This window comes from Rhamphochromis sp. 'chilingali', assembly GCF_963969265.1.
Source record: "Rhamphochromis sp. 'chilingali' genome assembly, chromosome: 11".
NCBI classification, from domain to species: domain Eukaryota; kingdom Metazoa; phylum Chordata; class Actinopteri; order Cichliformes; family Cichlidae; genus Rhamphochromis; species Rhamphochromis sp. 'chilingali'.
The window spans coordinates 11,125,438-11,197,526 of record NC_137938.1 but is presented as its reverse complement, the minus strand read 5'-3'; the positions used below and the strand labels follow the sequence as shown (position 1 = coordinate 11,197,526).

The 72,089-nt window shown below is 39.1% G+C and overlaps 1 protein-coding gene and 1 long non-coding RNA gene across 2 annotated transcripts; one reads left to right on the top strand and one right to left on the bottom strand.

Moving 5' to 3' along the window:
• Positions 1-28,907: 28,907 nt before the first annotated feature.
• On the top strand, positions 28,908-32,273 carry LOC308405622. The gene is made up of 2 exons (XR_013973368.1): positions 28,908-29,091; positions 31,330-32,273. It is a non-coding gene; the product is annotated as an uncharacterized lncRNA (long non-coding RNA).
• Positions 32,274-36,081: 3,808 nt separating this feature from the next.
• On the bottom strand, positions 36,082-38,995 carry LOC308405477 (uncharacterized protein). Its single transcript, XM_080896154.1, has 2 exons — positions 37,362-38,995; positions 36,082-37,136 (listed from the first exon to the last, which is right to left on the bottom strand). The coding sequence occupies exons 1-2, from the start codon at positions 38,757-38,759 to the stop codon at positions 36,786-36,788; spliced, it is 1,749 nt and encodes a 582-aa protein (XP_080752280.1). The 5' UTR covers positions 38,760-38,995; the 3' UTR covers positions 36,082-36,785.
• Between the last annotated feature and the right edge of the window lie 33,094 nt (positions 38,996-72,089).

The following is a 72,089-nucleotide window of genomic DNA, read 5'->3' as shown; positions in this document are numbered from 1 at the left end:
TATTTTTTTTTGTTGCCAGTCCTTTCATTTATAATAAAAGTCATTTAAATGAGTTTTATGTTGGAACACTTTTAATTAATATGTATGAGCGAATAATAACTGTTGTGTGCTGTGTTATTCATTTATTTAATTATTTTCTCAGATAACAAATTTTCCTAGCACGGCTGTTTTGGACATGCTTCACACAAACACGCGTGCAAACACATGTAGAAACACAGGGCAGGAAATATACACCAGTCGCACCACTACAGACGGACATACATGCACATGCACGCAGACACACACACACACACACACACACACACACACACACACACACACACACACATACACACATGCATGCACGCACACACCCGTACCCCTGCCCAATAACCTAACACCCCCATAAGCGCCTTTTCTGCATGCCTCTGCCATAACTAACTGGATTAGTCAGCCACAATCGATTTGGCACATGCTATCAAAACCAAACAGCCAATCTCCTCTCCCTCGTCCATCTCAGCCCTTGCTCTTTCTTCCCATCTCTCCCCACCTCTCATTTGCTACATGCCTGCTTTCCTTTCCCTTTCCTCACTCCATCTGTCCTCCCTTCTACTCCTCCATCTCTCATTTCTTCTTTCACTTGCACATTTGCCCCACTCCCCCTTCCCCTCCTCATTCCTCATTTCCCTTCATGCCTTGCTTGGCCCTTCCTTTTGTCCCATTACAAACTATACTATCAATCTATGCAGCCTTACTCTTTTTTATTTCCGCTCTTTTGTTTTGTTTTTTTCTGCTTTAGCCACTCCTCAGCTTAGTGTTTCTTTTGCTCCTTCCTGGACTATTCACCACATTACCAAATTTGAGCATTTATACATTCATGAATTGAATTCTATTTACTTCCCTGCTTTGCACATTGTCCTTTTCCACCTGTCCTCTTACCTTTCTCCTAGCTTTATAAAAAAAACCTTTTCCTCCCTCCATCATTTTCCTCTCCTGTCCTTCACCATGACTTCTTTTGCTGTTCTCATCCCTCCATGCGGGTGAGCCACTGCTGTTCTCCTCCTCACTGCACATTCATCCATCCTTTCTTTCACTTCACCAGCCAAATCACTCTCTAACAGATGCCGCACTCATTCAGTTGGTCCCCCAAGTGTATGGGTGTGTGTCTGAACGAGTGTCTGTTGTGTCGGCGTAATTAAGCATGTGTGTGTGAGGGAGCACGTGTGGGCATGTGTGCATGCGTATGTCTCAGTGGAACAGGCCTGGCCAAGGCTAATTGCTGCCTCCTACCTGGTGGTGACAGGCCTAATCAAGGATGATGAGCTCACTGTTGGTCTCTCTCTCTGTCTCTCTCTCTCCCTTACTCTCTTTCTCTTTCGCTTCTTTTGGCAGTAAAAAAAAATAGATAGACAGCCTCCAGTCCCCCATTATGGGTTGTTTTTGGAGAGGAGAGGAGGATGGGAGGATGATGGCAGGGGGGAAGGAGAGCAGGAGGGAGAAAGAAGGATGAGGCTTTTCATTTCAGCTCTTTCCTCTTAAGGGGACAGCATGGGAGCAAAAATTGGCCAGAGTGCTTGAGGCGTTGAGGTACACAGGTTGCAGCACAATGGGCCTATTCACCTCCTCTCAAATAGTGAAGGGGCCAAAATGATTGGATGAATGAATAAATGAATGAATAAATTTTGTTTTCGGGTGTTTTGGGGGTAAGGTGGGGAGATGGCATGATGGGGGGTTGAGTGGGGTGTCTAGCCATGTGTGCACATATGTGTATGTGTGAGGCAGATTGTGTGTCACTGGATTTGAAGGGTATGGCTATCCAACAACTGCCTCTTGTGGTCCAAAACTGCTTGAGTCTTGAATTAGAATAATGGTATTTGGCCTGAACAGGAACGTAGCAGATGTGTTTGTGCTTGTGTCTCTGTGTGTATGTCCATGTGTGCATAGTATTCATGAGTGGGAGTGTCTTTATAAAGCTCATTGAGAAATACCTAATGTCTAATATCACAAAATGCCCCACATAAATAAATTAATTTTCAGGCCTGCATGAAGTCATACTACCCCTTCTTCTTTCTCTCCGTTACCTCACACATTCACTTCTGCAGACACATAATACACTCATGTACAGTGTTGGGGAGTAACGGAATACATGTACCGCCGCTATGTATTTAAAATACAAATTATGAGTAACTGTATTCCATTACAGTTACCATTTAAAAGGGTGGTATTCAGAATACAGTTACTTTGTTGAAATAAATGGATTACACGGCGGTACTTTCCTGTTTCATATTTTGGCAATTCCAATTTCTGGTGGAAACCCAAACAAAACACACATTAAGAGGCTCTAATCCCTGGGTCTCAATCCCGCGGCCCATGTCACCCCTACTTGCATAATGATATGAAGAAATTTTTTTTTTTTTTTTCATTTTCAAAAAATTATTTAATATGAAGGCAATAGGCAGAGTGTTACAGGCATTGCCCTAAAGAATGTAGCCTCATGGGCAGTTTAGTCCGTGCTGCAGGGAGAATGGACTGCCATACCAGTTCTGTGTCTGTGAGCGCAAGGAGGGAGAAAAAGGAGAGCCTAAAAATACGAGTTTTCACCGACTAGAAACAGGAGATGGAAGCATGTAAATATAATAATAACCACTACAACCAAAAAGAGTGCCTGACGAGCCCAGTTGTAAGTAAGCTATTAAGACTCGACTGTACACTGTGTTCGTGTTTTCCTCCGAAACAATAAGTTCTGTTGGAGCAGCCTTTCAACGCCTCTCTCTGTCTCTTGCTAGCAAAGTTGACCCAGACAACAAAGTAAAGCTAGTTTTCGGCTACGAGCCCGACACGGAACCCGACATATTAGCCAGAGGTCCCTTTACGGTTTTATGCTTTTATGGTTCGGAGCCGCGGACCTGTTTTATATATGTGCAGAATAGTTATCTATACGAGATCGCTGCAAAAAGTGCAGCCTTACCTAATGTCCACCCTACTGTTACTCATCTTGTTACTCATATTAAGAATTTAAAATCTAGTTGGTATTGGTATGGCAAATAACCTTCAGTAATAGTAATAAATCACACAGCAATAGTACATCATAATATATTAAGTAATCCAAAGTATTCAGAATACAGGATATGTTTCAAAATAAATTTTGGGGCATGTATTCTGTAATCTGTAGTGGAGTACATTTGAAAAGTAACCTTCCCAACACTGCTCATGTATATTAAATCCCTTTAATATAGTTGTAATCGTTTATCTTTTTTCACTTACCCTTCCTTATTTATACGGATCAAGCATCAGGTTGTGAAGAAAATCTTGGAATGTCACCAGCTCATTGATACTCTTGAATCTGAGTTTGTTAGATAAGCCGTGTCAGATACAAAATCCCCAGGAAAAACCTGTGAAGAAATAAATAATTGTAAAGTGGAACACAAAGCCCAACCCATTTCTAAAAATCAACTTAACAGTTTACACACCATGCATTAGAAAATGTTCAATAAATTGCATTTTTCACACATGGCATTGAGAAATACTGCACACAGTAAAGTTAAGACAAAACATATTGGGAAGTCTAGCTGTTCTTGATTGTGTCATCGTTTAGTTGATTTTTTGTTTGCAACTAGGATGCTTGTTCCACATCTTTGATTAGCTTTACTGATGTTCTGCATCACAGTCTTAAAGGTAAAGTAAATAACAAAATAGTTTTTTTTAATGTTTGTAGCCTTTTTTTGTACTTTGGAAACAAACAAAAGTAATGCTTCACAATGTGTTTTTAATCAAGCGTGGTCCTTCAAAGATTTCAGCATTGCCTTTAACTCAGCTCATTCAGCAGTATACTTCATCCTTAGTCATCAAATCCTAGAAAAATCATATTTCCTTTATTATTCAGAGTTCAGATGTTTGACATGTTACATGGCATGCCTTAAAATCTATGAAAAAAAATCATTCACATATTTAAAATCATTCATACTGTTTGGGGTAACATGAGAGCTGTCCTTGGCAAAAAATCCCCAAAATCTTTCAAAGATTTATATATTGTATATCAGTTATATACTTCATGTCATCTATTTTGCTCCCTTTCTGCATCTTTTTTTTTTTTTTTTTTTGCTTCATCTCTTCACCACCATCATTTATTCTGCCACACACTGTCTCTCTTGGATCTTCCATTTTCTTACTTCTTACTTATTCCTTGCTGTCCGCGGTTTTTCAAGCAAAGTCAAATTTCACACAAATGACTTTCTTAAAATATCAACCACTCCTGCATATTTAAGACTTATCTGGCCTCTTTGAGTGAAAGCCAATGGGAGAGTGACTAAATTCCTCTTAAGTGACTTAATGGAAATCTTTTATCTCTACAGTGAGAAGTTTATAACGTATTCAGCACTTTCAGACTGTACAGAAAGAGTTAATATGGTACAGTACACTGGGAAACATATGCAGTGTCATTTACATGGACTGCCTTTGATTTGTCATACTACTGGTACTGCTATATCTCTAGATTCAGCTTACCTGCATATTCATCCTTTTGTATCACTGCTTATTTTTTATTGATAGATTCATTCAGTCATTTTGCTCAATTTCATGAAAATATTAAGGTTTATTTCCTGTCAAAAAAAAGTCAATTTGGACTTTCATTCTGTGTGACAGTACTGTTGGTGTTATGTGTGCTCTGACTAATACAGTACAATTACATGCAGAGATTTAGCTTTAGAATATCATTTAAAAAACAAAAGACACATAATCCGTCATATACCACATTATACGTCGTTAGCTTCTGTTTCTTTATTGTTGTTCTGCAATATTTATTACTGTTTTTAATGGTGTGATTAATGCTCCCCAATGGAAGTTAATCATTTCTGGACCTAGAAGCACATAGAAATAATGTTTATAACCTAATCAAATATATGTGGTTATAATAAAAGGAAACATAATTTCCCATTGCACGTTATTAGTGAGACATACACTCTGAATAATAATTCTTGGTTTGTTTATGATTTATATGACTATGACTTTCAGGCTGGCCTGAAAAACATCTAATAATTTACACGACACCAAGCAGGAATAGTGAAAAGCTTCATCTGATATGAAAATATGCAAATAACATGACACTATAAAGTCATTAGGTAAAACAACTTACGATGTCTTTTCTCATGCTAAATTAATATTGTGCACAATTATAATCTATCTCAAATTAGAAAGGACACTTTCTTTTTACCCATTCATGATATAGTGGTGAACTAGTTGAGGTCAATACATAAATACAGTAAAAATATAAAACCTCCAATGAAAGAGAACTCTTCATGTTGTTCTTACCCATTACAGCTTCCTATAGAAGAATGCACAGAAAAATCAGGAAAAATGACAATTATATGATCTCATTCACGTCACAAACAAACACAACTATTTCATAAACTCTAAATTTAAACAACTTAGATTGGCATTTTTTGCAGACTTGGACACAGAAACTCACAGTCAAAACAGATACTCATTTGTATAGTTTGTCTCTTCCAACAAAAAATATATAGAAGCATTTGATGTAAAGTTGTGAATATAGTTTCATGGTCAACAGAGTTTTCCATTACAGTAAACCAGCCTACAGAGAAAAAAAAATGTTAATATTCCACAGAAGCATTCCCGCAGGACACAAATATGTGACTCTGTGGTTGCAAATGCTTTTTCCACAGACAAAAACACAATCATAAGAGCATCAGAGGTGGAGAAGAGGAAAAGCTAAATTGGTCCAAATAGGATTTTAAAGTGCACACAATTCCCATACTTTCACTGAGCCATTTGTGATCTGTGTAAACTTAATGGTTGTGGACATTGACCATAATGAAAAAGGATTTCATAGGAGTTTTTCACAGGACCTTTAAGAAATACTAGAATTTGCACATGAAAGACCATAACGAAATCCATCAAACCTAACTGATTATACTGTCTTCATTTTGAAGGGAAAATGTGCTGGGCCTGTGTGAATGATGAGTTGATATATGAAGTGCAAAATACAGATATTTGGGTTTTGCAGGACAAAGCATCAACATTATTGAGATAAAAGAAAAAAATGGCAAGGTTTGTTCTTAAATAGATTATGGTTATGACATGTGCCTCAGGAGGCACAGTGTGTAGTTTTGTGCGTCAGTATCATTTATTAATGTCTAATCAGTGGCCTGAGGAAAAGTAACCATCTCTGACTGATATAACCCAGTGCCAGTGACTAAATACACTGTCTTACTGTGTCCAGCACAGTGTTGGTGTTTGCATTAAGGGTATAAAATAATGCTGCTAGATATCAGTAGATTTTGGTCAAGTGGATTCTGTTTCTTACCTCAAAAACAGATATGTAATTTAATATTTGTGGTATTTTATGTTTTTATCCCCGAGTTACCTCACAGACTCACAGACTCTGTCATTCATCTGTAGTATATCAGAGAGAAAGTGTGACTTTCTGTTGTTGTTGTTGTGTAGCCAGCTCTTTGTCAGCTGTCCAAAGACGGGAGGGTCGCATGTCTAATCTGACAGTAAGTAACTCTGACAATATCAGGAATAAATAAACATGTTTGTGCACGTTTTCTTGTGAAAGAGCCCTGACATCACTTCAGGAGATGAGGGTTGAGGTGAGGAGGAAGAGGATGATATTTTATTAAGATACTGGCCTTGTTGTCTCTTTCCTTTGCATGTTCACTTTTTTTTAGTAAAAGAGACCATTCAAGCCTGCTCTGAATTTGTAATTACAAGCTAATCAATGCTAATCATTCCTTTTTTCTTAAATAACCTCAACAGAATGACTGACTATGTCTATAATGTCAAAATTGTTTGTTTTACTCGTGGATATGCATGCATGCTTATAATTTGGGTTTTTTGCCTGGTCAAAGGTATTTTTCGACTATTTAAGTGTAGTTGAGTAAAAAATAGACTAATGCTTTGTTTTTTTTTGTGTGGGGGGGGGGGGGGGGGGGGGGGATTTAATTGTCTCAGTGCTTGAAAAACTGTATTGTGCACATGAAATTAAAAGCACCTTTAGTTTAAGTAAGATCACGGATGCCAACCAACAACTTCCAAGTTATATTACAGTAAGTATTGAAACCACAACCCTTCCACCTCATACCTCTGATACACGGCCTCTGGCTGCGCTTTGTATGACAGAGACCCATAAAGCCTAAAGTACAGACAGCTAGTCCTTTTCAACTCAGCATTATGCCATAGGAATCATGCACCTGCTTTTAAGACTTCTTCCCCTCTCCTCTCTACTGGTCTCAGCCTGTATGTGTAGTGTCCGGCTGGGGGATGTGATAACTCAGCCTAAGCCCAGTCAAACCAACTTAATTCTCTCTGTGTCAGAGTAAAGCTTCAGAATCAGCCATTTTATGGTTAAAAAAAGCAGAATGTTCATTTGGCTTCCAGCAGCGAGGTGGGACATCATCTAAAGCCAAAAAGTCTCTCATGCTTGCTTTCCTTTGCTTTCATTATAAATATGCCATTGCCATTGGTCTTTGGTTTGGTGTAGTTCTTTGGAGAAGTTCTTTCTCACTCTCTGGTTCTAAACTTTTTTATTTCTTCTTCTCTTTCATTCCTTTGTTCTTGTTTCTCTCTCTTTTTCCAATATCAAATAAAATACATGAAATAGTGGATAAAGCTTTAGCATGCCTTTGCCAGCAGCCACCAGTCTGAATCATGCCTGCCCATCAAATAATAGTAAAATGAATTTTTCAGCATTTGATTTAGTCATGTCAAAAGGCCAATGAAATGAACCCCTGTGACACTAAATCCCTCTGTGCTAGGAACTTGGAACTAAATGTATTTAATATTAACAGGAGCTTTTAGAACACATCCCCAGACCCCAAATCCCTTTTTTTGTTCTCTTTGCAGCACTCTGCTTTGTAGAGTCAGAGGATGAGTTTCTTTTTTGATAGGCCCCGAATCTTTATCCTTTTCAAACCCCGGTATGACCCATTCAGCTTTATTACGAGGCAAATGTGGCAGCTTTAGAGTTTGCCTCAACAATAATCAAGTTACTACATATCTGCATTAAATAAACTCGTTCTCACGGAACAGTGTTGAATAATGCATAGACATTATTGTTGAATGTTAAAAACTGAGTTTCTTAACACACCAAATACCAACAAAGTAAACAACTGAAATCTATAGTTTTTCATTAAGTTATCAAGTCATTCAACCTCAATCTAAAAGCAAAGTATATATTTCAAGAGCTTTTTAGAGTGTAGAGCACTACTTTGACTGTAACTTAACATATTAAAAAGTTGCCTATGTCTTGGTAGTTCGTATATGCATCGATCCTTCTTCTTCCAGCCTAAGAAAAGAAGCCCAGACCTTCCCTTGGCCCCTCCCCTAGCTTGTCCGAGGGAACAGTTCAGAAGACGTGTCAGTGGGATTAAGGAGGTCCTCGAAGTATTCCTTCCACCACCCCAAAATATCCTCAGTTGAAGTCTGAAGCGCTCCACCCGCAAATTACACAGTGCAGGTAGAACACCAAATTTCCCCTCTTGAGCGGCCTGGCGGTTTGCGAGAATGTCTTCAAGGCAGTCTGAAAGTCTTTTTCCATGGCCTCTCTGAAATGGTAAATGGACTGATTCTTAAATAGTGCTATTCTACTCTCCCAGGGCACTTAATGCTCTTTATACAACATGCCACATTCACCCATTCACACAAGCACTTTCTTCTATACTTTTAAGTGTTTTCCAACTAACATTCATACTCCGATGAATGCATCAGAGGCAACTTGGGGTTAGTATCTTGCCCAGGGATATTTGGCATGCAGACTGGGGAAAGTCAGGGATCGAACCACCAACCACTCGAGTTTTTGCTTCAGCCACTGCCCAAGCACGTCCTGCTTGGCCTGTTGGTACCTACTGGCTGCCCCCAAAGTCTTGCAGGCTAGCCAAGCCCGATAGGACTCCTTCTTCAGCCTGATGGTTGCCTTTACCTCTGGTGTCCACCATCTGGTTCTGGGATTACCACCACAACAGGCACCAACCACCTTGCGGCCGCAGCTCAATGCAGCAGCTTAAGCAATGGAGATGCTGAACATGGTCCATTAAGCTCTGCCGGAGTTAAGATGTTGTGGACAGGGTCCTCTGTTAGGCGTTCCCAGCACACCCTAACTATACGTTTAATGGCCCCAGGCCCATCCAATATCCTGCCTGCCACCTAATCTAACTCACCACCAGATGGTGATCAATTGACAGCTCACCCCACTGTCCAGAACATACAGCTGCCGATCTGATAATATGATTACAAAAGCAGTCATTGAACTGCAGCCTATGGTGTCCAGGTGCAATGTGCACTTATGGACACCCTTATGTTTGAACATTGTGTGGATTCCAGAAAGGCTGGGTACTTTGAACTGTCTTTTGTAAGGAGCAACCCTCTCGTCCACTGTGAAAAACTCCAACATTCAGGCAGCAACCCGAGAGGATACCAAGATACCCACCCCAGCCCACTACCTCTCCCCAAGGGCAACTCCAGACTGAGACAGAGTCCAGCCCTTCTCCAGGAGACTGGTTCCAGAGCCCAAGCAATGCTTTTGGGTGAGCCTGACTATATCTAGCCGGCACCTTTTAACCTCACACATTAGCTAAGGCTCCTTCCCCACCAAAGAGGTGACGTTTCCATGTCCCAGTTGCTAGTCTTGGTATCTGAGGATTAGTGCGCCTGGGTTTCCTCCCCTGGCTGCTGCAAGCAAGATCATCATAACAAATCGTTTTTGCCTCAGTATTAAAAAACAATGCATAGTAATATATAAATTTAATACACTACATGGATAAAATCCAAGCTCTTTTCCAAAGCCAAATTCTGAAATGTTAAAATTTCATTTGACTACAGGGCATGTTTTTTAACCTCACCATAAAATTACATCTACACTCAAATGAGCAGTGAATCTTGTCAAGTACAGAAGCACGTAGAATTAAAAAATCAAGTTCTTATTGGACACCATGTTCATTAGTGGCTAGTGTGATTGAATTATCTGAGACTACATTGTTGTTCAATAATTAGCTTATTAGCATGGAAACCACAGCACTGGAAGGCCAAGCAATCAGACCAACAATTAGCCATCAGCATAAAAACAGTGAGATTGGAACTGTGCCTCAATGGATGCTTATGACAATAGTGGTCAACTCATTTCCGTTACAATTAGTAAATAGCCTAAATTGATCTTACAGAAAAGAAATCATTGTGAATTACAAAAGCGCCTTTTTCTTTGTTGATGCTGCTGTGATCAATGAAACAGGTTAATTCAGATAGTTGAACATCCAGACTTTTTGGTTACAGCTGTCTTAGAAATTTTTAAACAGTCCTTTAGATCAAAAATGTACATCTAACATTCATAGTTATAATTAGTTTTTTTTATATTTAGATTTTAGGCTAATATATATTGAATGTTCAATTCAGCTGAATCCAGTTAAACCGTTCTCATTCACTCTTCACTTTAAAATATTCTGCATTGTGTAAACCACATTATTTGAAGTTGTACTCTTATCTTTTAGTTAAACATGTTATATTTAACACACAGAGATGAAATATATGATACATACATACATTTGATTTGTATTTTTAATTTTATTGTATTTTTCAAATAAAAAGTAAATCCTTTGTAACAGTACATGACACAAATGGCTGCTCAAACTTTGAGTTTTTCATTCCATTAAACTATGAGTCTTCATGCAAATGTATTCTCTAAAAAACAACTAGAAAGTACCCAAGACTTCTGTAAAGATTGTAAAGATTCAATTACTGCTATACTAAGTACTGTTGTAGCCAAGGCATTTACTTTGTCCAAAGATGGAAGAATTAAATGTAGATACTGCTTATGGAGCAGGCAGAGAAAGTCATGAAAAGATAGGACTACCAATCAGTCAAACAATCAACAACAACAACAACAACAACAAAAGTATTCCAATTTGAAGTTTTTGTAGATTCAACTTTTTTTGATATTTTAAAATGAAGCTTATGCGTAGCTTCAACGAGGAAGATCTGTAATCACTCATCTGCCTGCTTTCTTGGGTGTTCAGCTGCTTTCCTGTTTACATGTCTACCACTTTCCCACGCTGTCAGTCTCAAAATTGACATTATTCTAGTCCAGTCATCCCCCCCCCACACACACACACTTGAACCAATTAACCTCCGCTTCACATGGTTTAGAACTGTGCTGTCCATTATTCTCCCTTTCACACTCTCTTGTGCAACCTGCCTTGTCCCTATCTCCACCTCAAACACCTCAGCCAGAGCTGTGTTCAAGTCTTAGTCTTCATCTTCACTACCACCATGTTCAACTTGATACTTAAATATGCTCCATTAGGCAATAACGGGAAAAGAACAAGTTTTCCAGACAGGCAGGGGTTAAATTGGCCAGCATGATAGCAGTCTGCACCTTCACTTTATAATACTTCTGATCTGGTAGGCAGGTTATGCATATTACTGTCAAATGATTCAATGTTTTTTTTTTTTTTTTTTGTGCTACAGTCTGACGTAACTTATTGTAATGGCATGGAGATACTTGCCCAGTAATAAGAAAATAATGGCATCCCATGGCCTTTTAAAACCTTTAAAACATTATCCTTTTTTGTCTCATCCTTGAGATGCCTTCATGAGGTAGATGTAAAAACAGTTTTTTGTGTTTTTGTTTGTTTGTTTTCTGGCAGGTAATTGTAAATGCAATGAACCCTTAGTTGCAAAACTAACAGAAGACTAATAAATTTTCTGGTGTACAATCTGTTTTGAAGTTTAGCTACAAAATGTTCCCTCTATGCATCATCAGGTACTCACCAGACATTTTTGTTATAAACATGTGTTTAAAGGTTTCAGAGAGTTCAGGATTATGAGAAAAATAGATGGACCATTTGCACTGTATGCACTGGAGAAAACCAGAACTCCAAACACCTTTACACACCAACACGAAAATCCTGCAAAGTTATTAAACATGTATTTGTTGGTTATTCAAAATGCCTGGGGAGTTGCACCACACAAACAAAATTTTGTGAATAAAATAGCATCCAAAGGCAGACCAATACCAGAAATGGCAGAGTGAAATTTACTTTCAGCTCCTTAGTGGAAAAATTCACCTTCACCTAATCTGGTATGTTCCCTGAAGCTCAAAACCCATTTTAAACTGAGTTTTCATTCACAAAAGACTGCAGTTATTGTGGACTGATATGTCAGTGAAATGTCAACTGTCATTAGCATCTTAGAAACCCAAACAGTTTACTCTCTGTCTTAGTTCTTGACACTAAATGTGATACTGTGATTACCTTTAAAAAGCAAGAAGACAAATAATTATACATGCAAAAAAGGACATATATATATATATATATATATATGTAAACAAAACAGAACGAAGCATCTATTTATATCTTAAAATGTTCCTTGGGTTGTAAAAAAAAGTTCAGTCTTATATGCAAGTAATGTTTATAATGATTTTGTAGAGTCATCCAACGGGCAGTAGAGGGATTGATTGCCTCTTGGGTAGAGGATTACAGTCTTGTCTGCCTCCTACAGATTATTTGGGTTTGTTCTGCCATGACAAGATTACAGAGTGAAATTCATCACATATCAAATGACAGCAAAAGGTAGTAAACTGGGAAAAGCACACATAAGGCAAATGCTAAACCGCACAAAATATCTATGATGATATATCAAATATATATTTCACTGCATACGTAAAAACATTTCAGGAAAAGCCACACTGATTTTTTTTTGTCAAACCTCAGAAGGCAAGATCACTTCCATACTCCAAGTTTGGTGTGACTAAACGAAACAGGATTAATCCATCAGCCACTAGATTAAAATCTCCCATCTCAAGCTATGTAGGTTTCACCAAAAAAGCCACAACACATCAGGGCACTGATATAAGAGCATTAAGTTTGTCCTGTGATATCTGGCATCAGGATATTGGCTCAAGCCTCTAGGAATCAGGCTTGCCCTGGCACAAAGCAACAGTTTGAAAGCCTCATGCCACAGTTATGTTTGACATGTTGGTCATTGCCTAACATAGCCTAGTAACAATTACTGATGCTTCAACCCTATATCTGTTTCTAAAAGACAGGTCTCACAAACAAAAACAAAACAGTGCTTCGTGTTGAAGTGAGAATAGTAGAACCCCAAACAGGAAACAGTTTTCTGTAATACAGCTTGTCTTTTACAACTTTTGCAGCAACCTCTCTGTATGCGATCTGGAAATCCCTATACTTCTTCATTGATATATAATTTAAAAAGCCTCTAGGGACCTACCCAATCTCACATTCAAGCCTGAAGCTCAGCCGTGCCAGCCGCACCATCCATGCTACGTAAGCTGAAAAGACACCAATGCACACTGGGTGCCAGTACTTGTGATGTCATTTCTGGCAGACCTAACCGATTGCTGGGGCAATAAACTCCCTGCTAGGCATTGTTGCCATGTTCCTTGAGAGTTTCCTGACCTAATTTTGCTGGTAGAGGCAGTTGCTGCTGGAAGTGCCTTTTCCATGGAGGTGTTTACTTGATCTGAAGCAATATTACATGTAGTTACATATCATCTACATGAATGCCAGGATGTAGTTTCTCACATTATCTCACACACTGTAAAAGGTTTAACAAACTTTACTATGAAAATTCCTGCTTTTGCTTCTTCACAGATTTTTCCTAATGTTTCCCTTTTTATTAATAAAATCCCAAATAATGGAAACTGCATTTTTAAAAAGTACTTTAATCTTGAGAGATACCTGTATTTTATGGGAGTCTGCCAAGATCACTTTCATAGGAGAACACATCTTGTGAGGCTTCAGTCCACGGTTCTGTAGATGGTAAAACATCAGCTTATAATCAGCACACTATGTGCAGCTGCTGCTGCACAAATTGTACAAAAATGAAACAAAAAAAACTTTTGACAGTACAACAACAGCAAACAACACACTTTCCTGCAAAAAATGCATTATTCTTGAATAGAAAAAATATGAAATAATCTTACCAAACATGCCCTGAAATGCATGTTCCAGCAAAATGTTAAAGAGAATAACAAGACTGCCAGCAATTTATGTTCTTAGGAGCTCCAATGCTTAGGATATGGCTAAGGATGTTTCCAAATTAGCAATCCTCCACAGTGTAGGCCACATTTTAAGACAGCAAGACACTCATAAAACATAGCCCTAATTGCTCTGTCACATCAGATGCTATGTCCCCAATGTATTTTATTGTCCCCTATTAACATACCCAGAAGTTTGCAGTAACGTATTTCTCACTGGAACCTAAACAGCCCACAATAACATGAACAAGAGACGCAATTAATTTAAACACACCTCCCCTACAGATTCAAGGTGAAAACTCCTTTTAACAGAGGAGAGAAAAAGATAACCTCAGATTTATATGTATAAAAAATGTCCATTAATGGCTGATAGATTGATTTGCATAAATTAGCATTCCCCTCCCATTAGCAAGCATTATTTTTCCAGTATTTCTTTACACCCATGGGTTTTAGCCAGGACACAGGCAATAAATCTGTGATAAAGGTGCCATCAATTTGTGGACACCTCATGTAAAAGGACAATAACTAAGTTGGAAAAACAGTTTTGTAGTTGTCCACTGTGTCATTTCAATTCTCCAGAATGTAAGCTGTGTCCAATTTATATTGTGTGCTTTACCTTATGAGTTTAGAAGTGTTTTATTATTACAAAAAAAGCAAATGAACAAAAAAATGCAAGTGCTTTAAATAGCAAAAGAAAGAAAAGAGGTAGTCATTTTTTGTTTCTTTCAAATAATAACACATACAGTAAACAAAGTTATATGAATTCTGTTTCCCTGATTTTCAATCCTTGTCAGTTGCTTTTGTGCAGTGCAGTGAATCCCATTCATAGCTTCTGATTCATATCTAAAAGGGTAGTGACTGCCTAAAAATCCATTGAGTAAATACAAAAGGGTGGCGACAAATAGCAGTACCGGTCATCCATAAATATGTTGTCTCATAGGTGAATGTCATAAATGTAACTGAAGGTTAAATCCTAAAAGTAGAAGCCAATTATATACATGGAAACATGAAAACAATATACATGGAAATTTAAAGACCCGTTGTCATTTTAGGACAGAAACATGCATTAGAGGATCAACACAAGAAAAAAACAAGGGGAAAGGGAGTAAAAATTAGATTTAAATATTATCATTGACAATGATAGGTAGGTAGTGACTTTATTTTAATAAAAAAAATCCAATAAAAGCTTGTAAAAAAAAAACTAGAGAGATTTTTTTAAATTCTTTTTTCTCATCTCGTGGTCTATTTCTATGATGTAGTGACTTACAACAATAGCCAAGGGAAGGCTTTAAATCAGAACAGACAAATAAATAAAAAGTCTCCAGTCTCCAACTCATTGACCATGACATAATGGTGGTGTTCAAGCCAGACACTGTAGTGACTGCATAACTTTTAAATTTTTTGTTATTTCATTAATAGCCTGATGGGGGCAGGCAAGATCTTTTGAAGCATGCAGACTAGAAAGTAATTATTTCAGTATTTTATGTTAGATGCAGGAAAAAGAGTTCTAATTTATTAATTTATCGCTTATTTATACTATCCTGCTCTAATTTAACAAGTAAACACATAAATAAAATCACCAAAACACACAGCCTCATCAGTGAGTTACAATATTTATTTTTTAACTGTTATGTCATATACAGTAATTTATGTTATATGTAGTTTTTCTTTTTTTAAACACAGAAAGGAAATTGTTCTGGACATGTAAATATGTATGTGTATATACTGCATCAGTAATTGTTATGAACAATCCTTCCTCCCTTTGTTTATACAGTGAAGCAGTCATCAAATTCTATTTATCACCCAACACAGATATAGCCATTGTGATCAAATAAATATTTTGCAATTCATATTTTGAAATTATACAGTTTTGTTCTTTAGGCTGTTCAGCCAGCACATGTTCTTAAATGCTCTCACTAATTCCATGTTAGTGACGTCACTTTTATTCTCCCTCCTCAGAATAATAGTTCTTGCCACCTCTTCAACTATGCTTTTACCAGTTAGACAGTCATCAAAGAAGCAGAGACTTTCTTTTCCTTCTATTATAATTATTGATCTGTCATGTCCATTTCACAAAATGAAAAGACTGTGGAAATGTCATATGATTTGCCCAATAGGCACCTGTGGTGGAATAATTGAGGTGATTACACTTCCTGTTGCATCTGTGTAGATCTGTTAACCTTTTGTCAATGGGTGACTGTGTGTGTGTGTGTGTGTGTGTGTGTGTGTGTGTGTGTGTGTGTGTGTGTGTGTGTGTGTGTGTGTGTGTGTGTGTGTGTGTGTGTGTGTGTGTGACTGTGTGTGGTCACACTGGTATCTAAAGGGCACCAGCCTAAGTTGCAGAGTACTGTTCTCTTCAGTGTTGTATAAAACAAAGGGGAAAAATCATACAATGATGTAATATCAAATGAGTTTAACATATATTATCATTTTTATTAAGAGATATGACTAAAAAAGTGTATTATATCATTCTTTGAACTAAAGTTGATATGATATTAACTTGATTAATTTAGCATTTAATTACACAAACTGTAGTGATAAATTGGTGAAATATAGTTGAGACTGAATGTCATTACTGAAACTTTGTTGGTATTTGATTGTCAACCAAGGAACCAGTTGAAATTGATTTCTGCTCAATGGTGTTGCATGTCGAATGAGAACTTTGGGGAACATCAAAGCGATTACATTTTATTCCTGTGATGGGTTGCTTTTGTACCATCAAGTGTATCTATCTATATTGGTTTAAATGCCTCTGCCTCTAACAAACATGGAGATTCCATCCAATCAACCTAGAAATATTTGACAAAGTAAATGAATAGTTCAACCCACTGAAGTAGTTCATAATATTAATAATCCCTGCCTCATACATTCTGTTCCATACTAATCAATGCCACTGTTCAATCAATGATTGAGTGATTAAGTCTAATCCTCTGGGGACAATAATTTTCTATTGCCCATGAAAAAGTTGTGTATTTAGGTGTAGATCATGGTTATTAAACCTGAATGTGACAGTGGGTTTTTTCAATAGTGCTTTACTTCTTAGCACAATGCACTGCCATGGTAACTTATGCTGCAGACATGTGTGGTGTGAAACATTTTTGGCTACTGTCCAGATTTCCTTTTTTTGTGTGTGTATGTCACACTTTCATGTTTCAGATCATCAAACAAATTTAATTTGACAGAGATATTATACAAAGATAACACTAATAAATACAAAATGCAGTTTTCTAAATGAAGGTACTTATTATTAAGGGGAAAAGATTCAAACCGACATGGGCCTTACTGAAAAAGCAATAAGATAAATTATACGTTCGTGAGTTATAAGATAAATTAACTGTGATGTATCACATCTTTTGAAAAGCTGACTTTAATTTCCCTAGCCACACCCAGGCCTAATTACTGCCACACCTGTTCTCAATCACAAAATCATTTAGATAGGACCGGCCTGACAAAGATGAGTAGACCAAAAGATCCTTAAAAGCCAGACATCATGCCAAGATCCAAAGGAATTCAGGAACAATTGAGAAGCAAAGTAATTGAGATCTGTCAGTCTGGATAGATCTGGTTATACAGCCATTTCTAATGCTGTGGGAGTACAGCATCAGAACCCCAGTGAGAACCATTATCCACGAATGGTGGAAACATGGAACAGTGGTGAACCTTCCCAGGAGTAACTGGCCGAACAAAATCTCCCTAAGAGCACAGCAAAAAATCTTCCAAGTTCACAAAAGACCACAGAAAAACATCCAAACAACTGCATGCCTCACTTTCCTCAGTTAAAGTCAGTGTTCATGACTCCACCATAAGAAAGAGACTGGGCAAAAATGGCCTGCATGATGGAGTTCCAAGACGAAAACCACTGCTGAGGAAAAGGAACAGAAAACGCTTGTTAAAAGCCAGACATCATGCCAAGATCCAAAGGAATCATCAAGGTGTTTTGCCAGAAAACACCTTGATGATCCCCAAGACTTTTGAGAAAATACTGTGTGTGTCACTGTGTATGGCAGTGTTTTTCCGACAGGTTCATGTTTCGTCTCCTGGGTGGAGTTGACCTAGTTTCCTCCCTGGAGCCACACCTGGATCTCATTATCGTGGCAGTACTTAAGGCCAGCGCTGACTACTACTCCTTACCAGATCGTCTGCTACCCAGTTCAAGTCCATGAATCATTACTCACCTGTGCCCGTGGCTTTTCATAACCTGGTCGCTGGTCTGCTCGCAAAACCTCCGCCACAGACTCCAGTCTCATTCTGACCTGCCTGCCTCTCTGCCAACACATTTGGACTTATGAAATCGGATCCTATCCTTAACCCTCACCTGGACCAACACTGTCTTGCCCTCCCTCTCGTGACATGCCTCCATCTGCAACCAAAGTTTCTGTCTTCCGGCTCTCAATCTGCCTAATCATGTCAGCATCATGAATTGCTTCCTGGAACCCTGTTGCATAATCATCTCCATGACCCCCAAGTGCTTGGAGTCTGTATTCACAGTCATAGATCCCTGCTCTAGTTCTTATTTATAATTTTCTCTGTTTAGCCATAGTTTCTACGTTTTCTAAATAGTATTGTCGTACTGTTGTATATAGCCCCCCACGCACTCCCCTGTAAATAACTCCCCGCACATCTCATTAGTGCCTGTGCTCTCTAGTCATTGTAAATAAATTATTTCACTTCACGCTTTGAATATCTTTGTTCGAATCTGCACTTTGGGTCCACTCTGCCTGGCAGCCACACTGGCCCTGACTGTGTGGACTGACAAGACTTTTTGAAAGAGGTGTGTCCCATTACATTTGGCATAAAACTAACACAGCATTTCAAAAAAGGGAACATCATACCAACAGTAAAATATGATGGTGGCAGTGTGATGGCCTGGGACTGTTTTGTCACTTCAGGACCTGGAAGACTTGCTCTGCTAAATGGAACCATGAATTCTGCTCCCTACCAAAACATCCTGAAGGAGAATGTCCGGCCATCTGTTCATGATTTCAGGCTGAAGCGCACTTGGGTTCTGTAGCAGGACAATGATCTAAAACACACCAGCAAATCCACCAATGAATGGCTTAAGATAAACAAAAAGAAGACTTTGGAGTTGTCTAGTCAAAGTCCTGACCTCAGTCTGATTGAAATTCTGTTGCATGACCGTAATGCCAGGATTACAAGGCTGGACTCAAGTGCAGGACTCAGAACTGTGCAAACAGAACAGGGATTATTCAAAAAACCAGGTGGAATATTTACATATGTACACTGAGAGGGGGAATTGGGGTCCAGGGATTCCTAGGGTAGGTCCAGGGCTGGGGAAAAGACACTCCTCACACTCGTCTTTACTGCCTTCCCTGTGTCCACGGAAGGCAGGCTGGGGTCCAGGGAGGTCTGTGCAGGGGAGACGGAAAAACAACGATTAGCCAGAGAACCAGGTGGCACAAAGAGGAATACAATAGAGAACCAGGCTACACTAACTGAGAATAGTACAACAATCCAACGAGGAATAGCATTCCACCAAGACCTTAAATGGTGTCAGGGGCAATCAGCCAGAAGGAGCATCAGGTAAGTAGATGGTGAGGGGTCCGAGGAGGCACAGGTATCCAGACATCCCCCAAGGCGAAGAAGGTGAGTACAACAACCCGACCAGCCACACAGAACCCTGACACTTAGCAACAAGTCTGCAAAGATGAGTGGGCAAAAATTCCTGGAAAAGACTGATTGCCAGTTATCGCAAACACATGATTGTAGTTGTTGCTGCTAAGGGTGGCCCAACCACTTATTAAGTTTAGGGGGCAACCAGTTTTTTGCTCTTAGTAATAATCACCTTCACTTAGAACCTGCATCTTTGTCTAATATTAAAATCTTATAAGTCTTAAAAATTAAAAAATTTTTGATGATCTGAAACATTTATGTGTGACAAACATACAAAAGAAATAGGGATCCGGGAAGGGGGCAAGCGTTTTTTTCACATAGAATATTTAAGAGTGTAGTCATAAAAAAGAAATTTCTATAGAAGCAATTGAAAAATAGAAACTTTTTTATCATTTAATTGTACATTGCTTATTTGCTTTGTGTAGTATGAATGGCCATAAGTGAGGTATTTATTGGTAGGAAAAGCTGTAAATCTCCAAAAGTTGATTCTGTTCATCTGGATGTAGCGTTTTCAGTGGGAGAAACCTTTCGTCACTCATCCAAGTGACTTCTTCAGTCCCAGCTGACAGCAGGTTTCCCCAATCTTATAAACAGTACATTTGCATAATGAATGAAACCAGCCCACTTAAGGAACAGTGGGCAGGGAGGTCAGTTCCTTCATACTAACGACCAGTGTTGGGCAAGTTACTTTGAAAAAGTAATTACTTATAGTTACTAGTTACTTCTTCAAAAAAGTAACAGTTAGTAACTGAGTTACAAGATTATAAAAGTAATTAATTACTTGAATAGTAACTATTGGGTTACTTTTTAAAAAAATGTTTAACCCTCTGGGGTCCAGGGTATAATTCGCCATTTTTAACTACTTTTGATTTTACCTCTACATTTCATCTTTAAAAACTATTTACTTTGCCATGTTTGGTGTCATCCTTTTCAGCACAACCTCACGAGTCTGAATTTACAGTTATGTTTTTATTTTGACATACTGTATTAACACAATTGATCTAAAATTAGACAAAAAACACAAAATCAGAGTAGAAAAAGTTATATTTTTTACTGTAACAACCACAAACATTAATGAATCATATTTCACAACATTTGCAAACAACAAAGTTATTTGCAGCCCTTTACCTTTTACCCCTTTTTTAATAACCATTTCAAACTATTTACATAACAATCAGGTGTTCTGCATTCAATAAGATGCCACACAAATTATTTGTGCCATTGCAAAATTTTCTGTCCACTATAAAGGAGAACATCACAGCCTGATACCTGCAGGTCTGACAGCAGGAGGCGCATCACTCCTGTTTTTTACCTGGAGACAGCGGTTGCCTCATTGTTCTGACACACAACACAAAACTGTCCACAACACTACACACTACCTACACAAGACAACACATTAACTACACACTCCAAACATGCTAAACGTCACAAATCTCTCACATCTCAAAACTCGCTCTCTCTCTTTTTCTGCTGTCTTTCTCTCTCTCTCTCGCTTTCTCGCTGTCACGCCTCAAACTTCCCCCTCTTCTTAAACAACCAAATGTCATGTTGCCATATCATTTTTGATTGGTTGACATGGTAAATTTTTCCACCAACAAAGGGCAGGTTTTTTTGTTTTTTGGTCATAAGCAGAGAGTGCTTGCTAGCGCTGTCCTTAGATGTTAGACGTGACGAAATATTGAGGAAAAAACGTCGCGTATATATTGTTTATCATGACTCTGGTTTTACGTGGCCTATCAACACAATTTAAAAACTGGTATATATCACTTTGTTGCTTTGTCATCTTGAAGTGGTCATGTGATTGGCTTACCACGACTACTTTATTCTTCCTCAGTCAAACAGCAGCACTCTTGCGATTGTTTGCCCCTTAGCTCCAGGTGTTGTGCCAAAAAGTGATTGTCTGCTAGAAAGTGATTGCCGCCCGCGGGAGTGCGCACAGCTGCTTAAAGCTGTAGCGCCCAGATTACTTACAGCTACTTCCGTGCAACTGATATAAGATGTGGTAAGCTGAAGACAGCTTCAACCGTCTGTTTGTTGAAAAATAGTAACGCGACCGCACCGCATTTTCTTGTTAGTAACAGTAACGGCGTTGTAATGATAGAAGTAGCAATTAGTTCGTTTACTCGTTACTGAAAAAAGTAACACCACTAGTAACGCCGTTGTTCACATCACTGCTAACCAGTGTTGGGACTAACGCGTTATTAAGTAACGCGTTACAGTAACTACGTTATTATTGTGGTAACGAGCACGGTAACTAGTTATTATGCCAAAACCGGGAACGCGTTACTCGTTACTGGGATTTAGATAGGCTCGTTATTCGTTACTTCGTGTGGTGGCTATCGCGGAGCTTCCACAGATTCAATAACATTAGCAAGTGGTGGAAGCCAGCAAGTGGATGAAGAAAAAGGGAGGCAGGAGGAGAGACCCGAAGCGGCCGCCGGTCCGAGAGTGTCAGGTGAACTGAACTTCAGGTAAGAAGTTATGACCTGCAGTCTATCTGGGTCAGATATGAACCAAGTTTAAATGGAGTTTATTTTCGTTATGCTGACTTTTTCGTACTGCGTGCTAGCTAGCATGACGGAGTTTCTATACAGCTGGGTGGGTGCTATGTTACTGATGTTGAACTTTATTTTGTTCATAAGGTTAATTATTAGAGTTGCCAACCGCCATGTAAAAAACGGAATCGTCTCGTATTCAGAGAAAATATTACGGGTTTCGTATTGAGGTGAAAAGGAACAGTTTCTCCCAGACTTCAGCTACAATGAAAAAGACACAAAGCTGGAGTTATTCTGTGTTTACGCCGCACAGCTGCCTCTTCTTCTCTCATCCTCTCACCCTCCCTCTCCTGTTTCTACTTCAATCATGAAACTGATCAATGATCAGCTGATTGGCTTTTCTCTCTTGTTTATTTATCGCCCACTTTGCACCGAAAGAGGAAACCAGCGGATGTCGCGGTAAACAACAGCAGCACTTTTAAGCTTGATCAGCTGTTGTTAGAATTTATTTAATATTAATTTCTAGTATCAGCTGATGTTGGCTGGAGCCACAGCTGTAAACCTGCTGGTTATGATATTGGTTTGGTTATGTGATGAGAGGGAAACATGAAGATGAAACCAGGAGATGTCCTTACTGAATCATCAGAGCTGTGATGGAGAAACAGGTTTACCTTTTAGGTGACATGAATGAGTTGAAGGGAAGTTATGAACTGTTTCTGAGAGACTAATAACATCAGGATCCTTTTCTAAGCAGCTGACAGCTGGTAACTGTGCAGGGGCGGGTCTAGCAAAGTGTTGCCACAAACAATTGATAGATTGATACATATATACCATCAGAACAGTGTACATCACTGTCACAACAGTGTTTATTTTCATTCAAAGGCTTTATGATTTTTCCTATAATGGTGGGCCGGTCTCTAGTCAAAATGCCCGGGACGATTTTTTTGTCCCAGTCCAGCCCTGTATGCAGCTCATCTGCAGTCTGGTGTTACCTACATCTTCCTATTCAGAAGGCAGAATTTCCGAGTTCTGAGTACAATTGAAAGCACCACGACTGCAGTTTTCGTGTTGGATGTAAAAAGCAGGCTAGGATAGAATCAGGCGTGGGATTTCTCTTGTGGAAATGTGCACATTATTTTTTCCTTTCTATTGGTAGGTGGCACAGTGCACTTGTGGCAAGTAAGCAAGCTAGAAGACTGGCAATCTTGCCGGGTATCCAGTTACGGAAGCAACACATTAACAAGAGAATTCTGAGTAAAACCAAAGTTACTTTCCCTAGTAACTAGTTACTCTGAAAGTAACGAGTAACTTGAAGTAATTGAGTTACTTTTGATAGAAGTAACTAGTAATGTAACTAAGTTACTAATTTAAAGTAACTTACCCAACACTGCTGCTAACGACGTACAACAAGTAAGTTTGACTTACTTGTTGTACGTCGGAAACCACAGCACATTACGTTGAGTGTCCTCAGCGGCCAGAAGAGAGAAGGATGCGACATCGAGGATGTGGACAAGTGGGTGAAGAATTTGTCTGACAGACAGCTCACCCAAACAGAGAAAAACATCCTTGCTAAAGGGTTGAATTTTGCTGTCACGCCGAGACAAATCCCGCTAGTGGAACTGATCACAGCCACAGAAACAGCAATTCGAAACAACAATATTGCAGAAGTGGAAGCAGTGCAACTACGGACAAAAGTGTTGGCCTGTCTCAGCAATGCAAAGCCCCCAGCATCCAACATCACCATGGAGGAGGGGAAGGCACTCTCTTCCATGGTGAGGAGAGTGCCTTAGTAATGACAACAACATTATCATCCTTCCTGCAGACAAGGGTAGGTGCACAGTATTGCTAAACCAGAAAGTCTATCATGAGAAAATTTTGTCACTGCTCAGTGACGAAAATACTTATGAGCCCCTGAAACAAGACCCAGGAAGTGACTACAGGAAGAGGATGATAGACTGCCTGAAGCAGTTAGAACAAGACAAGGCTATCGACCAGACCTCATACCACAGGCTATACCCAGGGGAATCTACACCAAGTCTGTATGCTTTACTGAAGATATATAAACAGGTTACACCTTTAAGACAGATTGTCTGTATGATCAACTTGGTCGGAAGCGTTGGAGGTAGTTCGTAAGAGATTACAGGATGACCCCAATCTCAGCAACAGGACCACTCTCAGCATTGACCAAGTGTTTTTGCTTTTGGAACTGTGTCTTCATTCCACCTACTTCACATACAAGGGTCAGTTCTATAGGCAGAAACATGGGTGTGCCATGGTTTCCCCAGTTTCATTCATCGTGGCCAGAGATGGGCAGTAACGCGTTACTTGTTAATCTGATTACTTTTTTCTAGTAACGAGTAAAGTAAGGGATTACTATTGTAAAACGGTAATCAGATTACCGTTACTTTCCCATAGGAACGCTGCGTTACTGCGTTACTAAAACCGTGATTTTTTTGCGGGAATGTCTCATGACACGTAAGCGAGTGCGACGTTCGTGACAACAGCTGTGTGCAGATTAACAATGGATAATATATCGAGTGCGGGAGAGAGTATGAGCGTGCAGCGTTTAAAGCGTGGAAGTACTGACCTTACTTTGAGTTTGATTCCATAAAAAGTGACAAAAACATTAGTGTCCGTTGTGCGTGGGAAGAAAACTTCTTTTTACAGCGAAAAAAAAACCCTAAACAAGCACCGAGTGCGCAACGACATAATGGGAAATTTACAGAGAAACTCACGGATTCTTCCACTGACTGCTGCGGCACACCTGCACCAGAGCACACCTCCACCTACCCTAGTCCTGCTTTACAGGTGAAAATAGAGCAACAGGACCGCTAATCTTTGATTTTATTTATTTTCTGCTGTGTTTTACTTGCATGTATTTGAAAGACTGAGTGTAAACACAAAAAATATTTTATTTTATGTGCTGGAATGTGCAGACAATAGGTTTAAATGTTAAACTAATTTCTTCAAGTCAGAGAATGTTGCATATAATTAAATTTTTGCTTGATGCATAAAGTTAAAAGATTAAAACTGATAAAACAAGTTTAAAAAAAAGAGACTTTTCCATTTGATTACATTTTGTATGATGGATTATGCAGAAATAGTAGAATTGGGCTGAAAGATCTATCGCTTTATCACCTATTCAGGTTGTAAATCGTGTTTTTAAAAAGTAATTAAGTAATTAATTACTTTTGAAAATAAGTAATAAGTAAAGTAACGGGATTACTTTTGGGGGGATGTAATCAGTAATTAGTTACTGATTACTTTTTTCAAGTAACTTGACCAACACTGATCGTGGCTAATTTGTATATGGAAGAAGAAGAAAAGAGGGCGTTGTTATCCTACACTGGAACACCACCTACACTACAACAGAGCGAACACCATTCCCACAGACACAGCGGCCAGGGAAGCAGAAGAACATCACATCAAGAAGGCCCTGAGTAAATGTGGTTATCCCAGCCGGACTTTTGTCAAAGCTGGGAAGGAGGCAAAAGAAAGCTCCAGGCAATCCAGGAGAGAAAGACAACCGCTGCCTAAGCGAAAACCTGTAGTGATCCCGTATGTGTCAGGAGTATCGGAACAGCTGAGATGCATTTTTTCTAAACACTGTGTGGCTTTTGAAGCACCAAAAATTGGTCCAACCCAAGGATCGGGTCCCCCGACACAAACAGAGTAACATAGTGTACGCTGTTAAGTGCCCAGGAGGATTGCCAGGATTTATACATCGGGGAAACCAAACAACCTTTGGCAAAGCGGATGGCACAACACAGAAGAGCTACCTCGTCAGGCCAGGACTCTGCAGTTTATTTACACCTACAGGCCAGTGGACACTCTTTTAATGATGAGGATGTACACATCCTGGACAGGGAGGAACACTGGTTAGAGAGCGGAGTCAAGGAGGCCTTTTACGTGAAAAGGGAAAGACCATCTCTGAATCGAGGAGGGGGCCTAAGGGTACATCTTTCACCATCTTCCAGGCTGTGATTGCAGCTGGGGATTGCTTGTGGTGAGCAGCAGATCAAAAGACTTAAGGGTTATTATTATCATTATTATGTAATATTATTATGTAATATTCAAAACTGAACTGTAAATGTTATCTTTTTCAATCATTTTTTCAAGGACGTAATTTTTTTAATCAGTGTTTTCATAAAAGCCTTTATGCATTTAATACTACTAGGGGGAACACACATGAGATTGAAGCTGGACAAGTTTGAAAATAAAAATGAATATCACTTTAGCAGGCTTCTAATTTGAAAAGATTCTCCACTCAGCTTTGCAGTTTCTAATATGATTGAAATGCGGCCAAGATGCTGCTCATTTTATATTTCCACTTGTTTCGCCACTTTTCCCCCGATACAAATGCATTTAAATCCGGCTCACCCGTCTAACTGTGTACTTGCCCTGTACCACTACACTTGCTGTCTTTGGAAAGTCTGCCCCTCTTCTTTTTTTCCACATAATCCAGTCATTAAGTCTGATGTCATTAGCCATTTCCGGGTCCAAACTCCACTACAGGTCCCAAAGTCAAACGAACACTGAGAGTTACAAACTGTCTAAATTCTTTCATCTTTAATAAAATGATCAGTGTGGCTGCTCTACCAGGTGTAACAATTACGTTTAAAATGCAGGCATCACCTGCACAAAGAGTAGTAAACGTCAGAGCAGCAGTAGCCCTGAACAGCTGATCACAACCAATACACAAATAAAACCTACTGGAGCTCTCAATAGAAATTATTGTGAGTTGTGAATCTTTTTCCCTTCCTCAGCCACTACAACTGATTTTAGAGCTGCCCTGCACGCTGCATCCCACTTTAACACTTCTACCTATTCATTTTCTGTTTAGAGGCAAAGTCACTCTCTACAATTTAGACAACAGAAAATAAAGCTGTTTTTTTTTTTTCTCTGCTTCTGTTCATGTTCCTGTTGATAATTTAAGTAATGCAAGCTTAGTATTAGAATTACAATTTAAACTGAAGTAAAATTTGTTATCTCATTATTCTTTTATTACATGAATATCGTGCCATGGTTTATTTATATCCGTATTATGCAGGGCTCTAGAGTGCGACCAAATTTTTCAGTGGTGCGACAAAAAAAAAATATTTGGTTGCACCTGTGCGACCAACTGTTCGGGTAGCAAAAAAAAAAAAAAAAAAAATCTGCAACCTTTCCTGTGGTCAACAACAGACACATTTTGCCCCTATCGTGGACTAAACCAATCAGAGATAGTAAGGGGCGGGACCTCTCTGATTGGCCGTGGTCCAGTTGAAAGTGCAGGTGGAAGTGGGAGGAGAGTAGCTTGAATAGAGCGATATCAATTCATTAAATCCTGAATCGACTTTTAAATAGAACTGTGTTTTGCCAGAAACGCCAGATTCTCAGATTAAAGCTCACAAAACCATTTCAACAACAACCAAACAGCAAATGAGAGCAGGTACACGGATTCCACACAAAGACGTAAACACAGAGCGGACCGACGTATCAGAATCGGCTTTGTCTTTCTCGGCTTTCTCACCCGACGGCCCGTAGACGGACACGCTGTCAGAGCTTAGCGATCCTGATGCGTCCGGTCCGCGCTGTGTTCACGTCTTTTTGCGCTGATTCTGAGCTGCAGGTTTTGTCTCTCTCCAACCAAAATTCACTGAGCCAGCAGCAAAAGAAGCAGCAAACTGCGCTTCACATTTGATCAATGTCGTCATGAATTTTGCTGTTTTGCTTCCTCGACTATTAAAATCACACTCCATGCACAGCTAGCTCTCTCTCTCTCTCTGTACTTCAAGAACAGTTTCCCGTCTCCAATCTCTGTTTTCTGTATTACAGGGAGTGCAGAATTATTAGGCAAATGAGTATTTTGTCCACATCATCCTCTTCATGCATGTTGTCTTACTCCAAGCTGTATTGGCTCGAAAGCCTACTACCAATTAAGCATATTAGGTGATGTGCATCTCTGTAATGAGAAGGGGTGTGGTCTAATGACATTAACACCCTATATCAGGTGTTCATAATTATTAGGCAACGTCCTTTCCTTTGGCAAAACGGGTCAAAAGAAGGACTTGACAGGCTCAGAAAAGTCAAAAATAGTGAGATATCTTGCAGAGGGATGCAGCAGTCTCAAAATTGCAAAGCTTCTGAAGCGTGATCATCGAACAATCAAGCGTTTCATTCAAAATAGTCAACAGGGTCGCAAGAAGCGTGTGGAAAAACCAAGGCGCCAAATAACTGCCCATGAACTGAGAAAAGTCAAGCGTGCAGCTGCCAAGATGCCACTTGCCACCAGTTTGGCCATATTTCAGAGCTGCAACATCACTGGAGTGCCCAAAAGCACAAGGTGTACAATACTCAGAGGCATGGCCAAGGTAAGAAAGGCTGAAAGACGACCACCACTGAACAAGACACACAAGCTGAAACATCAAGACTGGGCCAAGAAATATCTCACGACTGATTTTCCTAAGGTTTTATGGACTGATGAAATGAGAGTGAGTCTTGATGGGCCAGATGGATGGGCCCGTGGCTGGATTGGTAAAGGGCAGAGAGCTCCAGTCCGACTCAGACGCCAGCAAGGTGGAGGTGGAGTACTGGTTTGGGCTGGTATCATCAAAGATGAGCTTGTGGGGCCTTTTCGGGTTGAGGATGGAGTCAAGCTCAACTCCCAGTCCTACACTGAAAAAAGTGATATTGTCTCCTTTTAAATATAGCATATTATATTTTGGTATATCTTTTCAATTCAAATGAGTAATTCCTGTCTACATATATAATTCGAGTAACTCCAGAATACATTCCCTGGGTTTAATCCAATTAATTTTAGTTAATTAAATGTAGCTCAAAATGCTTAAGTATGTTTTTCATAGCCTCCTGCTGGGCCATTTTGCGCATGCGTTAGGACAGGCCACCATTTTGCACGCGGACTGAAGAAGCGGACTCTTTGTGTGCTGCAAGCGGGCTCAAGTTAATCGCACAACTTCATATAAAGGTGGTCTAGCTTCGGTAAGTAAACCTTTTACGGTCGTTTTTGTTTTATTTTTTTACCTCAGTCAAAGCATGTTGACTCTTTAAGACGTGTGCACATGGAGAAAGAAGTCTAAGTAGTTGTACACCTCTGAACTTTGTCATGAATTTGACTTAAGCTAGCTATGTGCTCTATTAGCTACTGCTCTATTAAAAGAGTAATTGTATTGATGCGTTAAAATGTCATATGTTTTTAGCTTAGTTCTTGTGGCACACTTTGTACTAACAAATTATGGAACGAGGCAATTTCTCTGTAGTTAGCTGTAAAGTTCACTGTACAGTCGCCTGCAGTTTTAAGTTGAGAAATCGTCCCTCCCGCCACAACATTGGCATTAAGGAATAGTCGGGCGGGGGAGGGGGCTTCTGAACGCACCTGCACAGTCAGGGGTGCAGTAGGAAATAAGTAGGATTGGCGTTGCACAACGTCTTTTGTGCAGAAAAAAATAATGGTTGTAAACTGTGGAGGAGAATAACTCAGTGGTTGCCAAAAATGTGAGATCAAAAGGCACTGAGAGTGATGTTTGTCAGAACTGAAATTAACTCAGAAAAGAAGTTGCTTCACTTGATAGAGCTGTTGAGTGCAAGACCTGTCAGCGGTCTGGTTTAGCATTTGAAGCCTCGCTACGTGCTTCCAAACCGCTGCATTTAATCTCAGAGAAAACTAACACAGAGAAGTAAAGCAAGTGTGTAAGTTCATCTCTTTATATTTGCATAGTATTTCCATGTTGAGCTTAACAACCGATGTATGGAGCCACAGCTGGACTGGCTGTCGGAGTTTTGTATTGAGGGGGAAAGGAAGCGATTTGTTTTATACTTCAGCTAGAATGAAAAAAGACACAAAGCTGGAGTTATTCGGTGTCTTCATGCTGAACAGCTAAAACTTCTTCCCTCATTCTCCCCCCTCCCTCTCCTGTTGCTACTTCAATCATGAAACTGATCGATTATCAGGTGATCGGCTTTTCTGTCGCTAGTCTCTCTCATTTGTTAGTCACCCAGTTTGCGCTAGAAAGAGGAAAACGGCAGATAAACAACAGCAGCACGTTTAAGCTTGATAAGCTGTTGCTAGAATTTTTTTAATATTACTTCTAGTATCCGCTTATGTTTTCTGGAGCCACAGCCGTAATAGCTGCTGGTCATGATAGTTTGGATATGTGGTGAGAAGGAAACATGAAGGTGAAACCAGGAGAAGTTTTTACTGAATCATTAGAGCTGAACAGGTAATGAAGAAACAGGTTTACATTTTAGGTCACATGAATGAGTTGAAGGGAAGTTATGAACTGTTTATGAGAGACAAATAACACCAGGATCCTTTTCTATGTAGCTGACATCTGGTAACTGTGCAGGGGCGGATCTAGCAAAGTTTTGCCAGGGGGCCAGGTAGGGCATTAACAGGGAAAGGGAGACACAAAGACATAATTTTCTTTCTTATTCTCATTTAAAATGTCTAGCTTTTAATAAATAATTATTCTAAATCTTACTACCAAAGTGGTGATCTGGTTAAATGTATAGAGATCCATTATTGTATGTAGTAAATATTAAGTCTAATATATGCCCTAGTAATAGTAGTACATATAGCACTTTTTCCTTTGGGAAGGTACGCTGTCTGCGCTGTCTGCAACTGTATTGAAGAAAAATGTTGAATCAAATTATTATAGAAAAATAATTGATTTCTGTGCATTAAAGTAGATTACGTCAATTAAGCATTATCAGGCGAAGGGTGCGGGGTGGTTTCCTAATATTTTTGCTGGGAGTTGGCAGTCCTATTAGTTAGTTTAATATTTCTATGTACTGTTTAGAATACCTGAATAAGGAGGATGGTGTAAGTTTTTTAGGTTGATCAGTATTGCTGAAGTATAAAATATTTTGGGTGCAGTGTATTTTTTGCATACAGGTATAACAGAATAGCTTTAATGTTTTGTTTTTAAAACTGAGTATGAACTTATACAAAATGCAGCAAAATATTTATAAAAACAGTTTTATTTATTATAAAATACACTATATCGGATTCATATCGGCATCGGCAGATAATCAAATTTATGATATCGGTATCGGACATAAAAAAGTGGTATCGTGCCATCTGTAGTTTGCACAGAGGCACAAGTAAGATTTGTTTTGTTACAAGGGAGTATCATGAAGTAATGCACTAATGGCTTGGAAACGGTAATTGTTTGTCTTTCTAAAGTTTATTTTTTTTTATTTGTCTTCCTTTTCTGGCAGATTTTCTTCCCCTTATGTGTTACTGTTTATTCAAGAAGATGGTGTTATTTTGGTAAGTACATGCAAATTCCTTACATATTTATCACAACAGTATTTGTCACAGTATTGCAGGGACAAGTTTATCTATCTCATCTTAAGGGTTCTTGTGATTATTAATATTGATATTAATTAATATCAATTAATATATATGATTAAATTTCTTTTATCCAGGACAAAAGAAAAAAAAAACTTGCGAAAGTGAAATGAAAAACAGGAATTTAGTTCTTGTGAGTTAAGAGGATGCAGAGCATAGGGTTAGATGGAGGTGGATCATTCACTGTGGTGATCCCTGAAGGAAACAGCCAAGAGAAAAAGGATCAGATTGCAAAAAAAAATGTGGTTTGTTTGCATACATGAGTCTTTACGGTACCCACAGGACTCCTGAAGTATAAGTACTCTGAAGTTTGCAGAGCAATTTCAGAGATGTTTGGGGCTTACATGGCAAGCATGTTTTTAGTTGCACATCTAAATTTTCTCTGCTCTCTGTTGCTGATGGCAGAGTTCTGCCCCGCTGACCTCACAGGTGAGACACTCCCACCAGTGGACAAAGAGCACAGGAAAATGTGTTGCCAACCACCTGAAACAGACAAATATCTGCTTTTTAAAACCCTTTAAACCCGTTAAATGGACTGATGCCATTCATTTCTTCTTTGATTAACAGTAGTAACATCCTTCATGCACTGTATACTAACCCATATGATAATCATGCTTTATGAAGTGATGGCAATTGCATTGTAGCATTTAATGAAGAAATAACAAAATAATCATACCAATGATTAAGCACCAGTCTTCTTTTTTTCTGTGTGTGTGTGTGTGTGTGTGTGTGTGTGTGTGTGTGTGTGTGTGTGTGTGTGTGTGTGTGTGTGTGTGTGTGTGTGTGTGTGTGTGAGAGAGATACAGGTAAATGCTGAATTCCAGTGTATTACAACACTTCAACTGGAGATGACCTTCGCGGCACAGTTAGACAGAATTACACCTCAGTTGATGACAGTTTTCCAGAAGAAGGGCGGTGTTTCTGGGCAGAAACTTGCCCACCACTTGCAAGAGGTAAATCTGAATATTGCAAATTCTATTTGGATTTCTTTTGTCTTAAGTGGCAGGTCACTGGTGAGTCCAATAAGCCGTTTTAGGTGACCAGCCAAGCAATCTAAATTTTGAAATTTCATATATAAATTTTATTTACTATGTTTGAACTGACATATGATAAAATTTACTTATTGCGAATTTCAGACATTGTTCTTTTTTCCAAATTGGTTTAATCAGCAACTCTCTTTAAACAGGCTGAAAGTGATGTTAAAGTGAAAAGGGAAGCAGTTCTCAGGGCACTTTGCCTCTACCTTGGTGAAGAGGACGGAAGCCTTATTCGGGAGTTCTTTGTAAGTCATTTAAGTCATTGTAAGCAAGTCATCTATACACACACTTTTTAGATAGATATCTGTGTGTGTGTGTATTACACACACACACACACACACACACACACACACACACACAAACGACTAGATTGGAATTTAATTGTAGAGTTAATTGTTTTTTCTTTTACCTTTTTATTAAATGTTTAGGACATTGAAGGAGATGATATCCAGAGAGACCTGAAGAAGCACACCATGGGCATTTATGTCATCAACAGGGAGGATGGACAAAATGGACATTATGATGACATTGGAATATTTGTTGAAGGGGAGATAGTCATGGACAACATTGGATCTCTGGCGCAAGCTTGTGCATTGATGCTTGGAGTAATCTATGCACTAAACCTAGCCTTCCCCAAGGAATTGAAGGACTATTATGAATTCATTTAGAAAGTGTTGATGGGATTCGATGGTGAAAAGCTCTCCCCCAAAGTCTTTGGGCTGAAGAACAAAATTGCTACTGGATAGGAAGATTTCTAAAATAACACATCAAGAGAATGCTGTTATGTAAATTACCAATGACTGGTGCTCTTGTGAATAGGAGTGAAACTCTTGTACAACCATCATTTGTTCTGTGTTATGTTTCGATTGAACATTTTAACTTTCAATAATGAATGTTTCACGTGTGGTACATTTGAGTAGCTTGAAGAGCAACTTTGTAATTATTCAGTTATAGCTGCTGCCCTGCGTATAATCAGTGTTAACTCAACCGGATAAAAAAAACAAAAAAACCATTCATGATTACCACACTGCAGCACACTGGTAACACTTTAAAGACTATTAATTGTTTTGAAGCGAGTATGTTAGGTCAGAAAATATGTAAAACATTCAGAATCTTCAAGGAAGGACTAGAATGGAAAGACAGTGGTCAATAAGCAGTAAGGAAAACACAAGTTTAATTTTAAGTCTAATTACCTTATTAAAATGCAATTTCTAAATATGGATCGCAGAACAGCAAGTCTGAAACTGGTTAGTTTGTGGATGCATCAGTTTCTAATTGTGATACATTATACTGCTGGTAGTGTTTTATTCTTTTATGTAAGGAGTTTGGTTTTTTTTTTTTTCTTTTTTAGAGGAAGAGAAACATTGGTTAACATTTCTCGTCTGTTGTTTCTGTTTTGTTTGAATACAGCTTTTTAAAGCTACTAGTTCATAGGCAAAAGTTTTGTAATTTGTATTATACAAATTGCAGCAATTTCCCTTAGAGATGTGGATTCTTATTCTGTTTGCAACAAATTTTGCATTAATAAATGATGTGAAAGAATGTTGTAGTTTTCATTATTGACGTTTTTAAAAACTACAAATCAGGGTAAGCAATATTTTTTAAGTAAACTTAACTTAATTGAAATAGAGAGAAATTAACAATTTGATTGATTTGAATATAAGTTTGGGACATAAGTGTAAAGGAAACAAATTATTCTGGTACATTTAACACGACCTTAGTTGGACTTACTAATAATATTTGACTAAGACGTATCCACAACAGTTAAGTTAAAGTAGCTTAAAAATATATGTTGGTTTTACTCGCTTAAATTAAATTCAGTGTACCGTAAATGTCGGGCTATAAGCCGCTACTTTTTGCACAAGCTTTGAACCCTGCGGCTTTTAGTCAGGTGCGGCTTTTCTATGGATTGTCCGTGATTTTTGTCATATCGTAAGACGATTTGTTTTGTGTGTTCCGCTGTTGTACGGCACTACGTTGCCTGGCGGAAGGATCGGGGTTCAAGAGTGGTATGTTAGTCACATGTCCGTCCGCCAGGCAACGTAGTGCCGTACGAAGTAGCGCGAAAAACAAACTTCAAAGTAGCGCTACGCATTCAGCGGGAGGCGTGGATGATGAGCGGCGATAAACTTGCAAGTTATGCCCAAAAAGCAAGTTATGCCCAACTCCACCGGTGGATTCTGACAGCGTGGAAAAGTGTGAAAACATCCACGATCACCAACGGATTTTGAAGGGCTGGACTGCTGCATGATGGAGAGGAGGACACCGCCAAGGCCCTTCTGAGGGTGTTCGACTCTGACACTGACAATGAGGATTTCTTTGGTTTTGAAAGTGACAACGAAGGAGAGAAGAAGAGTGGATGACGAAGCCATCATGAGCCTGTTTGTATCCGACACTGGAGAAGAGGACTTTGGTGGTTTTAGTGCGCAGGAAGAAGAGAAAGATGGTGGTGAATGACTGACTTTTCTTCTTGTTAAAGCTGTGTCACTGCACCTGAGCCTAAAAGGTAGTCCGAATCTATTTTTCTGGTGTGCTGTAGGCTACTGTTATGTACTACATGTGCAAATATGTACCCATAACTTGTTTTTCAAAATATTAATAAAAGTGATGTCTCCAAACAGCCATCTCTTTCCTGACAATTCCCTTTGTGCATATTCTCTTACATCTGATAAGTCAACATTGAAACACCTGCGGCTTTTGGTCAGGTGCGGCTAATGTATGTACAAAACAGGATTTTCCCCTGATTTTAGCTTGTGCGGCTAATATTTAGGTGCGCTTTGTAGTCCGGGAAATACGGTACTTAAAAAATATTTCTGGATTCAAACAAATTTATTTCGTGCAACCACTTGTCATAAAAAAATTGAGTAAATTGAACAAAACATTTTTTTCAGTGTACTCCCAGTTTCTGGAAGACACCTTCTTCAAGCAGTGGTACAGGAAGAAGTCTGCATCCTTCAAGAAAAACATGATTTTCATGCAGGACAATGCTCCATCACACGCGTCCAAGTACTCCACAGCGTGGCTGGCAAGAAAGGGTATAAAAGAAGAAAAACTAATGACATGGCCTCCTTGTTCACCTGATCTGAACCCCATTGAGAACCTTTGGTCCATCATCAAATATGAGATTTACAAGGAGGGAAAACAGTACACCTCTCTGAACAGTGTCTGGGAGGCTGTGGTTGCTGCTGCACGCAATGTTGATGGTGAACAGATCAAAACACTGACAGAATCCATGGATGGCAGGCTTTTGAGTGTCCTTGCAAAGAAAGGTGGCTATATTGGTCGCTGATTTGTTTTTGTTTTGTTTTTGAATGTCAGAAATGTATATTTGTGAATGTGGAGATGTTATATTGGTGTCACTGGTAAAAATAAATAATTGAAATGGGTATATATTTGTTTTTTAATAAGTTGCCTAATAATTATGCACATTAATAGTCACCTGCACACCAGTGTTGCCACAGTTACTTTGAAAAAGTAATATATTACGGACTACTGATTACTCCTTCCAAAAGTAACTTAGTTACTTTACTGATTACTTTATTTTTAAAGTAACTAAGTTAGATTACTAGTTACTTTATTAGTTACTTTCAGAAGCTGCCAATAACACTCCCCACTGCCTCAACATAAAAACATCAACCGATTTTGCCAATACTCACTTTATTGGAAGTGTATTTTAACAGTAATGTCAACAATATATCTCCTGACATTTGAAGTTGAACTTAAAACTTTTTTCCTGACAGAAATACTTGTTTGTATGAAAATAAAGACAGTCTTGTTACTTCACTTAACATAAATACTTTTTATAAAAAAACAAACAAACAAACAAAGAGTCTTTCTTGACTTCCCTTAAGATACTTTTTATACCATCCACATGTAAGCACTATTGTCCGCTTTTGTAACTTTGGACTAATCTTATGAAAAAAAAAAAAAAAAGAGACTGCAGGTCCAACTTAAATTGCCTTACTTCCTTGCAGGTAATTGTTTTAAGTTAATCAACTTGAAAACTTTAATAAGTTTATTAAGTGACTTTGATAAACTTAATTCAATTACTTGTAAATAGTTATTTAAATTGGATTCCCCATTCTCTGTTTTTTCAGTATATGTTGTCATCGCATGTTATGGGGGAAACAGTAGAGTGGAGCGAGTAAACCAGTGGTTGTACCTCATTAACAGAAGCTTCTCAAACCTTTTGTCAGAAAGTCGATTTCTTTTAGGCGTGAGCACCAAACCTCCCAGACTAAAAAGTCGCTCCACAGGAGCACTTGATGGGGTTGGAGTGTTATACTTTAAAAAAAAATTGTCTTTATGCTTGAAAATTTATGCAGAATCTGAAGGTCGTAGCCTGACATCAGGTAGTCCATGACTTCTTTTTCTGCAGAATAGGTCTCCTCCTCTGGCTCTGCCTCAAAAGTGAAAAAGTCCATCTCACCTTGGCTGCTAGATGTAGTAGCACTGGGCACACTGGCAGGGTTTTTTGCCAGAGGAGCAGTGGTGCAACACTCTGCTGTCAGAAGCTGTTTTACTCGCTCCCTCCTTCCTGCATCTCTCAGCCATCGGAGTTTGAATTTTGGACAACTGGCAGCTGCAAGAAGGGCATCTTTGTCATCCAGCACACCGGCGAAACGAGTCTGAATAGCCTAAAAAACATAATTGATATTTTTATGCCTACAATTTATTATGTTATTGAATTATTTGCAAACCATGCCTAATATGAGATCAGTATTATGGATTAATTTTGTTTTAGGTTACTTGTAAACATTTTAATTGTTTTAATCTTATTTTTCAATGATAATTAATATTCTGTTCCATGTTTGTGAATTGTATGAAGCAAAAAATCTGACTAATTTCAAGATAGAGCGTACCTGTACAATGGCATCTGGAAGGCCTGCAGTCATCCTGGAGAGGTCATCTTTCACAGCCTGGGTCTTCTGCATCAGAACTTCAAGTGTTGGTAGTAAAGTTCCATATGGACAGTCGCCTTGTAAAATGTCCAGTGCTGCAGTCAGAGGTTTCATGGCCATGCAGTACTCATGCAGGAACTGGTATTCTTGATCTTTGAAGCACTTCAGTCCTAGCTTTGTGCACAGAGTATTCAGCTCACCCATGGGGATTTCTGCAATTCTCTTTACAGCATCAAAAAAGGAATTCCACCTTGTGGATGTTGGTATTAGGAGCTTTCTTTTGCTGATTTCTTCCACTGTTTCTGATGCAAGTGTAGATCTACTCGATTTGGTCCAAAGAGCTGTGCATTTTGCTGTGCTGCTCCTATACACAGCCCTGCTCTCTGCATTGGTTGTTAAATGTTTCTCCACATCACGTGTGCAAATTATGTTGATGGTGTGCGAAGCACACCTGCGGTGCGGGGGAAGAGACAGCTGACCATCACTTTCATTCTCAGCCGAGAGGATTTCTGACAGATCAGAAAAAGTGACATCATCGTCTTTGGGGCTGGACTCTTCCTCCTCCGTCTCATCATCGGACTCCGTGACAGGATGATAAACTTGAAACGCCTTAACAAAGTTGGATCCATTATCAGTAACTGTTGCAACTACTTTGTTGAGTAATCCATAAGAGGAGTGGATGTTTTTGATTTCTGTACCAATGACATCATACGTGTGTCTACCACGAATTCGCCTACATGCTAATGCAACCTTGTGACGCTCTAATGTGGTTCTACTGATCCAGTGGAGCGTTACTCCCATATAGCTTCTGTTGTTAGCAGTCCAAATATCCGCGGTAGTTGAAACAAAGTCAATCTCATTCAGTGTGGCCTTCAAATTTCTCTCCATTTCTGTAAACTCCTTCTCCAAGTAAGAAGTAAAAGTCGTTCGGTGAGGCAGCTCGGCATTAACAGAAGTAGGGATCTTTTTTATTATGGCACGAAACGAGGGCGAGTCAACAGTGTTTATAGGTAGCATTTCTTCTACAATATACTGCGCGACCAACTTCTTCAATTCTTCATCACTTACTGGTTTTGCACCAAAGTCCAACTTTTGTTGTTTGGGGGGTGTAGGACCTTCTGCGGAAGTCACGGCTCTCTGCTTCGGACCACTTGGTGGGACTCTCTCTGTGAGTTTGACTGTGCTGTGCTGCGACTCCAAATGTTTCTTTAAGTTTGACGTAGTGTTTTTGAAGGTAGATAACACTTTTTCGCCAACACAGAGTGTACAACGAACCTTAATATTTAAATCTTTAGTTGACAGAAACTCAAAATAGTGACCATATTTCCAGCTAAAGAACGAACATCTCTCTCCCTCCATTGTTGTTTACACTTTTTTACGTCGCTGGCTGCTTGTGAGCGGGAAACGTGACCTGTCGCTTATGTGACGTTTCACGACACGTATGCGTTTGTCATCCGCTGAGACGAAAAGAAAAAACCAAATCTTTTTGCTTAAAAAAAATAGTAACGCACAGTGGTTTGGACAAGTAACTTTAATCTGACTACTGTTATGGAAATAGTAACGCGTTAGATTAGTCGTTACTGAAAAAGGGGTCATATTCGGAGTAACGCGTTACTAAGCAACGCGTTACCGGCATCACTGCTGCACACACAGATATCCCCCTAAAATAGCTAAAACTAAAAACTACTTCCAAAAACATTCAGCTTTGATATTAATGAGTTTTTTGGGTTCATTGAGAACATGGTTGTTGTTCAATAATAAAATTATTCCTCAAAAATACAACTTGTCTAATAATTCTGCACTCCCTGTATTCATTCGCTTATTACCCACCAGTCTACCGTTGTTTACAGCGCTGTCGGCTGCTGTCTTTTTCTTTTCTTTTTTCACTTAAATGACCTCGGACAAGAAAGCCTATTTTTTCTGTTGTTCAATACTGAAGAAATTTAAACTTTATATGCAGAACATTGTAGAATATTTTTAAGGTTATCTGCTATAAAAAGCCAGACCAGGAAAATCTCCTTCATGTTTTTCTGTGTTTTATTCTCAGTTACTTTCACACAAAGGCATCTGCTGTGATGTTCACAATTCTGATGAAGTCAGTACTGATAAATGATCAGAATTATAATATTTCTGACTGTCTGAGGCTAAGTTGAATCGAATCGGGACTTTGAAAACCGGAATCGAATGGATTATAGAAATCAGTGATGATACCCAGCCCTAGTGAGCAGCCTAGGCCCGACAGAAGTGGATGTAGCTGTAATAGGAAAAGAACTATTGCTAACTTTTCTGTTAAGTTAAGGCCTGATCCTTCTGAAATTCATAGCCAGTGCTCTGACACGGTGTCATCAATCTTTGAATGCTGAAAAAGCACAGTGTATCCAGAAAAACACATTATATTATATAAATTATTATAAAATTTGTGTGCGCCTAACTTTTGTGCCGGTACACCTAACTTTTTAAAGTTAGGCGTACCGGTACGCCCATGGCAAAAAGTTAGTCTAGAGCCCTGTTATGTGTTTAACCACTTCATATTTTTCTAATATGAAGGGGTTACATCAAAGTTTACTTCCTTTGTAAAATGAATCGCTAGACATTAGCCATTTTTTTGTGAGTGGTCAGATGCTGGCAGCACCACTCCTGTCACATGAAGATACTCCTAGCTAGATTGATATACCCTGTTTTAACTTCTCAAGTTGATAAACACCTTTGTGTGACTACCACAAATGTTAAGGTGGGCTAAGCCAGATAACACAGGTATTCTGGGTATATCGAACTTGCAGTCCAGGGTGCAGATGCGATATCTACATAGGCTACTTAATGTTTTGTTCTTACTGCACTTCAACTACATATACTCTGTTAAGAGAAATTTGTGTAGGGTAGCATCTAGATACATACATAATTAACTTACAAAGGTAAATAAATCTAACTAATCAATCACAGTGACCAAAAGAAATGGCAGGTACTGAAAGTTAGAATGAGATTGTATGAGCATATACTGGTTTCAAAAACTGTATGTATTAGAACCTGCCCTACAAGCCGTTTTTGTTAGGCTTGTGGTTCTTTTTCAAAGTCTTAAGTCTGTATTTAGTGGTGATTGGAACAGGATCATGGATGCAAATCTTGCTGACCGTTTGGTGACTATTTACAGGTTACATACACTTAGCATAACACTGGAAAGAAAGTCAAACGCAAACAGAGAGCTTAATATTGCTCACAATATCATAGTAGTAGCAATTGCTAGCTATTGCTGCTACTATGATTTCTTCATAGGGGAACAATGAAATTAACATAATATATATGAAAAGCAGCAGAATTAGAATCTGTAATAAATGGGGTTTAAAAAAACACAGATTTAAATACCCAGTAAGTTGGAGATGGGGTATATACAGACATTTACACATATATATGCTATGATCCTTATGAAGAGGATTTTATATGAAGAATTTAATATTCATTGTGTTGCTTTTCATCTTTTTTCCATCTTTTCTTTCCGGAATATCTCTTTTTGGCAAATTTCCAGGCAATATGTGTCAGCATAGCCGCTGGGACTAATTTAAGTTCAGCACCATTAGGTTCTATTCAGTTGGCAGTTGAACAATACTGAATAATACCAACATCAATATTCCTGACAACAATCTTGAGGAAACATTTACAGCCTGACTTTTCTGCCATATTGCCCTATTTAAATTTTAGAAAAGTAATTAAAGGTAATCTATTAAGCTACAATATTTTAATGAAGTAATAAAGCACTTCTATTTTTTAACAGGGTAGTTTATTTGTCTGTATTTCTAAAGTAATCTTTGCAAATCTGTTAGCTTTGGTACACTTTGGGGTTGGAATGCAGGAAAGTAAGTGGAAGTGCAAAGACATGGGAGAGCTAAAAGGGCAGGCAGGCTGAGGGCTACCAGGGAGTTAGGGAGTGAGAATTGTGCTTGAATTAAGAAACACAGCAGCTGTGTATGCAAGTGTGCTTGTGCATGTACATGAACATCAGAATATGTAAGATCATCAAAAGCAGAGTGCATACTCAAAGGTCCTCTTAATAATGTGTTTCTGTGTTAGTGTCTGTCATAGGATGTATGCATGTTTCTGTGTGCATGTGAAAGCAACCAAAGAATTTTGATTTTCCTATGACTGTGTCTTCCGGTGCTGAATCGGTCGGGGGTTCACACTAGACTCATGCTGGGTCCCTCCAAGCACTCACCCTGCTCCTCAGCATTCATTTGTCTCTTTTCCTTTTTGTTCCTCTCTTTTGCTCTGCCTGTCCAGTTTTTATTCTTCTCCTCTTTTGCAGTGTCCTCCTGTCTGTTTGCCTCTCCTTCTTTTCCTCTTTCACTGTATTTCTCTCTTTCCTCTCTGTCATACTCTTTTTCTTTTTTCCACCACATCCTTTCGTTTCATGTGTGGATGGTAGATGCTCATGAATTTATGGATTTCTGCATGGGGGCTCTCTTCCGAGGGAGACCAAAATGATTTCACAGCCTGCTGTGTGGAATATAGTCTCGTGCAGGGACAGGGTGGGAGCTCAAAGTACCAGACAACTGTTTTGTTCTGGTCCATTCTCTACCACAGAGGGAGTGGCACACCTGAAATAGACCATAAAGTGGCCTTTCTTGTAGTGGTCATATGACCAAAATACCCACACCATTTTTTCTACTTTTATTTTTCTGATGCTTGTTGTACTATTTCTCCTATTAAAAGTCTTGCAGTTGCTTGATTTTATTTTATTTTTTTGTTTGTTTCTTACGTACTTTTTATTTTTTAAAAATGAAATTAGTGATTTATTGTATTATCAGCTTTGGCAGTTCAATAAACAAGAGATGCAATACAAGACAGATAAATGTACTAAATAGTTGCTCCTAGCTAAATATTGTAGCTATTAAAAAATAAAATACAAATCTGGGACTGGATTGTCTAATGTGACAAATATCATCACATGACCCGACTGTTCTTTTTCTTATCATATCAAATACAGTTTACATAGACATTTATATATTAACATGTATAACAAATAATTTCCCCACTCACCCACCTGGGCGGTCATTATCTGTACTTATGTTGTTACACTTATGGTATCAACTTTTTGTTTCATACTGGGTAGTGGTTCTGACACTCATTAGTCCTTGGCCACCTTCCTTCCACTTAGTGTACAGTCTCAAGGTGCTGGACTTGGGGTGAAACCCTCCATGCATGTTAAGGAGTTTTCTTGTCTTGATGTCAGTGGCTTCTATCTCATCCTTTGGTCAGCTTATTAACCCAGCAGGGTTTCTAACGATCAGCAGGACATAGTTGTTGATTGGTCAGATCTCTGTTCTTCGCATTCAGGTCTTGCCTTACTCTCTGAAGATATTTAGGGGTTGCAGCTTTCCTAGCAGCCTCTTCATGGTTCCGATTTGCCAGTGGGATTTCCACATACTTCTAGCTGTCCTCAATGTCTGCAATCTTGCCTTCTGGTAGTGCAGTACCATAAGTTCTGACTAACTATCCTCTTTGCTAGTATCTGAATCTGACAACACTTCTCCGGTCATGACTGATGTCATTGCAATACATCTTAGAAGTGTGGATAAGTTAAACAATGTCGTGTGGCCCCTAGTGTTGTTCACTACATCCCCAAGGAATTCCAGATGAAGGCTCTTAATGTGTAATCCTAGGCATTCCAGGATCCATGTGTAAGACACTGAGTTGTAAGCTTTCTTGTAGTCAATCCAAGCAGTGTGCAATGTGGTCTTATGGTCTCGAGTGATTGGTCTATCTACCAGTAGCCGATGTTTTGCTCCTCTGGTGTTTCTGCTAATTCCTTTCTGTGCCCTTTCTGTGTCATGTATTGAGTCAAGTCCCTGTTCATTTTACCCGCTATGATGCCTGATGGGAGATTCCATGTTGCAATGAGGCAGGTTATTAGATGGTAGTTGGATGAGACTGGTCTTTTTGGGGGGATACTTGGGGATCAGGACTGTCCAGGCTTCAATTAGGCATTCTGGGTGTCTCATCCATTACCAGCTAGTTTATTTGTGGTGCCAGATGTTCATGAAGTGCAATAAGCTTCTTTAGTCAGTAGGCATAGAGATCCAGTTGGGCCTGATGCTGTCCAAATCTTCATGCTTGAGACCCTTTTTTGGATGTCTGCCACTGTGAAGGTTACTGGAGCCTGTTCACGGAGGTTGCTATGGTCTGTTCTTGATCTACTAGCCACTGTTGTTATGTGTTACATCCTTCTCCCATATGCTTTTCCCATATTGCTTTATCTCCAGCTTTGCTGGGGCTGCTGCTGCTGTTGTATTGTTCCCTGGTTTATTCTCCCATCTTCTATCTCTCTGGTATACCCTCTTCAAGGGCAGGCCTCAGATGTGGACAGCTTGTTGTACTTCTTGGGCATTTCTTCTTTTTTTTTTTATCACACCTGGAACTACTATAGCTGGCTAACTTCCCACCACCAGTGCCAAAGACTTCACGCCCCAAGTACCTCAACAGCTACAGGCCGGTGGCTCTGACATCCCACCTGATGAAGACCCTGGAGCGGTTGGTCCTGGCTCAGCTTCGGCGCCTAATAAGCTCATCACTGGACCCACTTCAGTTTGCCTACCAGCCTGGCATTGGAGCGGATGATGCCGTCATTCACCTCCTACATCGTTCCCTCGCTCACCTGGAGACCGCTGGAAGCACTGTGAGAATCATGTTCTTTGATTTCTCCAGTGCCTTCAACACCATTCTTCCCTCGGTTCTAAAGGACAAGCTGGTGAACTCTGGAGTGGACCATCACCTCACTACCTGGATCCTGGACTACCTCACCGACCGACCACAGTATGTGAGGACTCAGGGCTGTGTGTCGGACAGGGTCGTCTGCAGTACGGGGGCCCCACAGGGAACGGTTCTGGCTCCGTTCCTCTTCACCATCTACACTGCAGACTTCTCCCACAATTCCACCCAGTGCTTCCTGCAGAAGTTCTCTGATGACTCTGCAATAGTCGGCCTCATCACTGATGGGGACGACAAGGAGTACAGAGGTCTGACCCAAGACTTTGTGGACTGGTGCCAGCTGAACTACCTCCAGATCAACGCCAGTAAAACCAAGGAACTGGTGGTAGACTTCCGCAGGCACAAGCATTCTCCACTGCAACCACTGAACATCCAAGGTATGGACATTGAGGCTGTGGACAGCTACAGGTACCTTGGTGTTCATCTGAACAATAGACTGGACTGGACTCATAACTCAGACGCCCTCTACAGGAAAGGGCAGAGCAGGCTGTACCTGCTGCGGAGACTCAGGTCGTTTGGAGTGGAGGGCCCACTCCTGAAGAAATTCTATGACTCTGTGGTGGCTTCTGCTATCTTTTATGGCGTGGTCTGCTGGGGCGGCAGCATCTCTGCTGGGGACAGGAAGAGACTGAACAGGGTGATCCGAAGGGCCAGCTCTGTTCTAGGATGCCCTCTGGACCCAGTGGAGGTGGTGAGTGACAGGAGAACGGCGGCTAAGCTGTCATCCCTGATGGACAACATCTCCCACCCCATGCAGCAGACTGTGACAGCACTGAGCAGCTCCTTCAGTGGGAGACTGCGGCACCCACGGTGTGGGACGGAGAGATTTCGCAGGTCTTTCCTCCCCACTGCTGTCAGACTCCATAATAAAGACTTTAACTGATCAAGCACACACATCCATACATATGCAATAATACTAAGTGCAATAATCCTTTCTGTCATCGTTGTATTTTTACTCAGTTGTATATAGTATTTGTATTTGTATTCTATTTTTATCTTATTGTATATTTATTTTATTTTATTCTACTGTATATAGTATTTTATTTTATTCTATTCTGTACAGTTGTGTACTGTATTTATTCTTATTGTATTCTAATTTTTGCCTCATAACTTTTGCACTGTCCACTTCCTGCTGTGACAAAACAAATTTCCCACGTGTGGGACTAATAAAGGTTATCTTATCTTATCTTATCTTATTCTGACCTGATCTTGTTTTGGCCTCTGGTCTCTTCATCCATGAAAATCTTTACTAGAAAATTTCCACGGTCATTAGTACTACATATATAGTTTCCTCTCCAAAATAATATACACGTTGTATAATTTACAATATTTGCTTATTTGATCTTATTGGCTCTTTCAGATTCAAAATTTGAATGTTTAAAATAACATTTGGTTTAAATATTCAATAGTAGACTGTGAAGAGTAGAGTGTGTTTTTTTCTCAAATTCTCTTGCTGCAGAGTTGCATAATAGAGACACAGGGAAAACCTGCCATCAACACTGAACCACAGAATATATCATACAGGAGGGATTCCCATATCCTCTGTATTTTTACTGATGTACCTTTTTTTTTATCTGTTGAGCTGAAGGTTTTCAATGAGATACAAACCTGCATTATAGAAACAACTGCAACATCTGCTTCCCTAATCATGATGTATTATGTGATTGCACTTCAGAATAGTAATTACAGCATGTAAGATCAAGAAACTTAATTTGTTCAATTCTTCAAGCAGAAATCAAGCTTCTCTGGGTGGTCCTCCAAGGATGCAGCAAAACTCTCAAGCATTCTGTATTGCTTTAAAATATCAGTTTTGCTTTCTTTTTTTTACTCGTTTAATATCATCCTTGCTGAGTCAAAACAGATACACACATATACATTTGCAAGTATGTAATTTAACTGAGGACATATAAAAGTGGAAGACATTATCTTAAAATTAGCAGTGGTCACAAAAATCAGTGTTTTGGGGCATTGAGAAAAAATTTTGAATATTGGCCCCGCTGCTCTGGTAATCAATCTGCCTGCACACAATATGAGACTGCTGCTGATTGTGATAACAGCACTGTGTGTGTAGTTGCTGATGATTATGCTTGCCACTGTATGAGCTTATTAGTTGTATTAATACTTTGGTAGTGAAAAAGAAAAAAAATCTGCCGCTGACAGAGGAATTATTGCTTCTGTATAACATTATAGGGGTTCTTCAAAATATCACCAGCTTCCTTGATGTTTTTACAGGGGGAGACACGTGCTTTTGTTTTACATATTGTACTGGTGTAATGCTAAAGACATATCCTGGCAAGGTAGCACACAAGCCAGATGGGTGACAGCTGTGGCACAAATTGTGACCTGCTTCAGAAAGACAAGAAGACAGTTTAATCACTTCATGTTCACTTCAGCAAGACAGAAACAGACATTATCTGTGCACCCTTTCAAACAGGTCCAATGACATGTAAAAGACAGACAACAAAAGACAACAAAAGTAGTAAAGTTTTTTTTTTCTTTTTTGCTTTAAAATTGTGCTATAAATGTATTAATGGGCTGATACATCACTAAACAACAACGTTTTTAATAATGAGGTCTAATTTAGCTGATGTAGGCCGTCTATGTCTTTGTACATATATTTAAACTACCATATTACTGTTATGAAACAGTTACCAGAAGAAATATGATTATTAATTTATGAATTTGAAACTGTCTCCATGACAGTAACAGAAAACTTTTGACCTTGAAGTTACAAATTTGCTGCTTAAAACAAATAGGATCACTATTAAACTATAAGGGTTCTGTTCAAATAAAATCTGTGTTAGCATGCAACAGTGTGTCAACAACAGACATCAACTTGATAACATTTTGCATCTCATATTGACTGATTCAATGTGCATGTTGTTTTATGATAACGTATATAGGAGGGGGGGAAAACCCATTTGCAGTCCATCTGGGTCGGATCCAAGCTTTAACATTTAAGCCACTTTATAGTATAGTTGAGTCCTCAACCTTTAGTGTAGAGGATTACTGACAGTGTAATCTCTTTTTAATATGCACTGTTCAACAATATAACTTTTTGGTTGCAACAATAAAAATCATTTCTACATGCTACATTCGGCAACATTTTGAACAAGCTGCATTAATGGAAGAAAATCAGAGAGACTGGATTAAAGTCAATCGAGTCTGAGTTAAAGTTTTACGATGGACAGTATAATGCCAGAGAAATTCCTCAAGAAAACCTATTGTGATGTCTTTGCGAAGGGCTACAGTTTCATTTTATAGGATATTTCAGCTTTTCTCTCAATATTTTTCTACACGGCCGGCTTTTCATTTTCAAATAGCCCATCATGTTTTCAGTCCATGAATATTGAAGAAAGTCTACTATCTTTATTCTGACACAGGGGGTTCATGCATTCAAACATTCAAAAGCTACCCACACTAGTCACTTCCTCCACTCTTCTATTATATCAAAGAACGTCAAAAAGTGGCTCAGAAAGGGAATGGATCAGTTACAGCTGAATAAATTCCTCCCAGATATACTTCTCTTATATAACATTTCACTCTTGTTTGATAGACACAAATCCCCGTAAAGGATAAATTATCCGTATATACCCTAAGGAGTCAGGAAAAGTTTTCTCTCTTCAACATAATCCCACATATCTATCTGTCAGACACAGAGGAAAGTTTTATTTGAATATTTGTGGTGGAAAATGAAAAAGCAAAAAGGCCAAAACTCTTAAAATGTAGCTATCCAGAAGAAGTCCTTTTATATGTTCATTCTGTAATTCAAAATATTGCTTTAAACTGATTATTTTGAATTTCTTTGATTATTTTTAAGGCATTACATAAGGACAGAAATACAGTGGTTACAATATAATCTTGGTTTTTCTTACCAACATAATCACACTATTTTTATGGTTTTGCTCACCAAAACCGAAGCACAAATGTCTGTACAACACAGCAAACCATAGTTCTTGTCAGATAAATGGTACCAGATTTATAAAGATAACCTTACTAGCCATGATTGAGGAGAGCTGGTAATCAAAGCAGCCACACCTCTAACATTAGTATCCAGATAGTTGAATTATAAAAAACATTTACCCACCACACAGTCTTTATGAATGTGGAAATTATCCATGGAACTCAAAACTGTATTTGTATCATTCAGTGCAAATACACTTTGTACTAATAGTGCTTTCAATAATATAAACATGCTTTTACTGATATTTTACTGATAGAATAAAGTAGGGCATTTTAATATGGAAGTGTATGAGGACTGATTTGCTTTTGGAGCGAGCCTCGAGTGGCCTTTCGACAAACTGTAGTTTTTGACACTTCCACATTGGCTTCATTTTTTCATGCATCCCCTGACTGCAGAAAAGTTTCACAATGAATAATTTACATCTCCAATTTACTAAATGTATGAAAATTGTAGTGCTGTAATTTAGATGCAGTCCAGTATCTATTTAACAAGGTTATTCACAGTTCTGTCAGTACTAAGCTTACCTCTCAATATGTGAGATAAACCTTCTTCTGTGAAGGATCTAGAAATCTAATATTCAGGACTAGAAAAAATGAACACATATAATAAACAAGCAACTCCACATAAAAACACACACACCAGATGGTTTGAGAGAGATTTGAGGATTTGCTCATAGACTTGGTATACCTCATCATGACCTTATTGGTAAATAGTCCTTTCCAGGAACCTGAGTAAACTCAATAAAACTAGCCTCAAAACCCACTGCACTCCCCAATGAGTGCTGAGACAGAACGAAGGGAGAAAGAGAAAGAGAAAGAGAGAGAGCAAGAAAAAGACACTGAGAAATAAATGGAGAAGCAGATGGGGAGAACAAGGTATTGAGATTGAGAGAGATGAGGAGGGAGGGAATAAGACAGGAAAGAGAGAGATCAAAGACAAACAGTGAAGCAGCTGAGACAAGGAGAGCAACACTGAGCGAGAGAGAGGGGAACCCGGTGGTGGAAAAGTAATTCAGCGCTGCAGGGAGATGTTGTGTTCCGTTTCTGCTCTTGGCCTCACCAGCTGTAATGAGCCTCAGATTACAACTAGGCCCCGACCCTGACATGTGCAAAAGGCATTGCTGCTCAGGCTGGCAAAGCTGGAGACTGCACTTGGAGAATCAGCTCATCATTAAAACATATTGCCCTCAGCCAGAATAATTGAAAATAGGAATGTGTGCTGTTGTTCATGATGAGTGTTTCTAAGACAGAAGGGAAAGAGAAAGACAGAGACAGACAAAGAGATTGGAAGTCTATGAAAATTGAGAAATTCACAGGTGAAAACTAGCCACTGGTGCTATATACTCAGTGAGACTCAAAAAAATTCAAGGAAAGATTAAATCGTGTCAGTATGTTACACAGACGCATGATAACAAAACAAAAAAAACAAAAAAAAAGCAGTAGCTTCCCAAACACCAAAAAATGTAGGGTGTTGTAGTGAACTATAACTAGTCTTTATTAATGTGAAAATGTTTTGCAATTCATTAATAAGCACTTATTATTATATTATTATATAGTAATATTATTATAATTATGTTATAATTTCCCCTAGGGATCAATAAAGTTTTCTGATTCTGATTCTGATAAGGAATCCAATTCAAACCCAAACCCCTATATCCCACAAATATAATAAAAACAGAGCTACAACAGCTTCCTTTCATACTATTAATACCTCACCAGCTTCTTATGTACTGTATGTTTGTAAGAGTAATCCTAAAAATGAAATATATCTGTGACCTTTGAAAATGCATGAAAAACAAAATAAAATGTAGATATATTTTAGTGCTACAAAGCAGTTGCAAAGACTCTGTAATATATATATGACTCATGTTAGCAGTGTGCAGTGTGTTAACCCTTGCAGAGCTGCAAGGTCTAATATAATCCCAGGCTGGGCTTTCAAAGAACGTGCCCATCAGCTAACAGATGTGCTGATGGACAATTTTTTATCACATCACTAACCTAGTCCTGAAATACTTCACTATTGCATGAGTGAATTCCATGCTGTGGCACTTTCTACTATAGTACAAGTGTTGCTGGTCATAGCATGTTTTAAAGAATCCATTCCTATGACAGCAGCCCCTTGTGGATACACAGAACTGCTTCACAGGCTATATCACTGAGTCTGTCTCCTGGAGACACAATGCTGTCTACAGGTAACAGACCAGCCTACTGTACATGAACTTCCTCCCACTCCTCTATAATAGAAGACTGGCTGGAAGCCCCTTACTTTTACATGTAGGCTATATAACCCACAAACACAGTGAACACAGATAAATGGGCCTACAGATGTCTTTACTTTCTGAAGAAGTAACAGAGAGTAAGAGAATATTTTTTCCTGAACACCTTCTAGAGATGTGATTAGGGGAGCATTCGGCCATACTGCATACATCTTTAGAATTCACACTTTTTTGGCCCTTCTCCAGGCTAGATGGTGTGCCAGCAGAATAGGAACTAAGTGATGGTGACTGTTCCAGACATACGGTGACTGCATCTCTTGATTGTTAGAATGCAAAAAGCAATACTGGCAAATGACGTTTAAAAAAAACATTTGTAAACACTGGTAAAACATTCTTGACTGCCTAAAAGAAGAAATAATAAATATAAACCCATTAGTTATGTGCGATAACATTTAGTTATCTCAACTATTGCTTGTGTTTTGGGATGTATACCTGTAATTTAAGAAAATCCCCAAAAGATATTATGACAAATAGTGTTATGTCACCGTGTAACTGTGTTCTGTTTTAATAGATTTTCCCTGAGAAAGTTGCTCTTTAGTGCCTCCTTCTGGCATGACCTGGGGTAACATGCGCAAATCTGTCTCTGTTCTATGATGTCATCAGAAAGTGCATGCTATTGTTTGGGGAAAAGACTTCTCCTGTTCTCCTGTTCTCTGCTGTAGTAACAATTGTCTCCCTTAAGATGGTCTGTAAGGGCATTGTCGGTATGTAATTCTGTTCCATCCTTTATAATGAACAAAATCTACTTGAAGAAATGCGATTGCAGTGTTTGCTTAATAGAAATGTTTGTAAAGAGAGGATTCGCTAATGCTTTTGGCTAAACAAGTCATTTGTACCGTTATTGTGTATTTGTCCTTGTCTTTGATTTCTAAGAGCATTTCATGTTGTTTTCTCAGTTTTACCCTACTTCAACTGGCCTAAGTAAAGGGAGTGAAGTCAAACCCTCTTGTCTGTGTGGTCATTTCGAAGAGGAGTTTAGTCTGAATGTCGACTCTAGCAAGGCGTTAGAGGCAGAGGACATTTCAAATAGAATGATGTGAGAACGTGTCAGCAGCTGCATGTTACCAGCCAGCTGGAATCTATGCTGTCATTTGGCCCTGCTATTTCACTGTGCAGTGAACCACCAATGCACTACCATCACACCACACTTCACCACCAGCAAGGATTTTTCTTTTTATCACATACACAGAAAGGGTTTTTGTTTTCCAAAATGTGAAATGGAGCTAATGCACTAGGGAAATATAACACAATTTCAACAAGCACTGTAGCAAGACATTTGTAGAGCAGACAGAATACCAAAAACATAGCACTGTTTTCTGTGCTTGTAGAAATCACTTCATGCAAGTCAATTGATTTTCCATGTTCATACTTTTGTGCATGGTGGTGAGAGTTTGCTTGATAAATGAAGGACGAGTACATAATGTCCTCTCCTTTACCACCACCTTCTCCTCTACTACATACAGTGCTACCCTTCCTCATTTTATTCCTCCCACATGTTGTGTCATTTGAGTGAACTCACGGTGCACTGACTTGTTTTGATTGTAACCCTTTTGAAAATTCACTTTAAGAATGTAGGATTATGACTTAGTTTTGCATCAGTGTGAATACGGACTAAATATTTTCTAATAAAAAATTGCATCCTATGCAAATTCTCATTTTTCATTAAGTATACTTGATTTTCAATCTTAATACTGACACCAAATACAAATTGTTCATCTTTTTTTTTCTGGTCCCTTTAGGGGTTGCCACAGCAAATAATTTCCATTTCACCCTGTTTCTGGCATCCTCTTCTGTCACACCAACCCTGTGCATGTCCTCCTTCACTACTGTACATCAATAAATTTTCTCAGTGGTCTTTCTCATTTCTTCATGTCTGACACCTCCATATTCTGCATTCTTTTTCCACTATCTTCAGTATACTCCATACAGCCTTGCCTCTGTTAGTTTGTTCTCAAGCCACTCAACAGGAGTTGTCCCACTGATAAACTCATTTCCTGGTGCCTCCTAATGAAAATATTAGCATCTTCAACTTTTCCATTTCCAGTTCCATCTCCCATCTTTTTTTGTCAGAGCCACAATCTCCAAACCATGTTCAGACCTTCCTCACACAGTACCACAGTTCTTTCTCTTTGCACCCAATCACATGCTTTCTCTAGATCCAAAAAGACACAGTATAATTCCATCTGACCTGCTATTTACTCCTCTATCAACACTGAGGCCATACTGCTGCTTACTGCTCATCACCTTCCTCTTTAGAAGACAACAACTTTTTCCCATGTCTTCATAGTATGACTTATCAACCCTCTGGAGTTACAACAGTGCTGTACATGACCTTCTTTAAATTTGATACCTGTATGTCATCCAATGGTCTCTCTCCTAGGCAATTCCATACCTCCATATGTACAGTATGTCATTCCACATAGCAAAATTGGTATGGCCCAGATCTGGCCCATACATTGTGCTTACACATGGCCCACATACCGCAAAGAATGACGGCCCTTTGGTGGCCCAGATCAGATTTGCCAGAGGTGGCCCACACTGATCGCAACGTTAGTGGTTCGATCCCTGGCTCCTCCAGTCTGCATGTCAAAAGTGTAAACGTGCATGAACGTAGTTAGGAAGCACTCAGTTTAGAGAAAGTGGGTGATTGGGTGAATGTGGCATGTTGTACTTGTGGCACTTTGCGTAATCCAGGAGAGTAAAAAAGCATTTTATAAGAATCAGTCCATTCACTGTCTGAACAGAGTTTTGTCATGTTACTTTTTGCACTATTATGTTCTGCCACATGTTGTTATTACATGGCTTGATTAATGTACACATTAGGCTGATATCTGGGGCCAGAGCTGAAACTGTTTTGAGCCAGCCAGACCCAAATGCCTTACACCTAAGGCATTTGGGTCTTTATAACTAAAATAGGAAAATAGGAACATAAACAGTGCCATCACTGCCAGACCTGGCCCACATCTGGTTGACATACACTCTGCCATGACAGAGTCAGTCAGAAGTGCCAGCTTGATGCCAGATCCGGGTCAGACCTGTTTTCTATGGGCCTGGGCCACATACACCAAACTACAATCAAGCCAGATATGGCATGCCATCACATAGACAGTGCCATCTATGCCAGGCCTGGCCCACATCTGGATGACATACGTCTTATCATGCCAGAAGTCATCCAGCAGTGCCGGCTTGATACCGGATCAGGGTCAGACCTGCTTGCTATGTGGGATGTGGACCAAGTGTTGTTCCACTGGTCATCCTTTGTTTAGCTGCCATCACTTCTTTTTTACTAATCCTGTCCTCTTTGCATTCTCTTCTTTCTCTGTATCTTTCTCTATTTCTCTCTTTCTTTATTGATGTCACACCCAAAGTCCAGCTAAAGTATGGGGCAGATGTTCACAGTACTTTTTTGATTTCCCTTCCAAAAGGGAGAACAAAACCTACTTCCCTACAAACCGTTCTATACCATACATTTTCCATTTCAGTTCCTTGATTGCATCATATACAGTGAGTGGTGTCATTCTCCACAAGTCACTATTCTTGCACATAAAAAAACATCAACAAAAACACCCAAAACAGAAAATAGACCATTAGTTGGGCTTCTATATCAGGCTTCCTTTTAATGGCTAAACCTCAGCCACTTTTCAAATTGGTGCCTTTTGGACTAGTTTTTAAAATGTAATTTGTTTTAAGATGTGGAAAAGCAAATCAATTCTATTTAACTACATGTAGTAAATCCACTGTATAGATTATGTAACTATAATAACTTTCTACCTCTGTAGTAATGACCTGCAATTATTAAATTGCACTGTAATCAAATTTCTGAAATCCTTTCTAGTGCATGTCCTATAACATGAAATGAATGTGCAATGCTATGTCAAATATGCCCCAAAAATATGCAATTAAAATATGATGAAACATACCTTCCAGCTTTGGCCAGCTTTGCTGAATATGCTTTGATAACAAACTAGAGGAGGACAGTTTATGCAAAACCTTTAACAATAGCTATCCTGGAGAAAACATATTGTTGATCATGTAACATGTCAAATGTATTTCTATATTATGAAGATGTTGGACAAGATGAACAAGACAGCATTCTGATGCCTCTTGAGGGGTGGTTGAGAAATTTGATCCACAGAAGGCAAGAATAAGCTTGTCTAACCAGGTAGGACAAACAAGCTCTTCATTAGAATGACAGATCATTCTATCTAGTACTTACGCAAGTGTTATTCAAGTGTTAGCACAGAGACATTATTGTTTACAGAGATGTATGATAACAATATTTCCATATAAACTCAAGTCGATTTTTCTTTTTATTATTATTTTTGTCTTATTTCATTAGGTAAACATAAAATAACAGATGCACTATCCTTTCCTTACTGTCCCTGTAATGTGCAAGTTCTTTGCAGTACTTTTTGCCAAGAACATAAATAAAATTTGTTGTGGTGTGAGTCAGGATATATACTGGTAAATATTTGATCGAACAGCTCTCATAGTTCACTACCGGCCATGCCACGAGTCAGAAAATCAAGGGAATTGTCTTTGTGATTTGATGCAATATCAATCTGGGAAAAAATGCTGTAGCCGGAAGGCAAACACACACAGACTCACACACTTCCCTTCTGCCCTCATGCTTGTTAAGATCCTATCTATCTTGTGAGAGAGGGTGAGAGCCCTTTAGATATACTCATTTCCATTCAAACACACACGTAAGCACACATAGACACAACATAGTCGTGTACTGCACATAATAACAAACACACACACACATACGCTAGATTTGGAATTCCAAAAGCACCTGTAGATTATAATGAGACACAGTTCTTTTTGACCTTGGAAGCACCAAAAGTGAAAGCAGTCACCCTCCAGGAAAAAGCTTGCTTGAAAAAATAAATAAATAAAATCTATTGTCTGTTTGGGAATCTGTGTGTCCTAAATAATATGCTAGTCTTCATCCAGGTGTTCCACTGTGTGTGTTTGTCTGAGACCCAGGCCGTATACTACATCGACCGAACACCTGCTGCTGTGGTAACTAGGATGTCAATGTGCACAGGAGAGCTTCATAAATATATATTAGAATCAGAGCTGATATTAAACGAGGGAATAACCCAGGGAATGATCTTGCTAGGCCAGTCTGATCTGGCTTCATCCATTTTCTCAGCTCCCTGTCTGTCGGTTTCTCATCCCCTGGAGCCTACAGTATGTCTTTATTCAAAAGCAATGCTGACCAGGAAATTAGTGCCTTAGCCAAATGTACAAATCTTTTTAGGGAAGGAATTTCATATACAAAAGTGAAAAAAGAAAAACTATTCATAACAAGGCTAAAACAATAATAATTATATGGAGGTAAACGCAGTAGTATTCATGAATTTTTACTTTAATATCACACTTGGAGAGCAGTTTGTGTGTTTGCTTATTAAATGTTTGGCTAAGGGACCCAGCCTGGGACCTGCTTTTTTGTTACACTTCTAGGTTACCAATTAATTTTTTGAATCATTTTTACTGGCACATAAATATTCACCCATTTTAGTTTGGACTTGCCAAAAAAACCGTTTCGTTTTTGAAATCTGGAACTACTGTTGACCAGAATAATATATTAGACAGAAGCAACAAATTTACATAGAGAGACAAATTAGTGTGTGGCTGCAATTGCAGCGGCCCTGTAAAGTTCTGCATGGAATCTACTAACAACTTGGAGTGTGTGTTCTCCAGCTACTCTAACTTCCTCCCTCAGTCTAAAGACGTGTGTTAGTTTAACCCAGACCTTCCCAAAGTGTGGGGCCCGCCCCCTAGGGGGGGGCGCAGAGCCATTGCAGGGGAGGCGCGGCATGAAAAGGGAAAAAAAACAACAAAAAAAACCAGTGCTTGGACACTGCTAGCACAGGGCTCCCACACAAACGCAAAGCAGGAGATGAAGCATCACTGAATATGTTTCCAAACCAACTTCATTCTAAGCCAAAGACTAGAAAATATGGTGAAGCATATCTTCCCTTTGGTTTCACCTGCACAAGTGCCAAGGTAGGTCTCCCCTGCAAAATTGGTTTTCCCTTCGTAGGGAGCACCGCTGGGCTGTTCAAATCATGGACAAACAGTATCCCACATTCTTGATTTTTAATTCACAAACACTTGTTGTAATGACTATCTACTCCTGACATTTTGGAGATGTTTTTAAACCCATTTTGCACAAAGAGGCATTTTTTTGAAAAATTTATTGATAGCAATGTTGAATATTATTACACAGGAAAAAAACAACTACATGTAAAATAATTACACCGTGACACCTCTGCCTTTCTAAATAGAGGGACAGTAACTGCGTGTTTAAAGGGAGTGCAGAATTATTAGGCAAGTTGTATTTTTGAGGAATAATTTTATTATTGAACAACAACCATGTTCTCAAGGAACCCAAAAAACTCATTAATATCAAAGCTGAATGTTTTTGGAAGTAGTTTTTAGTTTGTTTTTAGTTTTAGCTATTTCAGGGGGATATCTGTGTGTGCAGGTGACTATTACTGTGCATAATTATTAGGCAACTTAACCAAAAACAAATATATACCCATTTCAATTATTTATATTTACCAGTGAAACCAATATAACATCTCCACATTCACAAATATACATTTCTGACATTCAAAAACAAAACAAAAACAAATCAGCGACCAATATAGCCACCTTTCTTTGCAAGGACACTCAAAAGCCTGCCATCCATGGATTCTGTCAGTGTTTTGATCTGTTCACCATCAACATTGCGTGCAGCAGCAACCACAGCCTCCCAGACACTGTTCAGAGAGGTGTACTGTTTTCCCTCCTTGTAAATCTCACATTTGATGATGGACCACAGGTTCTCAATGGGGTTCAGATCAGGTGAACAAGGTGGCCATGTCATTAGTTTTTCTTCTTTTATACCCTTTCTTGCCAGCCACGCTGTGGAGTACTTGGACGCGTGTGATGGAGCATTGTCCTGCATGAAAATCATGTTCTTCTTGAAGGATGCAGACTTCTTCCTGTACCACTGCTTGAAGAAGGTGTCTTCCAGAAACTGGCAGTAGGACTGGGAGTTGAGCTTGACTCCATCCTCAACCCGAAAAGGCCCCACAAGCTCATCTTTGATGATACCAGCCCAAACCAGTACTCCACCTCCACCTTGCTGGCGTTTGAGTCGGACTGGAGCTCTCTGCTCTTTACCAATCCAACCACGGGCCCATCCATCTGGCCCATCAAGACTCACTCTCATTTCATCAGTCCATAAAACCTTAGAAAATCAGTCTTGAGATATTTCTTGGCCCAGTCTTGATGTTTCAGCTTGTGTGTCTTGTTCAGTGGTGGTCGTCTTTCAGCCTTTCTTACCTTGGCCATGTCTCTGAGTATTGCACACCTTGTGCTTTTGGGCACTCCAGTGATGTTGCAGCTCTGAAATATGGCCAAACTGGTGGCAAGTGGCATCTTGGCAGCTGCACGCTTGACTTTTCTCAGTTCATGGGCAGTTATTTGGCGCCTTGGTTTTTCCACACGCTTCTTGCGACCCTGTTGACTATTTTGAATGAAACGCTTGATTGTTCGATGATCACGCTTCAGAAGCTTTGCAATTTTGAGACTGCTGCATCCCTCTGCAAGATATCTCACAATTTTTGACTTTTCTGAGCCTGTCAAGTCCTTCTTTTGACCCATTTTGCCAAAGGAAAGGACGTTGCCTAATAATTATGCACACCTGATATAGGGTGTTGATGTCATTAGACCACACCCCTTCTCATTACAGAGATGCACATCACCTAATATGCTTAATTGGTAGAAGGCTTTCGAGCCTATACAGCTTGGAGTAAGACAACATGCATGAAGAGGATGAAGTGGACAAAATACTCATTTGCCTAATAATTCTGCACTCCCTGTATATGTAAGCGTGTAAAACCTGAAGATAGAGACAAAATACTGTTAATCTGAATATCTGCCATTCTGCAATTCATCTCATGTAAACAATAACGTGGCGCACAGCGTGACGTGAAAAAAGGCACATACCTTTAACGTTGCATGACGAACTCTGTATTCCTCGTCCACAAAACAAACAAACAAACAAATGAGTTTTAAAAAAATCTCCGTTTTCGGTGATTCGAAATGCCGTTTACGTGTGGACGAAACAGCTGTGTTTTCAAAAATACCCGTGTAGGTGTGGACTTAACGTAAAAGAGTTAGTAGTTTATTTTCTTACTACCTGCTGATTACTTGCATTTGCTTAATTGTTTAACCAGTGATTATAAGTTGGCCATGGATGTGAAAATCTACAAAATATAGTGATGAGTGAATGAATAGTTAAAGTGCGACACATAGTTAAAAAACTAGACTTAAAACAGAAATCAATGGGGAGTCATGACATTATAAATATACCTCTGCTGCCATTTCTGTGTGCATCCTGGTTCATCCCAAAGACAAAACTCCTAAACACAAACTTAGCAATGTAGCATATGCTGTGCAGTGCAGCAAAGAATGCTCAGACGTCTACACTGGAGAAACCAACAGCATAGAAGAGCCACCTCGACGGCACAAGACTTGGCTGTACATCTGCATCTAAAGGACAACAGTCACTCTTTTGAGGATGCCAGTGTTCACATTTTAGACAGAGAAGACAGATGGTTTGAAAGAGAAGTGAAAGAAGCCATCTATGTCTACTGTGAATGACCATCTTTGAACAGAGGGCGTGGCTTACGACACCAACTGTCTGCCATCTATAATCCAGTTTTGAGATCCCTCCCCTGACGCCTTAACACCCACTCACATCTTGGGTCATTTGATTTCAGTAAGTCACATGATAGGGTGGGGCAAGGTCTCACAATGGGTTCACCCGAAACCTTGGCTGACCCGTTTCCATACCTTGGGACGTGTGATTAAGCAGAGGATCAATAGGAGGTCCACAACCCTCTATGGGACACTCCCATAATGGCTTAAAAATCTGGGACTCTCCACCAATTGCTCTAAGAACTGAAGAAGCTTCTCAGATGAGAGGTGAAACGTCTTCAAGAAATGTAATGAAGTCCAGATGCTTTTCTTTCCAAGTTTCCAAGTCTTTCCAAGACCACTATGACCCGGGTGACTTAGAACCTTCAGAGACGTCTTCTTAGATACCTATGCAATAAGGCCACAAAGCTATGTTAGTCATAAAACGTGCATGGTGCACCTTCCTAAATACTAGGGATGGGTATCGTTTAGGTTTTATCCGATACCGGTGCCAAATCGGTACTTTTGAAACGGTGCCGGTGCTCAAACGGTGCTCAAACCGGTGCTTAAAGAATGGAGAACACAAAATTGGTCCAAAAACCTCTCATGTTCAGCTGTTTTTTTGTAAAAAGATAACAATGTTAGCCTTTTCTGCAGCTATGGGGCATATATGGTATCACTCTTGGCTGGAAGCAGTGTTTAAACAATGAAAAAAACACAAACTTTGTCCAAAAACCTCTCATGTTTAGCAGTTTCCCTCTTTTTCTTTGGTCATTTTAGCCTTTTTGGCCAGGGTGAAGGGAGTATCTGCCATCAAACAAGAAGACAGCCGCATGTAGCTATGATGATGTTTGCTAGTTCACCTTACATGCATTAATGTAATAACGTGGTTAGCCTACTCAACGTAAATCACACAAGAACAACATTAAGCTACTCACGCAGAGAAGAACGGCTGCTGCTGCCATCAAATACGGCGCATTTCTCGGCTTTTAAAAAAACGCTATGCGTCGCCAGGTGTTTCATGAGATTCGAGGTGTTACCTCCTTTGACAGTATCACAGTATCAGCTTAAAGCACTTGTTGCAGGCTGCTGAGTTTGCATATTTTGCTGTGAAGTACAGCCAGACTTTTAACCGCTTCGCCTTGGACATTTTTAATCTGTAGCTCTGCGCTAACAGAACGTACGTACCTGGCCCCGCCTACTATCCTCGGAAACGTAAAACGATTGGCTAAAAGTGTATCACAGCTCAGGAAAAAAAAAGCACCGAAATAAAGCACCGAAATGTGCGCTGCTTTTCGGTCTGGTTACTACCGTTTATGTCAGAACCGGTGCCATCATGGCACCGGACACCGGTACCCATCCCTACTAAATACAGACAATACCTTTTGCTAAGAGTATGGCAAAGACCATCATTAAATCTGACTATTAAACTACTTTGTGTCATTTGTTTGATATTGCCATACTAATCGCTAACCAGCTCTGCATTTGTCTTTTATATATTTTCCCATAGTGTACAATGTGCATACAGTACACCAGTCACTTTATGCTAGATAAAGCGACTGTCACGGATATAGGAATTATTTCTCATTTCCACATATGATTGTGTGTATCAGTCATATATACACCAGATATGCACACTAGCTTGCAAGATGATGTATGACTGACACAGTACATAATGCTAGCATATAGATAATAAGATAACAATTTAAAAAAGCAAACACATTGTGACTGTCATTTCACATGCAACTAGTTACTAGTTACAAAGGGTAAGTTTATCTTAGACTAGTTTATAAAAGCATTGCAACTATTGCTATCAATGTAGCACACATGTTTTAGTATGAAAACCCAAATTACATTTTTTAGCTTTTCTTAAAAATACAGGTCTGGCAAAACATGCATCATTTGAACTTCCTGAGAGTTTTCCAGATTCAAGTTCAAAAAGACCCTGGCTGATGGACTTGAACCCAGGGCAGACTTGGTCTTAACCACTGTGTCGCTAAATAAGACTTGCAAAGCTGATATATTATGTTGCCCATCGAGAGGGGGAAGGGAGGATCCATCTTGCCTGACGTACAAAGGAGGTGGAGAGATACATTAAATCCTATCACACTACACCATTCTCCTGTAATTAGAAAAATAATGAAACATGCAAATGCACATAACTTCGAATGCAGGGAATATGAATGGGGCTCTTAATGACCCTGATAAATTTGTATGAGTGATGCATTTTGTTTCTGGGGATGTCTAAACTCTATTCCTGTTGGCCCAATCAGCCATAAGACCTTCCCCAACCTTTTCTGGAAATGAGATTATCAGGGGTTAAGCAATATATGGATACCAGGCATATGTGTGTGCAAGAGGCTGCTGAATGACACAGTCCTTCTGTGTTATAAAATAATTTCTCTGCCGGGATGATGAAAAGGTCAAGCTCAGCAAATTGAAGAGGATTTTTCAGTCTTATGGCAAAATGTCTCAATTTTCAAAGTCAGACCTTGAACTTGCAAGGTGACAAATAGTTTCAGGCTTCAAACCATCACCTTAACTCAACTGTTGGTTTTTAAAATCACCAATTTATCAGATGTCGGTCTTGTCCATGACTTCCTTGTGGCAGTCACGGAAAATTGAAGACTTGCTCTGGACTGGCAGCCAGCATTGTTTGTGGTGAATAATATTTTCAAAAAGCTTTTGCAGGTGATATCAGAAGTATCAGATTTTAAGACAAAGTGAAAAATGAGGCAAAAAACTTCATTTAGCTTTGTAATTTGATGTCAGTATCCTAGTATTTATGTAGTATGTTCCTTTAAATACAGTCAAAACAGATAATTCCAAGTTAAGGAAATTTTGGATAAAAGCATAGTTTGTATGGTTACGTATGCTGGTTATCAAAGGGCATGTAGTGATACTGTAGCTTTTTACAGTAAAACCTTTGCAGAACATGTTGACCTCACAATATTATAAAACTGTTAAGAATTTCTTTTTTTCTATTTCCTATCATTATTGAGCCAAGGAAATAATAACACACAAGGGATGGCTTAGTTTATCTATATCATACCTCTGAGCCTAAATAATAATGGAGAGAAAATAAATGTTACAAAAAAACAAAATCATATTTCATTCAAAATTCTTGATACATCGATACCCAGATTGACCTACAGCACACTTTCTGATGATCCATATGACATGTATATAAAACTATTTTTTCACTTTGCAGTTTGAGGACAAGTCAAAGTCAAACCTATAGCGCATTCCATGTGTGGGTGTCTCGATTCATTTTCTCTTGACTTCCAATTTAGTGAGGTAGAGAAAAGTAAACCCCATGGCAGTGACCTCTGCTGTAGAGCCATGAATAATGGGGACTATTAGTTGCAAGGTAGTGCACTCTGAGAAAAGCAGTGATTTCAGCTGCAGGGCTATTTAATTTAAACATGGGATAGAACGAGACAGTTTGCTAAATGTTTTGCATACAATATCAACTTGAATGTGGAGCATGCTTCAGGTCAGAAAACATATATTTTGCCTGTTTCTTGTCTCTGTCCCACAGGTGCACAATGAATTTAGAGGCTCCCGTCCTGTTTTTCTCTCAGATGCTCTTCTGCTTAAAAGTGTGCAACTATGCAAAATGTAACATTAAATCATATCCTCATTTAATAGCAACTGTCTTAGTAACAATTTATGTTGTAACCTTTAAAGTGCCTAAGGTTATATTTTTAGAAAGTTGGCTAGCTAGTTAGCTAATAAGTGGTGTTTACTGGTAAAATTTGGACAACATTTGGAAACACACAGAAAAACAGAAACGACAAAAAACAACAACAACAAACAAAAAAAAAATCAGTGAAGCTTCCAACACTTTTTTTCCTGTAAAATTGGTCCTAACATAATGATAGCCAGGCCGGGAGACTGGCTGTCAAAGGCATGTGGGGGGAAATTACTCACTCATATGCAACAGATAAATGTTTGCTTCCAAGACCTCAAATTAACTTAAATGAACAACAGAAATTAAAGGCAATTAAAGGCATAATGCTAATATGTGCCATACCAGGCAATATCGGATCATTTGGAGTCACCTGGTCTATGTCTTCATTCTGTCTTTTTACCTTTATGTCACTGTCACATTCCTTCTTCATCAATGGGCCCTCACTCAGAGTAAACTTCACACTTCATTAATTAATTCATAACCTAAAAGCTGAGTATTGATTTTCAGTAATGGATTTACAAAACTGTTGGACACCTTGCTGCAGGGATAATTAAAAAGAATGAGTATTTGCAATAAATCATCCTTAAAAGGGTTAAAAGTCATCAGAAAGAGGACTTACAGTATTAACAAGCAGGCTGTGATATCCTCAGTCATTAAGGACACCAAAGGACAGCTTTTATGATTGTTTTTTTTTTTTACCATGGTAACACCAACCAAAGCGGGCTTAATGGGTGTCATTAAACACAGAGAAAAAAAACGTAATTGTCAAGCACTGAAACTCAGAAGTGACGTATTGTTAGAAGGTAATTGATTAAGTCAGTAAAATAGAAGTGGATAAATGTCATGGAGCACACGTTTTTTCTTTACATAGAATATATTTTGATATTTGAAGGGACAGAGACACATGGATTCATACATCAAGTTAACACCTAACACTCATTACCTATACTATGCGTAACAGGCAAATGTTGTAGATCAGAAAAACTGCAACAAAATCTTTATTCGATTGGAGATTTAAAAAATAAATAAATATACACAATACAAACAGATGTAGGTACATCCTCTTGGCTTGCACTCCAACAAGGTCAATTTGTCATTGAGAAGATGTAAATGTATTCAGCCATGACCTTTTATCATAGTAATCACAGCCTACACTTCACTTGGGCAAAACTTGTGATTTAAGATAGGAGACTGTGTTTTATAACACTCTTTAATTTTTTTTCTCACTCTGCCTTCCCTCCCCTTTGTCCAATTGCCTGTTAGCTTCTCGCTCTCTGCTCTCTATCTTGCCTCACCTCCACTGTCTTTCTTCCTCACACACACATGAACACACAGTTTCATACCAAGGGAGACCATAAATCTAGTTGGTGTGCCAGACTGGGCCATGGACGCCATAATTACAGAGCATCAAATGAAAGAATTAGTGTCCCTTTTCTCATTACCATGCAAGACTTGCAAGTCCTCTGCAATTTCTCAGCTTACCTCTATTTTACACCTACACAGACAACACATATACCTCCTTTTCTTCATGTCTTGTGTAAGTGCATGCATATGCCCAAACACTGTGTATTTACAAGGACTGACGCCTACAATATGTGCAAGTGTGCACCTGTATGTGCAATCACAATAGCACTTGGATACTCTTACACAATGAAAAAACACATTTAAATCACATTTGTTGTCTCTGAAATTACTTTACAGGAGTGCTGAGAGTTTGAGGATGGGCTGGGTATTTTATTTCCTCTGTCTATACCCAGAAAATATGAGACAAATGTACAAGCTACACAAAAGGAACACTCGGTTGTGATACTTGACAAATTGTCCTTGTCATACCATTCTAAATCTTTGGTGCTATTTGAAATTCTCCAATCAGAGATCCAGCAAGTGCTGCATAGATGCCATGACAGACAGACAATCCATCCATATGGCCTCCAATATCAAATTCCCTAAGTGGAATTGCTCCAATCACAGACTCCCTGTGCAGACTCAGCGACTGATCTGCAGCACCCTTCCTTTTGCTTTCCTCTCACCTACCTTTCCTGTCAATTACCACTCTACAGATAGATGGAAAACTGCACATCTCAGCACTCTGAGAGCCACCTCTGCTCAAGTATTTCCCAAGGTTTTGATTGCAAAATCATATGAAAAGCTTGAGATAGTGGCTTTTGAGGACAGCTCCCTGTGGAATATAAGAGCATACAAATGGCTGCCCTTAAGTCCTAACTGAACATAACAAGGAGAGAGAGTTAAGAAAGAAAAGGCTCTTTTTCTCTCTCACTCACTCTGCTTTTTTGCTCTGTGTGCGTGTGTGTGTCTGTGTGCTAGAGAAACTACATTTCAAGATTTGTTTCACAAAAACAGCATGTGTGCTTGTTACACAGGAACTGAAAGACTGATTCAACTTAAGATTTAAATGGAAAAGAAATAGAAAAATTAATAAAGGCTCGCTTCTAGTGAAAATGCCTGGTATGTGTAAAATTTAGGGGTAGGTTTAAGGGTAGCAAAGTATTTTGTTACTAGCTTTAAAATTGTGGCATGTGAACATTTCACATTATTAAAATACGAAATCATGTCATGGTCCTCCAGTCCTCCTTTGTGTCTCCACCGTTTCTCTCTCTCCTTTGTTTTCCCTCTCTCTCCCTCTCTCTCTTATTCTGTTTACGTGCTGACTACTCTGTGTGTGTGTGTGTGTGTGTGTGTGTGTGTGTGTGTGTGTGTGTGTGTGTGTGTGTGTGTGTGTGTGTGTGTGTGTTGTAACGTGCGGTGGAGATGAAGCCAGCCGCGGAGGTGTGCAGGTGGATAGCGAATGAGCAACAGCTTCTGACTTTCCAAAAAGTACTCATTTATTTACAATATCAAAAATAAGTGCTACCTCTACCACACATTACTGAAGAGCACACTAGTCCGCGTACACACGGGAGCATCCATTACAGGAGGAGTGCGAAGAAGAACAAAAAAGGGGGTGACACCAGTCGTGAGACAGGAGGCGCCGCCATGTGGTGATACACTGCATTACGATAGCAACTGTTACAGTGTGTGTGTGTGTGTGTGTGTGTGTGTGTGTGTGTGTGTGTGTGTGTGTGTGTGTGTGTGTGTGTGTGTGTGGAGCTCCACCCTTTCCTGGCCACACCTGAATCAATCAAACACCTGTGGATCGCAAGGCAATCAGCTGGCTGCTATTTAAGCTCGGACCTGACCTTCAGTCTACACCTCAGTGTTGGCTAACTGTAGTAGTGTCTGTGGGACCGCTCTTTGAGTCTTTGTTTCTGGTAACTTGAACAAAATTTCTAATGTGCCTATTCCTATGCTTAAGACGACCCAGTGGAGCTCTGAGAGAGTGTTTGTTTCCTGGCAGAGTTATGAGGTTCCTAATGTTCAGACTCAGAGAACCAGGGACTTGGAATCACAGAACCTTCCTTCCATATGATTTTTTTTAATTTAAATTTAGCACTGTTCAAGTTATTGAGGCCATTGTAAACATATCAACTTGTGAGTTGTTGACAATGTCTATAAATATTTACCACCCTGAAAGACAGTCTTCAGTATAATTTTGTATAACATAAGTATACTGTGAATGTATTTTCTATTTCAGTGTCATCTCAATGATTGTATAGAAAGCTAACTTAAATTAAAAATTCATAGTCATATGAACTACTTTCTTATTGATTTCTTTGCCCCATTTACATTTTAATGATGTGTGTATTTGAACCTCATTGAACCTAAAAACCTCTAAACACAATTGTTTCCTTACTCTGTGACATGTAGTTATCATCTATCAGTACAGTCCTCAATAACCACCACCCATGAGGTTCACTTATGACACAAGACCTTGGATGGAACATCATAAAATAAATCATTTTAACATAATAAACTTTGCAGTAGAGACTTAAATGTACACGATAACTGTCTGAAAATAAGAAATGCTTCTAATATTTTAAAATACCCTGCAAGTTATCACATAACACAGAACTCACATTAGTATGATTTTCCTAGTGACACATCTTGCCTTTAGCCCCCACAAGGGTCAGGGATCAATTATATTTTGTACCATTTCTTGCCAGATAATAAGTGGAGGTTTCACAACATTAATAATGGAGGCAGCATAGTCTTATTTTTATTATTATTAGTGTGTGTGTGTGTGTGTGTGTGGGGGGGGGGGGGGGGGGGGGGGGTTCGTGTTGGTGTTTTACTGTGCAGTATTGGTTAGACAAATTACATGTAACATTCTAGCTACAGACTAGCAGCACATCATCAGTGGTGAACATAATGATTCTGGGTTCAGACCACCTGGGTGTGTTTCTGTGTGGAAGTGGCTACTTCACTTCTTTCCGTAGTCCAAGACATGCAATGTGGGTTAATTTTTTGAGTCTAAATAGGTTGTAGGTGGAGGTGTGAATGGTTATCTTCCTCTATAAGTCAGAGAATGCCATGTCAATGTTTCCCCATGCTTTTTTAAATAAGTTGATAAATAATACTGCATATACAGAGGCATTGCTTGCCATCAGGCACAGCAGACAACTGCTTATAGGCCCCAGGCCACTGGGAGACCCCTAAGGCCTGACAGACTTTAAACTACAGCAGTGCCATTTTAAAAAAGGAGAGACTTAACCTCCCTGCATGATAGTGTTTAACCAAACCTAATGACAACATTGAAGCTCAGCAAAATTTGAGAGGAGAGAAAAGAGAAAGGAAAAAAAAAAGGGGGGGGGGGGGAGAGAGAGAGGATAAATAAAGCAAGACCAAGGTGAGTGGAGTAGATAAGGATTAAATATGTTAATATCTAAATGCTGCTAGCCTTAACAGAAGGGGAGTGACACTTGAGCAATGTAACTTCCACTAGAATCACATCATTTCTTTCTTTCTTTGTTTTTTTTTACATTGGTTAACTTAGCTAGCAGAGGGGTTTAGTGTGTCCAGCTCTGCATGGCCAGCAGTTAGAGTCAGGACCCCAACAAACACTAGAATCACCACTGCACATTAACAGCACTTTAAGTACATCTACTCCAATGAGCTAACAAAATCCTGGCTGCAGTTCATATAACAGCAAAGAAATTACTGACTTGAATAGATGTCAATAAAACAGAGTGCAACTCTCTAGCACAAACAGTTTCAGTTTTTTATCCCCTAGTTATTTAGAAATGCCAAACTCTTACTGTTAAAATTTGCATTCATATGGCTTGAGGCAGTGAAGATGGCTGCAACGTTCACCTTTTACATCACAAATCTCATTCATCAAAGAGAATGGGACATCCCATTAACTCATTGCTTATTCAAATACAGAATCCCAGCAGGTGGATCCTTTGCCTTTCATGGCAAAAAGGGTCAGCGATCAAGAGCTGGTCAGAAATGAACTAAAGGTATGAATATCACTTCAGAGTTCTCTCACCGAGGGGATGACTGATGACTGTTTTTCTGCCTGACTGCCACTGTGGGTTAAGACAAGGGGCTTTATGATGCATGGACATCCTTTGTTACTAATTAACCTTCATACCACACTAATTAATTAGATTCTTCCAAGGTCAAGCTTTCTAAATGGGACAATTAAGTGCCTTCCTCTTAAAGTATTTTGCAATAAATAGCCCAAAGAATAAGCCTGCTTGAGTACACACATTTTCACTAGAAGGCGTAATCGACCAGTTGGACAGGACAGTTGGACAGGACAGCTTGCTTGTGTTTAGAAGAAAAAAAAAACATATCAAATAATGACAGAAGCAAATGCTTGCACTGCCATAGTCCTTTACATACACATATGCACATATGCATGCATTTCACATTTGAATGGAGTGCACAAAGATGTGAAGACATAAACAGACTGTGGGCTAGGTATCATTTGAAAGACAATTCCCCCTGTACAATGGAGCCGATATCTGACTAACGGTGTGGAACCAGCCAAATGTGGGAGCCAACTGGTCCCCACCCTCGGGCTATCCCTGGATTTGGACCAAGTACAAAAAATTGTGTGTGTGTGTGTGTGTGTGTGCGTGTGCGTGCGTGCGTGCGTGCGTGCGTGTGCGTGTATGTGGTATAGGGCCTTACAGACAGTAAGCTCTGGCTCATGAGATAAAATAATTGCCTGGAATGGAATATTATGGTTGACTTGAGGTTGTGCATGTGTGTGTGTGTGTGTGCCATGGAAATACCATAGAACCTTTTTCTCGTGTGTACTTTGCTAGCGGAACAGTTATGTCTCACCATCAGTCAATCAGTAGTACATATACAGCAACTTTGATAAATGGCTAATTGTTTTCCTCATTCTCAGTTGAAAAAACTTCTTCAGAAAACTGTGTATCTGACAGAGATTAATAAACAGCAACGCCATCTTGGATCTCTCATGGATACATCCAATGTTTTATTAAACCCCATATAAATGAAAGCATAGGGTGCCTTTTGCTTTTAAATACAGCAATGTTCTTTAATTTGAGCATGGTGGAAATTTAGATAAGTTTATTCAGAGAAGGCAGATAAGTGATAGAAAATCTATCATTATCATTATTACTTATTCACTGGTATGATACTGTTAGATGACAGGCTCGGTTAGAATATTTTGTGGGACAAATTAACAACTCTAACGAGGTAAAGACTGAAGATACAAGTTACCCAAAGTAGATACTCTCAGAAATTCTGCTGTGCTTTTACTACATAAAAACAGAAGATTTCACACTTTATATTTGGTATCACTGACATGGATCAGAGGTTCAGTATTCAACAACCAGGCTAGAGCCAGTGGCTTTCTATGTACCTACCTGACCAAAACACAGATGATTCATGGAAAGTGTTTAACACATTAGTAACACTCTGCTCATAAACAGATTAAGTTTTGTTTTTTGTAAGATAGATTGTAAGATACATTTTTTTGACAGAGCACAACTGTTTTACTGTGATTCCACTGTGTATGTGTTTTAAGTACATATTATGAATTTAAGTCTGTTTAATTCTGTTGCAATTCTTTTAAATACCATATCAAATGTATTTTGGATAAAATCACACTGGGCATTCTGTGCCGTGCCAGACTCCCAAGATTTTGTGGGCAAACACATCCAGGCATTAACTTCTTTATTAAAAATTTCAAGTAAAGGATCGTTGTTTGTTGCAAGAGCTGAATCTCCAGCTATGCCTGAGGAGTCTTCTGCAGCTTTCTGTTAAAGAGTCCAAATTCTCCAACACTTTTTGAGACAGTGTTATGCAGTGTCAGCTTGTCCCAAAGTGTAAGACTGTCTAGGTTTTCTGTCAAATTAAGAGCTATGTTGCTTTTAAAATGAAATCCTTACAGGAAATGTTGAATTTGCCTTAACAGCACTCTACTCTACAATATACTTCAGGTCAACAGATGATGAAAGTAGATCTTGTTCAAATATAAACAATTGTTCTTGCAGTTGTTACTGTTTTATTAAATGTGTTGTAAATAATCTTAATACAGTGTCATGGCATCATGAGAAGGCATTTGGTGACAGTTTGCCAGATGCATCTGATTGCTAAAGTTTTATTTTGGACAGTACAAAATTAATAATACCACTCAAGTCATATAATTTTCTGTAGTATTAAGTCCTATAATTTGTATGTCAGTGGCACATTTTAAACAGCAGGTGCTGGCTGAAAGTGCCTTGCAGAAAAGGATGGATTGTCGGGCGTTGTGTGGAGGCGAGGAAGAAGGAACCCAAACGCAGGACTGGCAGGTAGGTGAAGGTTTATTATAGGGAGTGGGTGAACAGAGGGTGAACGGACACTGACTGGCTGGACAACTGAACGGCTGACTGAACTGAGGGAACACACGGGAAGGACAACATAACATCAATGACACGACAGTGAACGAGTAGAAACAGAGGGCTTAAATACACAGACTGATGAGGATTATAATGAGAGACCGGTGAGTACACAGCTGAACATAATCTGGCTAATGACACAAGACGAGCTGACACAGGAAAAGCAGGAAGTGAGCACATGGAAGTGGCAAAATAAACTGAACATGAACAAAACTGAAAACACTGGGTCACCGACCCAGGAACCCTGACATGGATATATTTCGTAAAATCCTGGGAAATTATTTGTTATTTGTCTGTGTTTATTAATTTACCAAATAATAAATATTTGTAGACTGCACAGAATCCTGTTTTCCTTAATGTATCATTTTGCAAAAATGCACATTTTCCACATCTTAACAAATGTGTTATACATTTATAAGCAAATAAAAACCTGAAGACAGAAAACAGAGAGAATGTGTGGGTGTTAGCAAGAGAGAGGAAGGGCTAATTAGAGAACACTGTATTATATTCATTCTCATACACTAGGGACACCCAGTAACACAATGCCTTGGCACAACGAGACAAAATGCCACATCTCCAGGTAAAATTTATTAGGGAGTGATGCTAGATAATATGGATGCCCTGGCTCACATAGGAAACAATGTGTTATCCAGTTACCATTACACCCAGCTAGCTGTGAAAAAAGCTTAGATTAATGATGCACCTGTTTGGTCTATATGGAGTACTTGATAATGGCCTGCATGTTAGGGCTTATTAAGATGCCAGAGAAGGAGAAAACAAGTGGATAGTAGGAGACCAAAATGAGGAAAATAGGGCTTCAAGAAAAATAAAGAAAGGGGAAAAGACAAATACAAACTGAAAGAAAGAGGCAAGAACTGAATAATATAAAATGGGAAAGAAGAGAAAAAAGTGGGAAAAAGAGACTCGAACACACATATTATTTTATAAATTTGACCTTTTGTTCATGAGGGTCATCTTGTATACATTTAGACAGTTTCCAGGATTGCTGTTTTCACGTTCTTTTTGAAAGGCCCCTTTCAGGGTGTACTGGCACAAGATGGCACACACAATAGCTCTATTTCCCCTCTACCTCAGATGCCTTGGGATGTTACAGTAGAATTCCTAACTGACTGCCTGTGGGGGATGATTTTATGGTGCAAAACCCCATAAATGTTGAAAAAATGACAAGCAGGGTACTGGTTGTGCTCAGACCTTATGTGACAATTTTGGGTTTAGAAATTGCAGTTTCTTCCATTTACCAGTGATCTTTGGCCTGTAGGTCATTGCCTTTGATTTTGTATGGATGCGGTTGTGAAAGTTACTGATCATTTGTGTCATCACTTTTTCGATGAAACAGTGCACACGCAATTGTCTTTTTTTTGCCTACATGAAAAACATTCTCAGAAGAGACAGTCTGAAGTTCCATTTACTCCACTATGAAAGAAATACTGAGAGCAAAGAGTGACAATCATCCACCTGCTATGACAACCTGCTATCATTACAGTGTCAAATGACCCCTTGGGCTATATTATATCCACCC

Coding starts and splice junctions, on each gene's coding strand:
- LOC308405477 (XM_080896154.1), bottom strand. CDS start 38,759: ATGGAGGGAGAGAGATGTTCGTTCTTTAGCTGGAAATATGGTCACTAT. Junction 37,137..37,361: donor TTCCAGATGCCATTGTACAG/GTACGCTCTATC, acceptor TATGTTTTTTAG/GCTATTCAGACTCGTTTCGC.